The 60,333-nt window shown below is 51.3% G+C and overlaps 3 protein-coding genes across 3 annotated transcripts; all 3 read right to left on the bottom strand.

The window, feature by feature from the left end:
* Window positions 1-11,241: 11,241 nt before the first annotated feature.
* Window positions 11,242-20,861, bottom strand: LOC127683903 (pregnancy-specific glycoprotein 22-like). Its single transcript, XM_052181001.1, has 5 exons — window positions 20,798-20,861; window positions 19,356-19,715; window positions 16,099-16,458; window positions 14,574-14,933; window positions 11,242-11,525 (listed from the first exon to the last, which is right to left on the bottom strand). The coding sequence occupies exons 1-5, from the start codon at window positions 20,859-20,861 to the stop codon at window positions 11,242-11,244; spliced, it is 1,428 nt and encodes a 475-aa protein (XP_052036961.1).
* A 6,346-nt stretch (window positions 20,862-27,207) lies between these two features.
* LOC127683919 (pregnancy-specific glycoprotein 22-like) lies at window positions 27,208-36,689 on the bottom strand. Its single transcript, XM_052181002.1, has 5 exons — window positions 36,626-36,689; window positions 35,193-35,552; window positions 32,107-32,466; window positions 30,593-30,952; window positions 27,208-27,491 (listed from the first exon to the last, which is right to left on the bottom strand). The coding sequence occupies exons 1-5, from the start codon at window positions 36,687-36,689 to the stop codon at window positions 27,208-27,210; spliced, it is 1,428 nt and encodes a 475-aa protein (XP_052036962.1).
* Window positions 36,690-45,643: 8,954 nt separating this feature from the next.
* Window positions 45,644-55,255, bottom strand: LOC127683871 (pregnancy-specific glycoprotein 22-like). The gene is made up of 5 exons (XM_052180999.1): window positions 55,192-55,255; window positions 53,721-54,080; window positions 50,491-50,850; window positions 48,970-49,329; window positions 45,644-45,927 (listed from the first exon to the last, which is right to left on the bottom strand). Exons 1-5 carry the CDS (start codon window positions 55,253-55,255, stop codon window positions 45,644-45,646), a joined length of 1,428 nt encoding a protein of 475 aa, XP_052036959.1.
* Window positions 55,256-60,333: the final 5,078 nt, after the last annotated feature.

The raw sequence follows: 60,333 nt of genomic DNA, 5'->3' as shown, positions 1-60,333 counted from the left end.
AAAACCTTCCCCTTAACCATTCCATGGAGCTGTCATGTTGACAGTTTGTGCATCCGGTGCCAAAAGCTAGGATGGGTTTCAATGTGTCCCTTTCCAAGGGCCCTGACCTCTCCGACCTGAATCCAGACTGCTGACTTAATTCTTGTAAAGTAGGAGTGGCTTGTTTTGGCGTCTGGCATCCACCGTGTTACTTACTATAAGCTCTAGACTGCCTGTTCAGCTGGCACTCCCTCCGCCAGCTCTGCCTCCTGGTACGTGGGTGTCGTTGGGTGTCGCTGCCTGCAATGCTTCTCTCTGCTGGCTGCTCCTCCTTTCTCAGCTCCCTCATGGGGCTCCCTCTGTCTCCGTAAAATCACAGCGGGGGACCAGGCAGCTTCTCCACAGGCCCTGTCAAACGGGGAGGATGCCTCTCCTCTGTGCTTTGGGACAGTCCTGGCTGATAAAGTCCCTCAGTCCACTTGGGGGACATCCTGGATTGAAATCCCTGTCACCAGAACACTCACCCTTCTCCCTCCCACCTGGGACCTCCCTCCCAGCCACTTTCTTGTGGAGCTCATCGGAATCCTCCCTCTGGCTGAGCTCCTGTTTATGACCCTTTTACCGCCTTTTACCTGATGGACTTGGCAGGATGCTAGAATGAAAATATGTATCTTAGTCAGGGTTTCTGTTCCAGCACAAAACATCATGACCAAGAAGGGAGCAGCACTGGGAAGCAGACGGAAAGGGCAGCAATAGAAAGGGAAAAGACAATTAGAAACAACAACACACTCCAGCCAGTGCTGAGGCTGCAGGTGCTTTAATTTCCCAGGCAGTTTTCATGCCATCCTAGGTACGAGCAGAGAATAGGGTCAGTTCTCAGACCAAGGACAAAGTGATCAGACAAGGAGATCACACCAGGTAGTAATCAAACAAAGCAATAAACAAAGTCCCCAAGGCGCTGGGTCTGGGGGCTTATCAGGATTACCAAGACAAAAGGGAAGTCACACACTCCTGGCTGTGTTCACCTTGATCATGCCTTAGCCCAGGTGTTACCTGACCTTATCTGAGCCTACTTCCTTGAGCCCAGTGATGACAAGTACTTGCCAAATTTCTATAAGCAGTACCAAAAGCTCTCTACATTTGTAGGGGGCTGGGCTGGCAGCCAGTAGGGTCTTCTGCAGGGGGCAAGCCAAACCTGCTTCCCAGGCAAACTGGTTGAACTGGTCTGCAGCAGGCTGCAAATGAGGGAGGGGGGAGGGAAAGTCTAAAACTCAAAGCCAGTGCTGTCCAGGCCCAGCCTGAAATTCTCTGCTGCAAGAAATAAACTGTCTCAAGGGGGAAGGCTATCTCACCCAAGGGAAAAGTCCTAAACTGAGGATCAGTGAAAAACTGACTGTCTCCCATCCTCAAGGACAACACAGGGGCAGCTCCAAGCTCAAGAACTCTCCCCTGGGAGCGTGTGGAAGGGAAGGAAGGGCTGGGGGCTTACCAGACCTAGCAAGCTGCGGCAGGATGCACACCCGCAGAGTTTCTAGATCCGAGTCACAAGGTGCCAATGTTGTGATCATAAAAAGAGAAAGAGGCATAAAAATATGTTCTATGGGCGTGTGGTGGTGGTGGGGGTGGGGGGGGTGCCTCAGTGAGCCCATGCCGAGGCACCCCTTCCCCCTGAGGGGCCAGACACACAATGGAATAGCATAGAATAGAGAATATTTAGGGCATGGGAAGGAGAGTTAAGGGGGTAGTAGTGGCAGAGAAAGGCAGAGAGAAAGAGAGAGGCTGGCCATGACCACTTGGAGAGGGGGGAAAGAGAGAGAGGGGGGGCAAACAGCCCCTTTTATAGTGGGCCAGGCCTACCCGGCTATTGCCAGGTAGCTGTGGGGTGGAGTTTAGACGCAATCCTAACAGTGGGAGTGTATGTGTGCCAGTGCAGGTGCAAGTGTGCACCCTAGTGTGTACAGCTGAGTGCAGGACATAGCACCAAGACGGAGATCAGAGGTCAACTTGAGGGAGCCTTTCCTCTCCTTCCTTGGTAGCTCCCCTGCTCCCACACAGTCAGGCCCTGTCCTCCTCCCCAGTGAGCAGGAGACATGACCAGGGCTGCATGCTTTGCGGAGAAGTACACAGTGGACCGCTGTGGCCGCGTGCCTCCCTCTGTGGAGAACTGCATTTGCTCCAGCTCCGCCCCCAAGCTCTGCAGCCTTCCCCCTCTGAGCTCAGGCTCTGCCCAGGCAGGAGCCCTTCCCGGGGTGATGCTGACTGCTGTCCCGGACCCGTGCCAGGGTCTCTGTTCCTTCCTCACTGCGTCCTGCCTGTTGTCGCTCCAGCCTTCTGCGGTTCAGTCCTCCAGACCACACAGTGGACAATGAAGCGATGAGCGTCCACCGAGGAGCGTCCACCGAGGAGCGTCCACGCGTCCTAAGAGAGCATCTCACCCCGAGGATGCCCTCCGCTGTGTTCTAGCCTATCCTCCTCACACGTCCTTCATGACACACAGTCCCAGCTGAATAATACAAACTCTACCCTGTGTTCCTGATGTCCTGGGGCAGGGGCTTTGCCGCATGCAGGTAGGCGATGAACATGTCTGTGAGGTCTGGAAAGGAACCTACTGATGGATGCTTAGAAAAGGGGACAGACTCATTCTCGGCGGAGCCGCCAGGCTGGGAGCACGGTTACAAGTTCCAGGAGCAGTTGTGTGAGGAGCAAAGCTGAAGGAGACCTGGGTCGTGACAGAGAAGGGTGGCTCCACCATCCCGGAGGTTTCAGAGGGATTCTCCAGAATCCTGCGATGGTCGAGCCTTGCCGGGCCGTGTCCTTATCGGGCTGCGGATGTCCTCTATCTAGGAGATTTTCCCATGGGACAATATCAAGGGGAAGGAGGTGGTTACACTGGGTCCCGTGGCAAAGTCGTGTGCTGAGAAATACAGGAAGCACACAGTAGTCCTGAGAAGGCTGCGCCAAAGACCTCCAGCTCGGGGCGCCTGGAAATATTTTTCTGAGAATCGTACATGCTTCTATCGCCATCTACTGATGATTATGGGAACTGCAGGTCATGCCTGGGTGCTGTCCAGTTCAGCCACTGTTATATTATTTCAAGAGACTGAACACCAGAGGACAAGCCCTTCTCAGGAGGACCTGTGTCCTATGACCCTCCCTTAGGGATCCTGACCATCCTGGAAGTCTCATAATCCCATAAGGACAGTTGGCTGATAGCCTGGGAAGCTGTCCAGCTATGTGCTCCCTGCCGAGTCTCTGAGGTGGATGTCCAGGGGACCTAGCCTAACCGTGGTTCTCAGGGCTCACTGGCTGGTTCCACATGCCAGTAAAGCCTTGTCCCATGTCACCTGTCACAGGAAGTCAAAACCAAGCACTGATAAAAATGCTCTGCAGTGTCACCTGAAGTCTAGCCAGGCATGGAGATTAGTAGCCAGAACTCCTTGGTGCTGTCAGTGAGGACCCCATGGCTTCTTCCGCCAGGCCACAAAGTCTATTAAAGGGCTGTGTGCATGGTGAGAAACCCAAGGGTCAGGGCTGTGTCTGCCATCTTTGGCCTGAGTTCACCTAGCACAGGTCTTCCTCTCTGCAGGTAAAGACAGGTGACAGGTTCTGATCTAATGCTGGTGATCCACACCAGGTGTGCCCTGCAGTAAGCGTCCAAACCCCAATGTGAGGACACAGTGTGGTGGGGGATGGAGCAGGCACAGCCCACTCCTCACAGTCCACTCACGAAGTAGGCAAAGTCACACCCATCAGCTGGAAGCCATAGAGAGTCCCTTACTTACTGTGCACACGAGACACTTCAACTTTCAAATCTCTGTACTGGCTGCTTTGAGCATGAACTTGACACAAGGTGGAGTTATCACAGAGAAAGGAGCCTCCTTTAAGAAAATACCTCCATGAGATCCAGCTGTAAGGCATTTTCTCACTTAGTGATCAAGGGTGGGAGGGCCCAGCCCATTGTGGGTGGTGCCAGCCCTGGGCTGGTAGTTCTGGGTTCTATAAGAGAGCAGGCTGAGAAAGCCAGGGGAAGCAAGCCAGTAAGGAACATCCCTCCATGGCCTCTGCATCAGCTCCTGCTTCCTGACCTGCTTGAGTTCCAGTCCTGACTTCCTTTGGTGATGAACTGCAATGTGGAAGTGTAAGCTCAATAAACCCTTTCCTCCCCAACTTGCTTCTTGGTCATGATGTTTGTGCAGGAACAGAAACCCTGAGTAAGACTCTGCCTACAGAGTCTAGTGTGTACAGGCTTGCATCCTTCTCACTGACATCCTTGGTCAGCAGGCACTGGCTGACTGATACCTCCTCTCTTCTCTGTGCCCTATGATGGTGGAAACCATGACTCTGCTATCGACTGCAGTTTCGAAGAACTGGCTTCGATACACTCCTTCGCAGCGGGAAAAGGTTCCGAGATCTGGCATGTAATGAACATAGAACATTTTCCCCTTTGCAGCATGCAGTGGCGCATGCAGGTTCTGTCGTGACTCGGGAGAAGGCAAGAGCTCCACCGCACATAGAAAGGAAGGCTGGGGTGAGAGAGAAACAGCACCACATGAGATCACTGCACTGGTTGGCGACCTCCATCCAGAGTAGACGGAGTCATCACTGCCTGGACATGCAGGTGTGTCTATCACACCTGCTGGTGGCTGTTTGGAAACACTATGATTAAGGCCACAGTCGGCCATGTCTGGACAGGTGCCCCGAGCTCGGTGAAAATGGAGGACTGCCTTTCCCTTCGGGGCTTCCTCTTCTCAGCCTGAACTTTTCTGGGGAGCCTGACCTCAACATCCTCTACTTTAGGAATGCCACATAGTCCTGAGCACCAGTACAGGTTCGACGTGTTTCTCCCTCTAAGGAGCCGTCCAGCCAGCACCTGGAATTCACAGACCACCTCTCCACACAAATGAAGCATCCCTAGCACCTTCAGCTCCAGCCAATGATACATGCGCACTCTGGAAATACCTTCCCCTTCTCAAAAACTACATAGCCCCCGGTCACACCAAATGAAGTGAGCTGCCTCTCTGAAGAGTCTCAGAGGGTGTCCTTGCCTCTCTCAGGAATCCGCTACTCAGGTGTCTCTGTATCATTCTTCACACAAAGAGTGTCTGTGTGAGGGGAAGTGATTCTCAGGCCTCCTCCTCCTCCTCCTCACCCTTCTCCTCCCCCTTCTCCTCCCCCTCCTACACATGATCCTCACTTTCTGAATTGATTTCTGTTTCCTTGTGGGTCCATTGACTTTCTCGTCTACATACTCTAACTAGAAAAGGGATGTGTGAGGACAGGAATTTCTATAGTCTTTTTGGAAGGTTCAGAAACTGAAAAGATCTCAGAAAATGGGGGTGAAAACAGACAGGGGTTGGGGGGAACAGAGGAAACAGGAAGAAAGGAAGGGAGGGAGGCAGGAAGGGAGGGAGGCACGGAGGGAGGGAGGCAGGTACCTGCCTCAGTGTACACACTGCAGGAGAGTGACACGCGCCTGTGTGGAGAGCACAGAGGACCCTGCAGGAGTCCGTATCTCCATCTGCCCTGCGAGCTGAGGAATGAACTCACTGTCATGTCTCCACACACTGGGGTGCCTCACTGGCCCTCCCAGGTTTGATTTCTATCTGGAGAGTCGCCCTGTCATGGGTGGGAACATGGGCTTCCAATGGCAGCCGTGTGACTCATTTTGACTAGGGGCAGCTGGGGCTCCAATCTCCCCTCATCAGCTCCTGTCTGCTCAGAGCTTCCTGTGCTGACGTCTGTGCCTCTCTGCACCTTCTGCACAGTGACTACAAACAGAATCCAAGTGTTCTCTAGACATCTCCTTTTCAGAAGACTTGGGTTTCTGAGTTACCCTTCCCACGCACAGTCAGATATTTGAAACACTAACCTGTGAGCAGGAGCCTCTTCCAGGGGTTACAGCCCTTGTCAAGATGCTCATTTCAATATTGCACTTCCCAAGGCCTGTAAGTGACCCTGTCGAGGCCAATGGTCAAGCTCTGGACAAGGCAAGTGTAGGACGCACAGGTAGGGGTGGTGCTGCTGGGAACAAAGAGCCCGGGCTACCCTGTCATGACCCAAGACTAATGTGCTAGAGCAGGAGAGCCTGCCTGGCCGGAAGGGGGAGGGGTGAGCTGGGTGGAAATGAGTGTCTGAGGGGAATATCAGCCGGACATCTGAGCCACTGGAGCAAACCGAATAAAGCCACACCGGATGTCAGCAGAGGGAAATCCTGGTCTAGAGAAGGATAGAGTATCTGCACCGTAACCCCAGTTAAACAGGTCCCAGGCAGGTGTGGGGTGCAGGGTTGTAGAAGAGTTCTCATGTAGCATGCACGAGCCCTGGTCTATCAACAGCACACACAGAGAAGAAACAGTCTAAACCCATGTGTTCATTAAATCTGGGTCCAAGATGTCCCCTGCACAACCCTAAGCCTCTCTAGGCGAGAGAAGTCCCTCCAACACACTGTGGCTCAATTCCGGGCCTGGCTGCATGTGCTTGGGCCAGGCCAGGATGTCCTGGTCTTCAAAGGGGGAGGAGGATCTGTGTCATAAACCCGGGGTGACCAAGTGTCCTGGCTCTATGCCTCTATATTTTAACACTTGTAGCAAGGATGGGCCGAGACTTATTAATACACTTAATGATTAATATGCTCAGCACTGTTATCCCCACAGTTAGTGTTCAGGTCACTGTAGGTGACACTCACTGGGTTCCAGGTTTCACATCTCTAGGATCCTCTGTCAGTTACGACATGAGTAAGTGAGAGTCCTGCTGTCCTCAGCTTTAGCCTGTCAACTGCTCAGAGGCTGTGACCCCACACCCTCCACAGGTGGGTTCTGAGTCTCAGGTTCATGCTTTCAGGCTCCCATTCTCACCCTCTAGGGGTCAGAACTGTCACTTCTCATGGGGGCCTGGGGTAGCAGTGCTGTGACACACCAGAGAGAACATGGTTCCTGTGGGACCTCAGATCTTTGCAAAGGCCTCCTTCAGCCACTGTTGGTCTCTGTGACCTCCACCCCCAATCCATGTCCTTGGAGAACCAGGCAGAGGTGACTCAGGCAGATGCAGGAGGAGCTGAGTGTCAGACATGGTGGGTCTCCTGTGCCGTGTGGGAGAAACAGGCTTTGTCACACGGGAGCTGAGCTGCAGAGCCTGAGGTACAGACGGAGGACCTGGAGCCATCGCCCCAGTGTCTCTGAGGACCTGGAGCCATCGCCCCGGTGTCTCTGAGGACCTGGAGCCATCGCCCCGGTGTCTCTGAGGACCTGGAGGCATCGCCCCGGTGCCTCTGAGGACCTCTCTGGATCCCTGAGCTCAGACATTCAGATTGTTAATGAATCATTCTGCTCTGTTAGCTCTGATAGGTCAGATTCCAAGACTGCACGCACTACCCCAGCGCACCTAGACTCAGTATTCTAGGACACTCATACAGAGCCAGGACTTCATGGTTGTCCCCCTTCTAGAAAGACCCCACTGCTTCTGCAGCCAGATTCTCAGGACCAAGGATCCTTCTCATGATGCATTTATAGCGAGAGTCTGAAAAATTGGTCTTATCCTGATTCTATGGCAGAGTTGACATATGCACAGAGACATGTATGCACACAGAGACATGTATGCACACAGAGACAGACATGTACGCACACACTCTTTGTCTCTAGGTGTATTGTCTCTTTATCTCTGTCTCTCTCTCTCTCTCACACACACACACACACACACACACATATACAAACATACACACAAACACACACACACCAAACACAGATATACACACATACATATACGCCGTGCCTTCAATAAGGTAAAACATTCTAATATTTCAGTTTGTCTACACTGGCTGATGAATTCTAAAACTCCAAAACAGCACGAATTTCTGACAGGATGTCGCTGCTAATACTAACTGCGCCCGGCCCCCTGCAAAGCTCTTTGCACAAGAGGATCTGCATGTAGCTTCTGGGAACCTGCACTCAGTGAGTTCTCATTGCTAAATAAAGATGATGAGGAGATGCTAAAGCTTTTAAGTTCAGACTCCATTTCAGAAAATCTGACCTAAGTTTGAAATCAGGTAAACTAACAGGTTAGTACCCAGCATTAGGTTCCGTGTGGCCCTGAAACAAAACCTGAGCCTAGATCCAGTCTCTAGCTCCAACTCTAGCTCCAATTAATCCCCAACAAGACTGGTGTCTCCAGGTTATTTCCCCAACAAATATGCATTCCACGTTACAAGCCCACCCCTTGCCTAACAACCAGCAATTCAGAGGGGAGCAGAAGTGAAGTCTATGATATGACTCCCAACACCAGTCAATTATGTTAAAGGCCAAAACAGCTGTCCAATTAGAGGATTACACGCATATTCCCTGCTTGCTGTTTACTATAAAGCCTTTCCCAGGTAGACGGTCGAGGCTCCCCCACCACCAAACTGTCCTGCATTATGCTGCTGTGTTGGGGCGTGGGGGGGGGGTGGGCGTAGCTCACTCGAATAGCATAAAGACCATGCTGTAAGTTGTATCAGATTGACTCCTAGGTGTGTTTTGGGGAACCACAAACATTTCCCTGGCACAACATTTTGGTAAGTTGGCTGGGAAGTTCCCTGTGACACAGAGGACTACTGATCTGGAGGGGCCCTAAAGCTGGCAAAACTAGTCTAGGAATTTGTGTTTTTATGATTGTAACACTGTGTTAAACTCCCTGCTTTTTCCTTGTATCAGCATTAGATTTATCTGACATTTCTGTGTGAGATCTGCAGAGCAGGATGGAGCACGCTGTGTAAAGGCAAATGTGGAACACTTCCAGCTCCTCTGAGATGGTTTATTTGTGTGGAACCTGGTGGCTTATATTCTAGGTTTGGCCTGTGCTAAGGAATCTGAATGTCAGAAATTTTCTATGTGGTCTGAGCAGGTGAGTACTTGCACGGTGGCACAAAAGATTGTGGTTTATGTGGCAGCTAATCTATCTGAGTGTTGGAAACTTTCTGAGAGATCTGCAGAGCATAAGGAAATCTTGTGAAAGACAAATGACACATTTGCACCAGGGAGCCAGGCAGCTCCACCTCCCTCTGTGCACTGCCCACCAGGAGGGAGTGATCTCCCAACCACACTTTCACTTCTGGGCACAGAGGTGACATCGCCAATTTCTCTCCAATAACTGTCTTGAGGGGAACTGCTAGGAGCACACAGGGCATGAAGGGGTCAGGAAAAGCATCTGAGGCTTGTCTCTGTGAGAGGCCATAGAAGGACACTGATGAAGGTACAGCCTCAGTTGCAGTTGTCAGCCCAGGACTGAAGAAATTATGCACAGAATTTGAGGCTTGGCACCATGAAGAGAGCCTATCAGAGGTTATTGATGAAGCCTACTTGCAGTGCAAGAACCCAGTATTTTGGAGATGTCGAATACCATGGGACAATCACCAAGAAGAGCAGCAGAACAGGGGTGGATCACCCTGAGCTTAGAGAGATACAGAGGGCAGAGCAGGGGAAGTGATCTCAGCCGTTATGAGGAGACCAGCAGATCATGTGTGGATCCCAGACATTGGAACAACAAGCTACAACATTGAAGCTGCCTTGGAGACCCGAAGGTGTTCGAGATGACACAGCCATGGGCTATCTGCTCAGGAAAGCTGCTAACAAGGAGTGGAACCAGCCCAGGAGAAAGAAGTTTGTTGCAGTCATCAAAGATGAAAAAGGAGTGCAGATATGAAAACCACTTTGACATCAGACATGGAGACGCAGAGTTTGGAGTCTGTCCAGCTGGTTTCCTGTCTTGCTTTGGGGATTAGAGTTAAGTGATTGGCTAAATCTCAGAAAAAAAACTTTGAAGTTTCAACTTTTAACATGGTTGAGGCTGCTATAGACCATGGGGAAATTGGAAGTTGGACTAAATATACTTTTATTATGCTGTTTAGGTATCACCCCTATAGACACATATGTTTGGACAAGCCTATGGGGCCAAGGAGTGGAATGTGATGGTTTGTATATGCTTGGGCCAGGGAGTGGCACTACTGGAGGTGTGATCTTGTTGGCATAGATGTTTCACCATGGGTTTGGACTTTAATAACATAATCCTAGCTGCCTAGAAGGGAGGGATCTGTAAATAGCCCTCAGATGAAGATGGAGAACTCTCAGGTCTACTACACCATGCCTGCCCGGGCTCTACCATGCTCCCGCCTTAAGAATACCAGACTGAATCTCTGACCTGTAAACCAGTCACAACTGAATGGTGTCTGTGCATCGCAGTAAAACCCTAACTAAGACACCTGTCAACCTCAGTTCCCCCTTTGTTTCTGAAAAGGCATGAAACTCTGTCCATTAAGGACAAGGGAACACTTTCTCCTTGGGCTGCACTGTGCATGAAGAGTGAGCTGAGAAGTGTGGGGAGCGTAGCCTCAGCTTGGAAGAATGGATACAGACAGTGTGGTGCCATACACACCATGGAATGCTAGTCAACTACTAAAAACAAAGACATCATTAATTCTAAGGCAAATGGATGGTACTTGAGAACATCATGCTGAGTGATGTAACTCAGTCCAAAAATGGTATGCATGGTATGTACTCACTCATAAATGGATATTAGACATAAAATACAAGACATACACACTACACTCAACAGACTCGATGCAGCACAAAAAGTTGGAAGGCCCAAAGGAGGATGCTTGAGTCTCACTTAGAAGGGGGGAAAATAGTTGTAGAAGGCACATGACGGAGGGAACTGGGTAGGAGAGCTGATGTGGAAGAGAACAGAGGGGTTCAGGATCAGGTGTTGGGAGCTGTCTTACTCAGGGTCTCTATTCCTGTATAAACATCATGATCAAGAAGCAAGTTGAGGAGGGAAGGGTTTATTCACCTTACAACTCCATACAGCTGTTCATCACCAAAGGAAGTCAAGACTGCAACTCAAGCAGGTCAGGAAGCAGGAGCTGATGCAGAGGCCATGGAGGGATGTTCCTTACTGGCTCACTTCCCTGGCTTTCTCAGCCTGCTCTCTTATAGAACCCAGGACGAACAGCCCAGGGATGGCACCACCAACCATGGGCCCTCCCCACTTTATCACTGATTGAGAAAATTCCCCACAGCAGGGTCTCATGCAGGCATTCCCCCAACTGAAGCTCCTTTCTCCGTGATAAGTACAGTCTGTGTCAAGTTGACACACAAAACCAGTCAGTCTAGGAGGCATGGAAGAAATGTCCAGTGGCGATGAGAACGAATGGAAATCTGTAACAGGCAAGGGTCGGTAAGTGTGGACATCTCAATACATAAAGGTCCCCAGGCAGATGAACCATGAGAGGAGGGGTCACTCCTTCGTCACCACCAGGCTGACAGGGAGACTGGGCTTCGAGCTGACTGGGTTGAAGGCCTCACATTGATACGCTCCAGCATCCTCCTCCCTGACAGCATGGATCCTGAGTTGGCACTTTGACGGGGACAGGGTCATCCTCTCTGTGAGCTGCAGACTGTGATTATTGAAGAGCCAACGGATGGAGACCCCAGTGATGTCTGAGAAGCAAGTGAAGACCACTGAGCTCTGCACTCTGATGCTGCTGGCCGTGGCTCTCATGAAAGGCTGTGTGGCAAGCTCTGCAAAGAAACAGAGGAGGGGAACAGAGGAGGGACCGTCATCCTCCAGACAGCTCACCCAGCCCCACTATAGCTCACACTTCATAAAGCTTCCAGGGAGGAGAACTTGGAGCTGCGACCACAGTCATGTCTTGTGTTTGCATCTGGGACCCATGGGTTGTGTGACACTGATTCAACCACTGTGCATGGTCACAGCAGAGCCTATGAGTTAAGATTAGGGATGAGCAATATTCTGACCTGGGGATGGGGAAGCTGCTCACGGCAGCAGCATCTGCTCCATGACCCTAGCCTGGACTCCTGAGGACAAGGAGGTGCCCGGATAACTGTTACCTCTGCCCTTTCCTTGGGGACGTTCTCTTTCCCTATGTCTCCTAAGTCCATGGGAACAGTTGGCGTCTGTCCTGGCACCTGTCCATTGAGACTCAGGAGTATGAGGAGCACAGGTGACCTATATGACTGCAGCTGTCATGGCAGTGCAGAGCTGTCCTACAGCCAATGGGACTTGGACACCCAGCCAAGACAGGAAGTCCAAAGCGAGTCCTGAGGAGAAGCTCTCTGGGGACAAGAAGAGTTGAGTCTGCATCCTTGGCTTCCTGATTCTCCTCCTGCTGATGCAGCAGGAAGCTGGACCACGGCAGGAGGATGACAGGGACGGAAAGGGAAGGAAGAAAGGAAAGCTCACACCCTCCATATTGACACCTTGCTCTTTGGTGAAAAGATGGGGCCCTGGGAGCAGAGAAGCATAGACCCTTCGCTCTGCGGAGGTGGGTGGGAGTCTGCACAGGTCAGGGGGACTGAGCGAAGGACATCCATGATTCTGATTGTGTGTGGCTTCCACTGTGGGGAACTCTGTCCTCAGGAGTCTCTACGCTCACCGTCGGTACACGCCTGCTCACTCTCAGAAGATGAGGGGTGCAGGCAAAATTCCTCTTACTTCTTCCTCTACAGACCCCAGGTTTTCACTCCCCAACCTCCATTCTGGTCCAGTCAGCACCTTACCTCACCTTGACATGGCCGTCCTGGTCTGTCTTTCAGCCCATTACAGATAGGCCCTTGTTAGTAAAAATGTCTGACTAGATATTTTAAGGTCCAGTGCCTACACAGGCTCGTATGCCTGTGTGTAGATAGGCAGATGTGAAAAGTTCTTGGATGTCCTACTGTTAATGACATTCTGATACTTGGAGCTACTGCCACTGGTTAAACCGCCAGCTCCAGTTACCATATGGAGGTGTGTGGAGGGGTATGGGTGTGGGTGTGTGTGAGGTGCAGGTGTACACCATCCTGTGTGTATGCTTAATGACAGCCACAGCCCCTAGATGGAGGTCAGAGGTCAACTTGAGGGAGCCTTTCCTGTCATTCCTTGGTAGCTCCCCTGCTCCCACACAGTCAGGCCCTGTCCTCCTCCCCAGTGAGCAGGAGACATGACCAGGGCTGCATGCTTTGCGTAGAAGTACACAGTGGACTGCCGTGGCCGCGTGCCGGGTCTGCCCTTCCTCTGTGGAGAACTGCATTTGTTCCAGCTCTGTCACCAAGCTCTGCAGCCTTCCCCCTCTGAGCTCAGCCTCTGCCCAGGCAGGAGCCCTTCCCAAGGTGATGCTGACTGCTGTGGGGGATGGAACCAAGCACAAGGCTGATAATCATCTCTCCCAGTGTGTCCTTTAAGACACAGGATCCTAAGCTGGCCTGTTCTCAATACTGAGGTGGGATCAACTCTACACAAACATGACAGAGATGCTTGTGAGGACTGGGAAGGGACCTGCTGACTGATGACTAGGAAGGGGACAGACCCATGCTCACTGGAGTCACCAGTCAGGGTGTGTTGCCATGAGACCCAGGAGCAGTTGTGTGGGGAGTTACATGTGGTTGAGAATCATGAGGTCACCTGGACCCTAGAGAGAGGACAGTGGTCCCGTAAACCTAGGCAGAGTTTCCGAGGGACTCTCAGCATCCTGTGCTGGCTGAACCTCACCTAGGGTCAGCCATGACCTTCCTGGGAGGCAGCTGTCCTCTGTCTAGGTGATTCCCCCTGGGATATGCCGTGGGAGAGCCTGGAACCTAGTAACACAGGATCCTCTGACAGAGTAATGTGCTAAGTAGTCTGAGAGACTGCCCAGGAGAAGTCCAGGTCTGCAGGGTCAGGGATGGAGCCAGAATACACCCTAAGTGAGAGGTGCCTAGAATTGCTTTTCTGAGTTTTCTGCATTCTGAGGAAGGCAAGACCCTCACGAGATTGCATAGATTCTGAAGTCTTAGGCTGAGTTACTTTGACATCTAGTGAATTGCTTCTCATGTCTGGGAGCTGCCCAGTTTAGCAACTCTGAGATTTTTTTTTTTTTTTTTTGCCTGTGAGAGAGAATTCCAGGATCTGGACACCAGAGGACAAACATTTGCCAAAAGGACCAGTATCCTTTGTCTATCACCTTGGAGACCCTGACCTTCCTGTGAGGGTAGCATAAGGCCATCCAAGCAGCTAGTGAATGGCCTGGGGCACAGATCGTCCTGTCCTGCTATGCATTCCTAGCGGGGTCTCTGTGGAAGATGTCCAGGGTAACTAGCACAACAGTGGCTCTCACGGCAGTGCATGGATGGTGACACATGCCAGGACAGCCGTGTACCACGTCAGCGCTTACAGAATTGCAAAGCAAAGCAATGACGAAAACATTTTCCAGGCTCGCCATGGATGTAACCATCACAGAGATTTGCGGACAGGCCTTCCTGGTGCTGTGTGTGGGGACTCTGTGACTTCCTCAGCTAGGACTTATCAGACCCCATGGAGTCTCTATCAGGGTTGTGGGCATGGTGAGACCCCAAGGGTCAGGGTCGAGTCTGAGGGTCTTAGGCTGAGTCTACCTCTGCAGGAAACGAAAGGGGAAGAGCTCTGATCTAATGCTGGTGGTCCACACCGGGTGTGCCCTGCAGTAACTGCCAAATGCCAAAGTGAGGACACAGTGTGGTGGGGGAGAGAGCAGCACAGCCCACTCCTCACAGTCCACTCCGGAAGTAGGCAAAGCCACACCCAGCAGCTGGAAGCCATAGAGAGTCACTTACTGTGCACGTTGACTTGTACATGTGCTGTTTCAATTTTGAAATTGCTGTCTGTCGTTACGAGTGTGTACAAGCCCGAGTCCTTCTCCGTGACATTCTGGAGCAGCAGGGATCCATTGGTGTACCCTTTCTCTCTTCTGCTGTGCGCACGGCCGCTAGAGATGGACTTCGTCGCTACGCTGTATTCTGCAATTTTAAAGGCCTCAGTGCTATACACTCCTTTGTACCAGGAAAAGGTTTGCAGATCTTCTGGCAGATTACGGACCTGGAGAAGAACACTGCCCCCTTCAGCAGCATGTCCTGGCACTGGCTCGATCGTGAGTTGGGCAGAGGTGAGAGGGTCACAGCACAAGGAAAGGGAGGCTGGAAGGGAAAGGAGAAAAGCCATCACATGGGATCATTGTGCTGGGTATAAAAGTGGTGGCCTGAGTCCTCACAAGATGGATTCTTCACCCAGCCTAGACATGCAGGTGTGTGTGTGTGTCTCTCCCACCTGAGGAAGTCAGTGAAATGGCTTCTGTTCCCTCAGTGCCCTGGAGTCATTTCCTCTGCATGTTGCCCTCTCCTTGGTGTCTCCACAGCCGCCCCCTCACTGTGCTCCCTCAGACACAGCACACACTCATGCACACTGCACTTTGAGATGACAACTCTCCATGACCTTGGTCTCTACACACCCCGAATAGTCACTTTCTGACGTTTCTCATTTCCTCTGTACCTGCAGTCCTCCTCTGATCTCATGTTCTCCATGTTCTTACCACTCCACCTGCAACCCCCAGGACTAGGGCTGGCTGAAGGCTTGGAGCAGGCTGGTCTTCTCAGCAGGCCCAGGAATTATGCTGGCAGGCTTTATGTCAACATAACACAAGCCAGAGTCGGTGGGCACATGTATAGTACATCTTTGAACTGGTGACTGATGTGGGAGGGGCCAGTACACTGTGAGCATTTCTATCCTGGTCACATGTGCTATAAGAGCAGGATGAGCAGACTGTGAGGACACAGGCAGGAACCAGCTCTCTCCATTTTGTCTATGACAATCCTGGGTTGCTTTGCTTTTTTTCTGTTGTTTTTTACTTTTCTTTTCGTTTTTATGAAAACTCCCGTGTTTAATGATATGAAATCTACTGTATTGATGTAGACAGCCAAAGACCATTGTTCACAGTCTGCTCAGACCAGGAGAACTCCTGGAACATGGTACCCAGGACATTGTTAGTCCAACCTGGGTCAGACAACTGGAGCCAGAGCTTCCTCATGCTCACCACTCTGTGAGGAGGCCACGGGTTCCTCACGTGCATCGCAAGAACCTCAACCGACAGAGCAGTGGGCCATCTTAGGTCCTCCTAGATACGAGGGCGAGTCAGAAGACAGAGTCTGACCCGTGGGTATTTCCCTCCTACATGTGTGTCCTGCACACAATGGATAAACCCTGTCATGGGGATAAAGTATGGAAAGGAGGTAGTCACGTGACAGGATGGGCAGCCTGTGTGCCAAAGCCCCACCCAGCACTGAATGATCACAGAGAATCACTTACTGTCCACCTGGAGGTAAAAGTGTGCTAATTCCATTTTCTTATGCATATTCAGAGTTCGTAGGGTGTAGAATCCCGTGTCTTTCCAGGTGACATTCTGCAGCAACAGGGAGCCATTGCTGAACACCGTTTCTCGACCACTGTGGGCAGGGCCCAGCTCACTTGAATTCTTGGCTGTTCTGTAGCGGGCAATCTCAACCTTGTTGAATACAATCAGCCCTTTGTACCAGAAGAAGGACTGAAGATGCTCTGGAAGATTGTGAACAAGGAGAAGAATGCTTCCCCCCTCAGCAACGCTGGGCGGCACTGACTCAACAGTGGGCTGTACAGGTGGAGATGGACGGCCGCAGATGTAGCGAGAGGCTAGAAGGGAACAGAGAGTCATCAATACTAGGACTTTTGTGTTTGGCTAAGATGGCGCCCTGTGTCCTGAGTGCCTGTGTGCATTGCTCAGCTGAGGTGTGGGGGTGAGGGCCTCCCTGACCTACGTGGTGGAGGTCAGCGCATTACCTCCATGTGCTCCGTGTCGTTGCTTGTCATTTCCTCTCTATGGTGCTTTCCTTGGGTGTGAACATGGCCCTGCCTCACTGACCTTAGACCCCTGCTCACACTCAGTGTAATGTGCGTTGGAGAGCTGCCTTCGACCTCTTCCCTACAGACCAGTCTTCACTCTCTGAAGCTTTTGGTGTGTTTCTGTTTCTTTAATGACTGCCCCCAACACCTGATTATCTTCTAGCTTTTGTCATTGATCTCTCTTCCAGTACACAAGGGCAAGAGAATTGTGAGAATTGGTTGTGGTCTTATATATTTTAAAGAGAGGCTGCCTAAAAGCACATCAGATATCTGTGGGGAACTAATGAATGATTGAATGAATGAATGAATGAATGATGACTCAGAACCATTCCTTTCAAGGTCCCACACATGCATGCTCATGGGTTTAACAAATTTATAAGTATGAGGATACAGTGTACAATTCTTCCATTAACTTCATTTATTTTTTACACTGGGTGTATGTGTGTGTGAGTGTATGTGTGAATGTGTGCGTGTGTGTGTGTCTCTGTGTCTGTCTGTGTGTGTGTGTCTATGTGTGTGTGTGTGTGTCTGTGTGTGTGTGTGTGTCTGTGTGTGTGTGAGTGTCTGTGTGTCTCTGTGTCTCTGTGTGTGTGTGTCTGTGTTTGTGTGTTCTCAGGTCGTCAGACATGAAGCAAACACCCAGACCCACTGGGCCACGTCACAGATCAACACCAGCTTGGGTTCTTGTTTGGGATTTCACAGCTGAGAATGTCAGACCTCAGACCACTGTGCGCATGCTGATTCACTGTGTGTGAGAACAGTCTCCTCCTTCCCCTACTTCTTCACCCAGAGCCTCCTGCTTCTGCTGAGCCTCTGTCCCACTGGGTCTTCTCTCCTACAAGCCCTGAGACTCTCTCAGGACATTGAGACTCCAGAGAATAACTGAGTCCTCTCCTCTCACACTCTGTAGAGTGTGGTCTCCTCACCCATGGTCAGGAGGGCCTACCAGGTGCTACAGCCTTTGCAGAGAGTACAGAGGGGGCCTCCCTGGACTCTGCGGCCTGGTGTGTCCTCTGCCTGTATCCCATCTGGTCCAGCCCAGATCCCCAGTTCCCTCATCTAGCCAAGCCTCCTCCCAGACAGAAGCATCTGCCAGAGACCATGGGCTGTGGGTAACTCTGTGTTCTCTGTCCTGCACACTCTCAGGGCTGCACACCTACCCTCTCCTCTTGGCTCTTTCTGTTTCACCTCTCCAGCGAACACGGGGACAACAACCTTCTGAGCATCTCTGTGCCCTGAGACAATGGAGGCTCACCCAGGGGTGGCCCTCTCTTGTGTTCTCATCCTGGGTCAGTCAGCACCAAACAGAGAGCCTCTGCACTGCCTGTGTGACACAGAATCCCAGCTGGGCACCAAGTCTGCCCTGTGTCCTCAGTTCTCTTGAAAGATGGAATTTGCTCTCAGGAAGAAGGTGACAGCTGTCTGTGAGGGATCCAATGGGACCAGGTGCATGATGAGTGGGGAAGGGGACAGACACCATCTCACTGCAGTCACCAGTCAGGGTTCTGAGGGAGAAGAAAGGCCCAGGAGCAGACCTGACAGGAGCTCACATCCTGAGTGTGGGAGAAGCTGACCTGCGTCCTGGAAGGACTGCTCTGGCCTCCATCATCCCTTGGAGGGTTTCAAGATGGTGCTCACACTTTCTCTGCCTGCTGAGCTGGTGGTGGGTCTGCCCATGTGCTCCCTGGCCTTTCTAAGATGCCCTCAACCTCTGTCTAGCTGATTCCCGTAGGACACCCTTTCATTCCCAGAGAAAATACATGTCTGGAATGTGAACATGATCCCCTGGCAGGGTAGCAGATACAGGAAGCAGTTAAGAGGTCTGAGGAGACTGCGCCAGTGACCTCCAGGTCTACAGAGAAGAGATAAACGTCAGGGTCAAGTGACGCCCTGATTCAGGAATATAGGTTTGTTAGTGTTCCTTGACTGTCCCAGGCTATCTCTGCTCTTCACTGTGGGAACTGCAGCTCATGTCTGGGGAACTGTCCACAGCAGCAGAGCCTGTCCTCATTGGCCTGGGGAAAAACATACTTGTTCCAAAAGGCAAGAACCTGTCAGGAAGACTGTGTCCTCTGTCCCTCCCTGATGGGACCCTGGCCTTCCTGGAACTCTCAGACCCTGGGTTAATGTCTCGGGAGTCTGCCCTGGTGTGCTCTCACTCTGGGTCACTAGGGAGAGCCAGGAGACGCAGCCTAATCGTGGTTCTCATGGCAGTGCTCTGTCTGTGCCACAAGGAGGAAGACATTGACGACTCACAAGCACTCTTCTCTGCAGACAGAAAGTCAAGATCCAACCCTAGCAAAAAACTCCTCAGGGCCACCAGGAGTTGAGTCTGGAATACAGGTGTGGAGACACAACTCTGTAAGCTGCCCATGGCTACCACAGGCCCTTCTCACTCCCCTCAAGGTCTTCCTGAAGCTCAGTTTCCTACAAAGGACCCCAAGAGTCTAGACAGAGGCTGATGTCCTTGGCTGGCCTGTCCTTGGCAGGTCTCTCCAAGGTGAAGTCAATTGAAGGATTCTGCACAATTGACATTATTCTCCACCATGTGTGTCCTTCACTAAATGCTCAAGTCCCAACGTGGAGACACAATGCAGGAGGAAGGAGACACAGGCCAGGCCTGACACTTCTGCATGCCTAGTGGAAGGACCCCACCCAGAACCCAGAGTTCACAAACAATTACTTACAGTGCACTTGGATGTACACGGGTACATTTGATACAATTTTTCCAGGTTCCCTTATGGTTTGAAGAATGTAGAATCCTGTGTCCTCCTGGGTGACATTTTCGATCCACAGGGACCCATTTCTGGACAATCTCTCTCTACCACTGTGCACACGCCCCGTCACAAGTAGGTCATAGGCCAGCGAATACAGTATAATTCCTTGCCTCGAGTCTATCTCCTCTTTGTACCAGACAATGGCTAGAAGATTCTCTGGAAGATTGTCAACACGTAGAACAACATTTTCTCCTTCAACCACGTGGGATGGTGAATATTCCACGGTGACTTGTGCAATGGTGGGCAGGAGGCAGCAGGTTAAGAGGGAGGCTAGAAGGGAAGAGACAGAAGCCACCAATCCTGAGCAGGTGTGAGCACGCCTCAGCTCATGCCTGTGGTAGGGGTGCACCCTCAGTGGAGGGGAGCAACGTGACCTCCATGCCCTCAGAACCTCAGAGCATGTCATTTCCTCGCTGTGGAATCCTCGACTCAGGTGTCCCCATATCACCCTTCGTATAAAGAGTGTCTGGTGTGAGGAAAAGGGGATCTCTGACCTTCTCTTCCTCCTCCTCCTCCTCGTCCTCCTCCTCCTCCTCATCCTCCACACAGTCCTCACTTTCTGAAATGTTTTCTGTTCTATCTACAGTTCCATTAAACCAGTAAGTTTCCCCTCTGGGTCCTCTGACTTCCGGTTCACTAGAAAAGGTGTTTGTGAGGACAACAATTGGAATTATCTTTTTGGAAGGTTCAGTTCCTGAAAAGATCTCAGAAAATGGGGATGAAAACAGACAGGGGTTGGAGGGAACAGAGGAAACAGGAAGAAAGGAAGGGAGGGAGGGAGGCAGGGAGGGAGAGAGGGATAAAGGTTATCTCCAGGAATTTATCTACATAGTTCTCAGGTTTGTAGCAAATGGCAATCATTACATTCAAGTGTGATTTATTTCTGTATTGGATGCATGAGTTTGGGAAGGCACCTGCCTCAGTGTACACACTGCAGGGGAGTGGCACGCGCCTGTGTGGAGAGCACAGAGGACCCTGCAGGAGTCCGTATCTCCATCTGCCCTGCGAGCTGACGAATGAACTCACTGTCATGTCTCCACACACTGAGGTGCCTCACTGGCCCTCCCAGGTTTGATTGCTATCTGGAGAGTCGCCCTGTCATGGGTGGGAACATCGGCTTCCAATGGCAGCCGTGTGACTCATTTTGAATAGGGGCATCTGGGGCTCCAATCTCCCCTCATCAGCTCCTGTCTACTCAGAGCTTCCTGTGCTGACCTCCGTGCCTCACTATACCTTCTGCACAGTGACTACAAACAGAAACGAAGTCTCCTCTAGACATCTTCAGCTCTTCAGGAAACCTCTGGCCTCTGAGTTCCCCTTCCCACGCACAGTCAAATATTTGAAACACTAACCTGTGAGCAGGAGCCTCCTCCAGGGATTACAGCCCTTGTCAAGATGCTCAGAGGACACCTCCATAGGTATCCTCACAGTACTGTCCTTCCTCTGAGGAGAAGGCCTTCAGCTCCCACAAGGCACCTGGCCTCTGCTGTCCTTCCTTCTTCTGAGCTGAGTTGTCTCCCAGCAGGAGCACTTCCTAGAATCCCACGGGCTGTGGGTGGTGGGCCTGTGTCCACGGCACTGCTCAGTCCCTTCCACTCTCTGTGCTGTCCCGCATCTTTCTCAACTTTTCTCCCTTTATGTTTCTCCTCAGCCAACACCTTGAGCGACAAGGCTGATAAGCGTCGACATGCGCTCAGAGAACAATGACTCATCCAAGGGCTGACATCTGCTGACTCCTGGATGTGAGTCTGTCAGCATCAAAGAGGGAGCCTCCATCCTGCCTATGTGTCCCTGTGACACAGACACCCAGCTGAGCTCCCAGTCTGCCCTGTGCCCTCAGTGCTCCGGGAAGATTTCCCAGCAGGAAGGTGACAAGGATGTGAGGGTTGAAGGTGTGGAACCACCAAAGGCAGTGTTATGGGTCGGCTGCCCTGTGTTGGCTGAGCACAGCTCTCGCTGGTCTTCCTGGGTCAGCTCTGCCCTTTGTCTGGGTGACGCCCCATCAGCAATCCTGTCTTCTATGGGGGATGACAGAGGGAGGGGACTTTCAGGTTCCCCAGACAGAGGGCTATTCTCAGACACAAGAAACAGAGCAGGGTCTAGGGAGGGAGATCCAGGGTAGTAGGAAGAGGGATGGAAAGCAGTCTCCTAGGCAAGGTAAACAAATCTCCCTAGGCTCAGGGAACAAATTGCTTGAGTGTTGAGTCATCCTGATATCGCCCCCTGGAGTTCCCTGGGAGAACTGCAGTCTCATGTCTAGTTCTACAGCAGGGGTGGTCAACCAGTCAAATGTGACCTGCCTGGATCCCTTCAGCACAGGGGGGATGCAGGGCCTGTCATCCTGCTCACGGTGCTCTGACCAACCCCTGTTTCCATCTAGTGTAGGGTGGGTCAAGACAGCCTTCCAGATTCTCCCCGGGAAGTCCTGGACTAAAGTTGGATGAAGTGTGCTTCCAGAGGACGGGCCCTCAGGAGAAGCCTTGTGCTCACAAAATGTCAGTGCAAAGGCATGGTACATTTCTCTCCACACTCAAACGAGAGGACAGTGATGGAGAGGGGAGCACTGTACTCACTGGCCCATGTCTGCTGTCTCAGTTCCTCCTTCTCTGCCCTCTGGATACTGAGGGGTCGTCTACTGAGGGCAGGGAGCAGAACAGTGATTCAAACAGATACCCCAGTGTTCTTCCCTGTACACTGCTCTAGGTCTCGTTCTCCTGCTGTGATAAAAGCACCCTACACAGAAGCAGTTCAGGAGGGCAGAGCACGCGTTTCCTGTCCAGGTCTGGGGCCTGGTGTAGCCCTGCAGGAGGTCAAGGCAGAAACACGTGGCTTGCTGGCTCATGCTCTGGCCCATGCTTAGCCAACTCTCTAACAGAACCAAGGACAATCTGCCCACGGACAGTGCGGCCCATGGTGGCCTGAGCCTCCTGCATCAGTGAAGACAGTCGTTCACACATGTCCACACAGAGAGAGATGGTAAAGTTGTTTGAAATCAGTGACTCCTGAGACAAGGAAGCCCTGGGTAGATGCAGGATCTGATGGGAGGGAAGCAAAACCCTGTCCACTGTGTTCCAGGAGGAGCGACAGTTGGACAGCAGCGGTCACATGGCTGCCTGTCTAGTCCATGGGCTCAGGAGGCCTGAATGCTTCAGAATCCCTCACAGACACATGGCTTACTTCTGGAGTCATATCTGACTGTCTGTTTGTTCTCAGTTCTTGGGTAAGATGTCCCCTTGAGCAGCTGGTGACCAAGATCAACATGAGCTCCTCTCTGATTCACAGACACCTGAGAAGGCTCCAGGGTGGATCCCTGGACTCGTGGCTGGAGACAGAGACCTGGTGCTTCCCATCTGTCACCTGTGGCCTGTGGGAGGCTCATGTGGCCACTGTGTCCCTGTGTCTCCGTTTCCCAGCGACAGACAGCACACTTGGGGAACAAATGTCGCAGTGTCTACAAGGTAGCCTTAAACACGAGCAAGGCCCTGACACTGGGGCAGGACGGCTGCCCAGATCAGCTTCGTCCCTTACCGTTTGTCTGCAGGAGGCGATTCATTAGACTTCTTCCCTGAGGACATGAATCATCAAGAGGACCTATGTCCTCTGTCCCTCTCATGGGGACCCTGACCTTCCTGTAAAGTCTCATAAGCCATCAGAACAGTTGGCTGATGGCCTGGGCATCTGTGTAGCTGTGTTCTCCAGTCTGAGACTCAGAAGGAGACGCCCAGGAACAGACTGAACCATGGCTCTCGTGCCAGGGCACTGTTCCCTGACTGTTCTCTGGTTCCCTGGGCTCGGACATTCAGATTGTTAATCAATCATTCTGCTCTGTTAGCTCTGATAGGTCAGATTCCAGGACTGCACGCACTACCCCAGCGCACCTAGACTCAGTATTCTAGGACACTCATACAGAGCCAGGACTTCATGGTTGTCCCCCTTCTAGAAAGACCCCACTGCTTCTGCAGCCAGATTCTCAGGACCAAGGATCCTTCTCATGATGCATTTATAGCGAGAGTCTCAAAAATTGGTCTTATCCTGATTCTATGGCAGAGTTGACATATGCACAGAGACATGTATGCACACAGAGACATGTATGCACACAGAGACAGACATGTACGCACACACTCTTTGTCTCTAGGTGAATTGTCTCTTTATCTCTGTCTCTCTCTCTCTCTCTCTCTCTCTCTCTTACACACACACACACATATACAAACATACACACAAACACACACACACCAAACACAGATATACACACATACATATACGCCGTGCCTTCAATAAGGTAAAACATTCTAATATTTCAGTTTGTCTACACTGGCTGATGAATTCTAAAACTCCAAAACAGCACGAATTTCTGACAGGATGTCGCTGCTAATACTAACTGCGCCCGGCCCCCTGCAAAGCTCTTTGCACAAGAGGATCTGCATGTAGCTTCTGGGAACCTGCACTCAGTGAGTTCTCATTGCTAAATAAAGATGATGAGGAGATGCTAAAGCTTTTAAGTTCAGACTCCACTTCAGAAAATCTGACCTAAATTTGAACTCAGGTAAACTAACAGGTTAGTACCCAGCATTAGGTTCCGTGTGGCCCTGAAACAAAACCTGAGCCTAGATCCAGTCTCTAGCTCCAACTCTAGCTCCAATTAATCCCCAACAAGACTGGTGTCTCCAGGTTATTTCCCCAACAAATATGCATTCCACGTTACAAGCCCACCCCTTGCCTAACAAGCACCAATTCAGAGGGGAGCAGAAGTGAAGTCTATGATATGACTCCCAACACCAGTCAATTATGTTAAAGGCCACAACAGCTGTCCAATTAGAGGATTACACGCAAATTCCCTGCATGCTGTTTACTATAAAGCCTTTCCCAGGTAGACAGTCGAGGCTCCCCCACCACCAAACTGTCCTGCATTATGCTGCTGTGTTGGGGCGTGGGTGGGGGTGTGCGTAGCTCACTCAAATAGCATAAAGACCACGCTGTAAGTTGTATTAGATTGGCTCCTATGTGTGTTTTGGGGAACCACAAACATTTCCCTAGCACAACATTTTGGTAAGTTGGCTGGGAAGTTCCCTATGACACAGAGGACTACTGATCTGGAGGGCCCTAGTGCTGGCAAAACTACTCTAGGTATTTGTGTTTTTATGATTGTAACACTGTGTTAAACTCCCTGCTTTTTCCTTGTATCAGCATTAGATTTATCTGACATTTCTGTGTGAGATCTGCAGAGCAGGATGGAGCACGCTGTGTAAAGGCAAATGTGGAACACTTCCAGCTCCTCTGAGATGGTTTATTTGTGTGGAACCTGGTGGCTTATATTCTAGGTTTGGCCTGTGCTAAGGAATCTGAATGTCAGAAATTTTCTATGTGGTCTGAGCAGGTGAGTACTTGCACGGTGGCACAAAAGATTGTGGTTTATGTGGCAGCTAATCTATCTGAGTGTTGGAAACTTTCTGAGAGATCTGCAGAGCATAAGGAAATCTTGTGAAAGACAAATGACACATTTGCACCAGGGAGCCAGGCAGCTCCACCTCCCTCTGTGCACTGCCCACCAGGAGGGAGTGATCTCCCAACCACACTTTCACTTCTGGGCACAGAGGTGACATCGCCAATTTCTCTCCAATAACTGTCTTGAGGGGAACTGCTAGGAGCACACAGGGCATGAAGGGGTCAGGAAAAGCATCTGAGGCTTGTCTCTGTGAGAGGCCATAGAAGGACACTGATGAAGGTACAGCCTCAGTTGCAGTTGTCAGCCCAGGACTGAAGAAATTATGCACAGAATTTGAGGCTTGGCACCATGAAGAGAGCCTATCAGAGGTTATTGATGAAGCCTACTTGCAGTGCAAGAACCCAGTATTTTGGAGATGTCGAATACCATGGGACAATCACCAAGAAGAGCAGCAGAACAGGGGTGGATCACCCTGAGCTTAGAGAGATACAGAGGGCAGAGCAGGGGAAGTGATCTCAGCCGTTATGAGGAGACCAGCAGATCATGTGTGGATCCCAGACATTGGAACAACAAGCTACAACATTGAAGCTGCCTTGGAGACCCGAAGGTGTTCGAGATAACACAGCCATGGGCTATCTGCTCAGGAAAGCTGCTAACAAGGAGTGGAACCAGCCCAGGAGAAAGAAGTTTGTTGCAGTCATCAAAGATGAAAAAGGAGTGCAGATATGAAAACCACTTTGACATCAGACATGGAGACGCAGAGTTTGGAGTCTGTCCAGCTGGTTTCCTGTCTTGCTTTGGGGATTAGAGTTAAGTGATTGGCTAAATCTCAGAAAAAAAACTTTGAAGTTTCAACTTTTAACATGGTTGAGGCTGCTATAGACCATGGGGAAATTGGAAGTTGGACTAAATATACTTTTATTATGCTGTTTAGGTATCACCCCTATAGACACATATGTTTGGACAAGCCTATGGGGCCAAGGAGTGGAATGTGATGGTTTGTATATGCTTGGGCCAGGGAGTGGCACTACTGGAGGTGTGATCTTGTTGGCATAGATGTTTCACCATGGGTTTGGACTTTAATAACATAATCCTAGCTGCCTAGAAGGGAGGGATCTGTAAATAGCCCTCAGATGAAGATGGAGAACTCTCAGGTCTACTACACCATGCCTGCCCGGGCTCTACCATGCTCCCGCCTTAAGAATACCAGACTGAATCTCTGACCTGTAAACCAGTCACAACTGAATGGTGTCTGTGCATCGCAGTAAAACCCTAACTAAGACACCTGTCAACCTCAGTTCCCCCTTTGTTTCTGAAAAGGCATGAAACTCTGTCCATTAAGGACAAGGGAACACTTTCTCCTTGGGCTGCACTGTGCATGAAGAGTGAGCGGAGAAGTGTGGGGAGGGTACCCTCAGCTTGGAAGAATGGATACAGACAATGTGGTGCCGTACACACCGTGGAATGCTAGTCAACTACTAAAAACAAAGACATCATTAATTCTAAGGCAAATGGATGGTACTTGAGAACATCATGCTGAGTGATGTAACTCAGTCCAAAAATGGTATGCATGGTATGTACTCACTCATAAATGGATATTAGACATAAAATAAAAGACATATACACTACACTCAACAGACTCGATGCAGCACAAAACGTTGGAAGGCCCAAATGAGGATGCTTGAGTCTCACTTAGAAGGGGGGAAAATAGTTGTAGAAGGCACATGAGGGAGGCAACAGGGTAGGAGAGGGGATGTGGAAGAGAACGGAGGGGTTCAGGATCAGGTGTGGTGAGCTGTCTTACTCAGGGTCTCTATTCCTATATAAACATCATGATCAAGAAGCAAGTTGAGGAGGGAAGGGTTTATTTACCTTACAACTCCATACAGCTGTTCATCACCAAAGGAAGTCAGGACTGCAACTCAAGCAGGTCAGGAAGCAGGAGCTGATGCAGAGGCCATGGAGGGATGTTTCTTACTGGCTCACTTCCCTGGCTTTCTCAGCCTGCTCTCTTATAGAACCCAGGACTAACAGCCCAGGGATGGCACCACCAACCATGGGCCCTCCCCACTTTATCACTGATTGAGAAAATGCCCCACAGCAGGGTCTCATGCAGGCATTCCCCCAACTGAAGTTCCCTTCTCTGTAATAAGTACAGTCTGTGTCAAGTTGACACACAAAACCAGTCAGTCTAGGAGGGATGGAAGAAATGTCCAGTGGCGATGAGAACGAATGGAAATCTGTAACAGGCAAGGGTCAGTAAGTGTGGACATCTCAATACATAAAGGTCCCCGGGCAGATGTACCATGAGAGGAGGGGTCACTCCTTCGTCACCACCAGGCTGACAGGGAGACTGGGCTTCGAGCTGACTGGGTTGAAGGCCTCACATTGATATGCTCCAGCATCCTCCTCCCTGACAGCATGGATCCTGAGTTGGCACTTTGACGGGGACAGGGTCATCCTCTCTGTGAGCTGCAGACTGTGATTATTGAAGAGCCAACGGATGGAGACCCCAGTGATGTCTGAGAAGCAAGTGAAGACCACTGAGCTCTGCACTCTGATGCTGCTGGCCGTGGCTCTCATGAAAGGCTGTGTGGCAAGCTCTGCAAAGAAACAGAGGAGGGGAACAGAGGAGGGACCGTCATCCTCCAGACAGCTCACCCAGCCCCACTATAGCTCACACTTCATAAAGCTTCCAGGGAGGAGAACTTGGAGCTGCGACCACAGTCATGTGTTGTGTTTGCATCTGGGACCCATGGGTTGTGTGACACTGATTCAACCACTGTGCATGGTCACAGCAGAGCCTATGAGTTAAGATTAGGGATGAGCTATATTCTGACCTGGGGATGGGGAAGCTGCTCACGGCAGCAGCATCTGCTCCATGACCCTAGCCTGGACTCCTGAGGACAAGGAGGTGCCCGGATAACTGTTACCTCTGCCCTTTCCTTGGGGACGTTCTCTTTCCCTATGTCTCCTAAGTCCATGGGAACAGTTGGCGTCTGTCCTGGCACCTGTCCATTGAGACGCAGGAGTAGGAGGAGCACAGGTGACCTATATGACTGCAGCTGTCATGGCAGTGCAGAGCTGTCCTACAGCCAATGGGACTTGGACACCCAGCCAAGCCTTGTTCCCTGTCAGCTCTGACAGGAAGTCCAAAGCGAGTCCTGAGGAGAAGCTCTCTGGGGACAAGTAGAGTTGAGTCTGCATCCTTGGCTTCCTGATTCTCCTCCTGCTGATGCAGCAGGAAGCTGGACCACGGCAGGAGGATGACACAGACGGAAAGGGAAGGAAGAAAGGAAAGCTCACACCCTCCATATTGACACCTTGCTCTTTGGTGAAAAGATGGGGCCCTGGGAGCAGAGAAGCATGGATCCTTCGCTCTGCGGAGGTGGGTGGGAGTCTGCACAGGTCAGAGGGACTGAGCGAAGGACACCCATGATTCCAACTGTGTGTGGCTTCTGCTGTGGGGAACTCTGTCCTCAGGAGTCTCCATGCTCACCGTCCGCACACGCCTGCTCACTCTCAGAAGATGAGGGGTTCAGGCAAAATTCCTCTCACTGTTTCCTTTATAGACCCCAGGTTTTCACTGCCCATCCTCCATTCTGGTCCAGTCAGCACCTTACCTCACCTTGACATGGCCGTCCTGGTCTGTCTTTCAGCCCATTACAGATAGGCCCTTGTTAGTAAAAACGTCTGACTTGATATTTTAAGAAAATCCAGTGCCTACACAGGCTCATATGCCTGTGGGTAGATAGGCAGATGTGAAAAGTTCTTGGATGTCCTACTGTTAATGACATTCTGATACTTGGAGCTACTGCCACTGGTTAAACTGCGAGCTCCAGCTCCATATGAAGGTGTGTGGAGGGGTATGGGTGTGGGTGTGTGTGAGGTGCAGGTGTACACCATCCTGTGTGTATGCTTAATAACAGGCCATGGACCCTAGATGGAGGTCAGAGGTCAACATGAGGGAGCCTTTCCTCTCCTTCCTTGGTAGCTCCCCTGCTCCCACACAGTCAGGCCCTGTCCTCCTCCCCAGTGAGCAGGAGACATGACCAGGGCTGCATGCTTTGTGGAGAAGTACACAGTGGACCGCCGTGGCCGCGTGCATGCTCTGCCCTCCCTCTGTGGAGAACTGCATTTGCTCCAGCTCTGTCCCCAAGCTCTGCAGCCTTCCCCCTCTGAGCTCTGCCCAGGCAGGAGCCCTTCCCAAGGTGATGCTGACTGCTGTGGGAGATGGAACCAAGCACAAGGCTGATAATCATCTCAACCCTGAGGCAGCACAGCTCACCACAGGGCTGCCCTTGCTGTGCTCTCCCAGTGTGTCCTTTATGACCCAGGATCCTAAGCTGCCCCTGTTCTCAATACTGAGGTTGGATCAACTCTACACGAACAAGACAGAGATGCTTGTGAGGACTGAGAAGGGACCTGCTGACTGAACTAGGAAGGGGACAGACCCATGCTCACTGGAGTCACCAGTCAGGGTGTGTTGCCATGAGACCCAGGAGTGGTTGTGTGGGGAGTTACATGTGGTTGAGAAACATAAGGTCACCTGGACCCTAGAGAGAGGACAGTGGGGCCATAAACCTAGGCAGAGTTTCCGAGGGACTCTCAGCATCCTGTGCTGGCTGAACCTCACCTAGGGTCAGCCATGTCCTTCCTGGGAGGCAGCTGTCCTCTGTCTAGGTGATTCCCCCTGGGATATGCCGTGAAGAGCCTGGAACCTAGTAACACAGGATCCTCTGACAGAGTAATGTGCTAAATAGTCTGAGAGACTGCCCAGGAGAAGTCCAGGTCTGCAGCGTCAGGGATGGAGCCAGAATACACCCTAAGTGAGAGGTGCCTAGAATTGCTTTTCTGAGTTTTCTGCATTCTGAGGAAGGCAAGACCCTCACGAGATTGCATAGATTCTGAAGTCTTAGGCTGAGTTACTTTGACATCTAGTGAATTGCTTCTCATGTCTGGGAGCTGCCCAGTTTAGCAACTCTGAGATTTTTTTTTGCCTGTGAGAGAGAATTCCAGGAGCTGGACACCAGAGGACAAACATTTGCCAAAAGGACCAGTATCCTTTGTCCATCACTTGGAGACCCTGACCTTCCTGTGAGGGTAGCATAAGGCCATCCAAGCAGCTAGTGAATGGCCTGGGGCACAGATCGTCCTGTCCAGCTATGCATTCCTGGCGGGGTCTCTGTGGAAGATGTCCAGGGTAACTAGCACAACAGTGGCTCTCATGGCAGTGCATGGATGGTGACACATGCCAGGACAGCCGTGTACCACGTCAGCGCTTACAGAATTGCAAAGCAAAGCAATGACGAAAACATTTTCCAGGCTCGCCATGGATGTAACCATCACAGAGATTTGCGGACAGGCCTTCCTGGTGCTGTGTGTGGGGACTCTGTGACTTCCTCAGCTAGGACTTATCAGACCCCTTGGAGTCTCTATCAGGGCTGTGGGCATGGTGAGACCCCAAGGGTCAGGTCCGAGTCTGACGTTCTTAGGCTGAGTCTACCTCTGCAGGAAACAAAAGGGGAAGAGCGCTGATCTAATGCTGGTGGTCCACACCGGGTGTGCCCTGCAGTAACTGCCAAATGCCAATGTGAGGACACAGTGAGGTGGGGGAGAGAGCAAGACAGCCCACTCCTCACAGTCCACTCTGGAAGTAGTCAAAGCCACACCCAGCAGCTGGAAGAGATAGAGAGTCACTTACTGTGTACGTTGACTTGCACGTGTGCTGTTTCAATTTTGAAATTGCTGTCTGTCGTTATGAGTGTGTACAAGCCCGAGTCCTTCTCGGTTACATCCTGGAGCAGCACGGATCCATTGGTGTACCCTGTCTCTCTTCTGCTGTGTGCACGGCCACTCGAGATGGACTTCGTCGCTACGCTGTATTCTGCAATTTTAAAGGCCTCAGTGCTATACACTCCTTTGTACCAGGAAAAGGTTTGCAGATCTTCTGGCAGATTACGGACCTGGAGAAGAACACTTTCCCCTTCAGCAGCATGTCCTGGCACTGGCTCGATTGTGAGTTGGGCAGAGGTGAGAGGGTCACGGCACAAGGAAAGGGAGGCTGGAAGGGAAAGGAGAAAAGCCATCACACGGGATCATTGTGCTGGGTATAAAAGTGGTATTGGCCTGAGTCCTCACAAGATGGATTCTTTACCCAGCCTAGACATGCAGGTGTGTGTGTCTCTCCCACCTGATGAATTCAGTCAATTGGCCTCTGTTCCCTCAGTGCCGTGGAGTCATTTCCTCGGCATGTTGCCCTCTCCTTGGTGTCTCCACAGCCGCCCCCTCACTGTGCTCCCTCAGACACAGCACACACTCATGCACACTGCACTTTGAGATGACACCTCTCCATGACCTTGGTCTCTACACACCCCAAATAGTCATTTTCTGACGTTTCTCATTTCCTTTGTACCTGCAGTCAACCTCTGATCTCACGTTCTCCATGTTCTTACCACTCTGCCTGCAACCCCCAGGACTAGGGCTGGCTGAGGGCTTGGAGCAGGCTGGTCTTCTTAGCAGGCCCAGGAATTATGCTGGCAGGCTTTATGTCAACATAACACAAGCCAGAGTCGGTGGGCACATGTATAGTACATCTTTCAACTGGCGACTGATGTGGGAGGGGCCAGTATACTGTGAGCATATCTACCCTGGTCACATGTGCTATAAGAGCAGGATGTGCAGACTGTGAGGACACAGGCAGAAACCAGCTCTCTCCATTTTGTCTATGACAATCCTGGGTTGCTTTGCTTTTTTGCTGTTGTTTTTTACTTTTCTTTTCATTTTTATAAAAACTCCCCTGTTTAATGATACGAAATCTACTGTATTGATGTAGACAGCCAAAGACCATTGTTCACAGTCTGCTCAGACCAGGAGAACTCCTGGAACATGGTACCAAGGACATTGTTAGTCCAACCTGGGTCAGACAACTGGAGCCAGAGCTTCCTCATGCTCACCACTCTGTGAGGAGGCCACAGAGCATTGCAAGAACCTCAACCGACAGAGCAGTGGGCCACCTTATGTCCTCCTAGACACGAGGGCCAGTCAGAAGACAGAGTCTGACCCGTGGGTATTTCCCTCCTACATGTGTGTCCTGCACACAGTGGATAAACCCCGTCATGGGAAGAAAGTTCGGAAAGGAGTTAGTCACATGGCAGGATGGGCAGCCTGTGTGCCAAAGCCCCACCCAGCACTGAATGATCACAGAGAATCACTTACTGTCCACCTGGAGGTAAAAGTGTGCTAATTCTGTTTTCTTATGCGTATTCAGAGTTCGTAGGGTGTAGAATCCCGTGTCTTTCCAGGTGACATTCTGCAGCAACAGGGAGCCATTGCTGAACACCGTTTCTCGACCACTGTGGGCAGGGCCCAGCTCACTTGAATTCTTGGCTGTTCTGTAGCGGGCAATCTCAACCTTGTTGAATACAATCAGCCCTTTGTACCAGAAGAAGGATTGAAGATGCTCTGGAAGATTGTGAACAAGGAGAAGAATGCTTCCCCCTTCAGCAACGCTGGGCGGCACTGACTCAACAGTGGGCTGTACAGGTGGAGATGGACGGCCGCAGATGTAGCGAGAGGCTAGAAGGTAACAGAGAGTCATCAATACTAGGACTTCTGTGTTTGGATAATATGGCGCCCTGTGTCCTGAGTGCCTGTGTGCATTGCTCAGCTGAGGTGTGGGGGTGAGGGCCTCCCTGACCTACGTGGTGGAGGTCAGCGCATTACCTCCATGTGCTCCGTGTCGTCGCTTGTCATTTCCTCTCTATGGTGCTCTCCTTGGGTGCGAACATGGCCCTGCCTCACTGACCTTAGACCCCTGCTCACACTCAGTGTAATGTGCGTTGGAGAGCTGCCTTCGACCTCTTCCCAATAGACCAGTCTTCACTCTCTGAAGCTTTTGGTGTGTTTCTGTTTCTTTAATGACTGCCCCCAACACCTGATTATGTTCTAGATTTTGTCATTGATCTCTCTTCCAGTACACAAGGGCAAGAGAATTGTGAGAATTGGTTGTGGTCTTATATTTTTTAAAGAGAGGCTGCCTAAAAGCACATCAGATATCTGTGGGGAACTATTGAATGATTGAATGAATGAATGATGTCTCAGAACCATTCTTTTCAAGGTCCCACACATGCATGCTCATGGGTTTAACAAATTTATAAGTATGAGGATACAGTGTACAATTCTTCCATTAACTTCGTTTATTTTTTTACACTGGGTATATGTGTGTGTGTGTGTGTGTGTGTGTGTGTGTGTGTGTGTGTTTGTGTGTGTGTGTGTGTGTGTGTGAGTGGGTATGAGTGTATGTGTGTGTCTCTGTGTGTGTGTCTGTGTTTGTGTGTGTGTGTGTGTGTGTACAGTATACCATCTCTAGGTGGACGTCAGGGGACATCTTCCATTCACTGGTTCTCAGGTCGTTAGACATGAAGCAAACACCCAGACCTACTGGGCCATGACACAGATCAACACCAGCTTGGGTTCTTTTTTGGGATTTCACAGCTGAGATTGTCAGACCTCAGACCACTGTGCACATGCTGATTAACTGTGTGTGAGAACAGTCTCCTCCTTCCCCTACTTCTTCACCCAGAGCCTCCTGCTTCTGCTGAGCCTCTTTCCCACTGGGTCTTCTCTCCTACAAGCCCTGAGACTCTCTCAGGACATTGAGCTCCTGAGGAGACTCCAGAGAATAACTGAAAATAACTCTCCTCTCACACTCTGTAGAGTGTGGTCTCCTCACCCATGGTCAGGAGGGCCCGCCAGGCGCTACAGGCTTTGCAGAGAGTACAGAGGGGGCCTCCCTGGACTCTGCAGCCTGGTGTGTCCTCTGCCTGTATCCCATCTGGTCCCCCAGACAATGGAGGCTCACCCAGGGGTGGCCCTCTCTTGTGTTCTCATCCTGGGTCAGTCAGCACAAAACAGGGAGCCTCTGCACTCCCTGTGTGACACAGAATCCCAGCTGGGCACCAAGTCTGCCCTGTGTCCTCAGTTCTCTTGAAAGATGGAATTTGCTCTCAGGAAGAAGGTGACAGCTGTCTGTGAGGGATCCAATGGGACCAGGTGCATGATGAGTGGGGAAGGGGACAGACACCATCTCACTGCAGTCACCAGTCAGGGTTCTGAGGGAGAAGAAAGGCCCAGGAGCAGACCTGACAGGAGCTCACATCCTGAGTGTGGGAGAAGCTGACCTGCGTCCTGGAAGGACTGCTCTGGCCTCCATCATCCCTTGGAGGGTTTCAAGATGGTGCTCACACTTTCTCTGCCTGCTGAACTGGTGGTGGGTCTGCCCATGTGCTCCCTGGCCTTTCTAAGATGCCCTCAACCTCTGTCTAGCTGATTCCCATAGGACACCCTTTCATTCCCAGAGAAAATACATGTCTGGAATGTGAACATGATCCCCTAGCAGGGTAGCAGATACAGGAAGCAGTTAAGAGGTCTGAGGAGACTGTGCCAGTGACCTCCAGGTCTACAGTGAAGAGATAAACGTCAGGGTCAAGTGAGGTCCTGATTCAGGAATATAGGTTTGTTAATGTTCCTTGACTGTCCCAGGCTATCTCTGCTCTTCACTGTGGGAACTGCAGCTCATGTCTGGGGAACTGTCCACAGCAGCAGAGCCTGTCCTCATTGGCCTGGGGAAAAAAATACTTGTCCCAAAAGACAAGAATGTGTTAGGAAGATAGGTTCCTCTCTCCCTTCCTGATGGGACCCTGGCCTTCCTGGAACTCTCAGAAGCCCATCAGGACCCTGCGTTAATGTCTTGGGAGTCTGCCCTGGTGTGCTCTCACTCTGGGTCACTAGGGAGAGCCAGGACACGCAGCCTAATCGTGGTTCTCATGGCAGTGCTCTGTCTGTGCCACAGGGAGAAGACATTGACGACTCACAAGCACTCTTCTCTGCAGACAGAAAGTCAAGATCCAACCCTAGCAAAAATCTCCTCAGGGCCACCAGGAGTTGAGTCTGGAATACAGGTGTGGAGACACAACTCTGTAAGCTGCCCATGGCTACCACAGGCCCTTCTCACTCCCCTCAAGGTCTTCCTGAAGCTCAGTTTCCTACAAAGGACCCCAAGAGTCTAGACAGAGGCTGATGTCCTTGGCTGGCCTGTCCTTGGCAGGTCTCTCCAAGGTGAAGTCAATTGAAGGATTCTGCACAATTGACATTATTCTCCACCATGTGTGTCCTTCACTAATGCTCAAGTCCCAACGGGGAGACACAATACAGGAGGAAGGAGACAAGGCCAGGCCTGACACTTCTGCATGCCTAGTGGAAGGACCCCACCCAGAACCCAGAGTTCACAAACAATTACTTACAGTGCACTTGGATGTACACGGGTACATTTGATACAATTTCTCCAGGTTCCCTTATGGTTTGAAGAATGTAGAATCCTGTGTCCTCCTGGGTGACATTTTCGATCCACAGGGACCCGTTTCTGTACACTGTCTCTCTACCACTGTGCACATGCCCCGTCACAAGTAGGTCATAGGCCATCGAATACAGCGCAATTCCGTGCCTCGTGTCTGTCACCCCTTTGAACCAGACAATGGCTAGAAGATTCTCTGGCAGATTTTCAACACGTAGAAGAACATTTTCTCCTTCAACCACATGGGATGGTGAATATTCCACGGTGACTTGTGCAATGGTGGGCAGGAGGCAGCAGGTTAAGAGGGAGGCTAGAAGGGAAGAGACAGAAGCCACCAATCCTGAGCAGGTGTGAGCACGCCTCAGCTCATGCCTGTGGGTAGGGGTGCACCCTCAGTGGAGGGGAGCAATGTGACCTCCATGCCCTCAGAACCTCAGAGCATGTCATTTCCTCGTTGTGGAATCCTCGACTCAGGTGTCCCCATATCACCCTTCATATAAAGAGTGTCTGGTGTGAGGAAAAGGGGATCTCTAACCTTCTCTTCCTCCTCCTCCTCGTCCTCCTCCTCCTCCTGCACACAGTCCTCACTTTCTGAAATGTTTTCTGTTCTATTTACAGTTCCATTAAACCAGTAAGTTTCCCCTCTGGGTACTCTGACTTTCGGTTCACTAGAAAAGGTGTTTGTGAGGACAACAATTGGAATTATCTTTTTGGAAGGTTCAGTTCCTGAAAAGATCTTAGAAAATGGGGGTGAAAACAGACAGGGGTTGGGGGGAACAGAGGAAACAGGAAGAAAGGAAGGGAGGGAGGGAGGCAGGGAGGGAGAGAGGGAAAAGGTTATCTCCAGGAATTTATCTACATAGTTCTCAGGTTTGTAGCAAATGCCAATCATTACATTCAAGTGTGATTTATTTCTGTATTGGATGCATGAGTTTGGGAAGGCACCTGCCTCAGTGTACACACTGCAGGGGAGTGGCACGCGCCTGTGTGGAGAGCACAGAGGACCCTGCAGGAGTCCGTATCTCCATCTGCCCTGCGAGCTGACGAATGAACTCACTGTCATGTCTCCACACACCGAGGTGCCTCTCTGGCCCTCCCAGGTTTGATTTCTATCTGGAGAGTCGCCCTGTCATGGGTGGGAACATGGGCTTCCAATGGCAGCCGTGTGACTGATTTTGAATAGGGGCAGCTGGGGCTCCAATCTCCCCTCATCAGCTCCTGTCTGCTCAGAGCTTCCTGTGCTGACCTCCGTGCCTCACTGTACCTTCTGCACAGTGACTACAAACAGAAACCAAGTCTCCTCTAGACATCTTCAGCTCTTCAGGACACCTCTGGCCTCTGAGTTCCCCTTCCCACGCACAGTCAGATCTTTGAAACACTAACCTGTGAGCAGGAGCCTCTTCCAGGGGTTACAGCCCTTGTCAAGATGCTCAGAGGACACCTCCATAGGTATCCTCACAGTACTGTCCTTCCTCTGAGGAGAAGGCCTTCAGCTCCCACAAGGCACCTGGCCTCTGCTGTCCTTCCCCCTTCTGAGCTGAGTTGTCTCCCAGCAGGAGCACTTCCCAGAATCCCACGGGCTGTGGGTGGTGGGCCTGTGTCCACAGCACTGCTCAGTCCCTTCCACTCTCTGTGCTGTCCCGCATCTTTCTCAACTTTTCTCCCTTTATGTTTCTCCTCAGCCAACACCTTGAGTGACAAGACTGATAAGGTCGACATGCGCTCAGAGAACAATGACTCATCCAAGGGCTGACATCTGCTGACCTCTGGATGTGAGTCTGTCAGCATCAAAGAGGGAGCCTCCATCCTGCCTATGTGTCCCTGTGACACAGAGACCCAGCTGAGCTCCCAGTCTGCCCTTGTCCTCAGTGCTCTGGGAAGATTTCCCAGCAGGAAGGTGACAAGGATATGAGGGTTGAAGGTGTGGAACCACCAAAGGCAGTGTTATGGGTCAGCTGCCCTGTGTTGGCTGAGCACAGCTCTCGCTGGTCTTCCTGGGTCAGCTCTGCCCTTTGTCTGGGTGACGCCCCATCAGCAATCCTGTCTTCTATGGGGGATGACAGAGGGAGGGGACTTTCAGGTTCCCCAGACAGAGGGCTATTCTCAGACACAAGAAACAGAGCAGGGTCTAGGGAGGGAGATCCAGGGTAGTAGGAAGAGGGATGGAAAGCAGTCTCCTAGGCAAGGTAAACAAATCTCCCTAGGCTCAGGGAACAAATTGCTTGAGTGTTGAGTCATCCTGATATCGCCCCCTGGGGTTCTCTGGGAGAACTGCAGTCTCATGTCTAGTTCTACAGCAGGGGTGGTCAACCAGTCAAATGTGACCTGCCTGGATCCCTTCAGCACAGGGGGGATGCAGGGCCTGTCATCCTGCTCATGGTGCTCTGACCAACCCCTGTTTCCATCTAGTGTAGGGTGGGTCTAGACAGCCTTCCAGATTCTCCCCGGGAAGTCCTGGACTAAAGTTGGATGAAGTGTGCTTCCAGAGGACGGGCCCTCAGGAGAAGCCTTGTGCTCACAAAATGTCAGTGCAAAGGCATGGTACATTTCTCTCCAGACTCAAACTAGAGGACAGTGATGGAGAGGGGAGCACTGTACTCACTGGCCCATATCTGCTGTCTCAGTTCCTCGTTCTCTGCCCGCTGGATACTGAGGGGTCGTCTACTGAGGGCAGGGAACAGAACAGTGATTCAAACAGATACGCCAGTGTTCTTCCCTGTACACCGCTCTAGGTCTTGTTCTCTTGCTGTGATAAAAGCACCCTGCACAGAAGCAGTTCAGGAGGGCAGAGCACGAATTTCCTGTCCAGGTCTGGGTCCTGGTGTAGCCCTGCAGGAGGTCAAGGCAGAAACAGGTGGTTTGCTGGCTCATGCTCTGGCCCATGCTTAGCCAACTCTCTAACAGAACCAAGGACAATCTGCCCACAGACAGTGCTGCCCATGGTGGCCTGAGCCTCCTGCATCAGTGAAGACAGTCGCTCACACATGTCCACAGCCAGAGTTCATGAGGAAGTTATTCAGTGTAGGATTTTCCCCCCAGGTGACTGGGCTGTGTCATGGTAACAGTTAATTCTAACTAGGACACTGTATCCAACTGTTGAGTCCACCTCCTCCAAAGGGAGACACCACAGGAAGTTCCCCATTCTCCAAGTGAGTGTCCCCCTCTCTCTCTCCCTGCAGACATCACATGTACTGCTGTCCCCAGCCCCGCACAGCCGGATGCTCAGAGCCAGGACACAGCTCAGGGACATCTACCTTGGGTTTCAGGTTTCCCACATCACAGATCCTGAGCCAGGCATGTCTAACTTGAAGAGTTAGTGGAACAGCAAGTTCAACAAATTAGTTCAATCCTGACTCAGGACAGGCCTCCAGGCACATCCATCCCCTGCCTCTTCTGGTTCCACTGGACTCGGAGCAGAAGCCAATCACCAGCTGAGACAAGACAGGACCGGGGGGCACTTGGGAGAAAGGAACACGGGCATGGTTCCAAGTCGTGAGTGATCCTTCAGGGTCATGGCGATCCCGAAGGAAAATGGGGGGACAGGAAGGCATGTGAGGGGTGACAGAAACATAGTCCACAGGACCTTAGGTACACCTTCCCCCGGAACATTCCTTCCACCTGAGAGAAAATTTCTCTCTCTCTCTCTCTCTCGCTCTCTCTCTCTCTCTCTCTCTCTCTCTCTCTCCAACACCAACCCAGGTCACTCAGGAGAAACCAGCCATGCAAGAAGAAGAGCTGGATCTCATGAGAGGACTGGGAACTGTTTGTGCGCTGCTGGGAATTAATGTCCACAACTATTCATGAAGCCAAGGCTTCATCCCAAAGCTCAGTGCTCACATATTTTTTTGTTTTTTGGTTCTTTGGGCTTGTTTTTTTTTTCTGAGACAAGGTTTCTCTGTGTAGCGCTGGCCATCCTGGAACTCACTCTGTAGACCAGGCTGGCCTCAAACTCAAAAATCTGCCTACCTCTGCCTCTCACATGCTGTGATTACAGGTGTGTGCCACCACCGCCTGGCTGGTGCTGACATTTCAATAATGCACTTCCCAAGGCCTGTAATTGACCCTATCGAGGCCAATGGTCAAGCTCTGGACAAGGCGAGTGTAGGATGCACAGGTAGGGGTGGAACTGCTGGGAACAAAGAGCACTGGGGAGGCACCCGGGCTTCCCTGTCATGACCCAAGACTAATGTGCTAGAGCAGGAGAGCCTGCCTGGCCGGGAGGGGCAGGGGTGAGCTGGGTGGAAATGAGTGTCTGAGGGGAATATCAGCCGGACATCTGAGCCACTGGAGCAAACCCAATAAAGCCACACCGGATGTCAGCAGAGGGAAATCCTGGTCTAGAGAAGGATAGAGTATCTGCACTGTAACCCCAGTTAAACAGGTCCCAGGCAGATGTGGGGTGCAGGGTTGTAGAAGAGTTCTCATGTAGCATGCACGAGCCCTGGTCTATCAACAGCACACACAGAGAAGAAACAGTCTAAACCCATGTGTTCATTAAATCTGGGTCCAAGATGTCCGCTGCACAACCCTAAGCCTCTCTAGGCGAGAGAAGTCCCTCCAACCCACTGTGGCTCAATTCTGGGCCTGGCTGCATGTGCTTGGGCCAGGCCAGGATGTCCTGGTCCTCACAGGGGGAGGAGGATCTGCGTCATAAACCCAGGGTGACCAAGTGTCCTGGCTCTATGCCTCTATATTTAAACACTTGTAGCAAGGATGGGACGGGACTTATTAATACACTTAATGATTAATATGCTCAGCACTGTTATCCCCACAGTTAGTGTTCAGGTCACTGTAGGTGACACTCACTGGGTTCCAGGTTTCACATCTCTAGGATCCTCTGTCAGTTACGACATGAGTAAGTGAGAGTCCTGCTGTCCTCAGCTTTAGCCTGTCACCTGCTCAGAGGCTGTGACCATTTACCCTCCACAGGTGGGACCTGGAGCCATCGCCCCAGTGTCTCTGAGGACCTGGACACACCACCCCAGTGCCTCCGAGGACCTGGACCCAACGCCCCAGTGTCTCTGAGGACCTGGAGCCATCGCCCCAGTGTCTCCTCTGGTCCTCAGGGACCAACTGTCTGCCTTGCACCTTGGAGCTGTGTCCCTCCAGCTGCACTGACCTCTGCTGCTGAGCCCAGGCCAGCACCCTCCAAAGCATTGCTGCCTAAAGTTGTCCTCCACATCAGACACAGGAAGACTGCACACTGAACTTCCCGTAGAAACATCCACAGCCTGTCCTCGGTGCTTGATTTCTGTTGGGAAATGTCACAGGAGACAATGAACAGGACTGGGTCACCACCCAGGCTAGACCATCATAGCATGTGCTCACCTTACCAGGGGTTCCATGTTGACTGACAGGAGGCACGGACCACACATGACAGAGGACAAGCCTCAGAAGAATGGAGGATATGAGAGGCAGGCAAGGAGGATTGAGAGAAAACCACCTTCTTCCTTCACCTGGAACACCCTGTCCTCCACAGGTGAGGACCAAGCAGATATAATTCCTGATACAGCGGTTTCTATTTGCATTATTTCAATATTTTATGTGATTGTCATCTTGGCAGCATCCATGCCTGGTACCCACACAGAGGGGAGATGGTAACGTTGTTTGAAATCAGTGACTCCTGAGCCAAGGAAGCCCTGGATAGATGCAGGATCTGATGGGAGGGAAGCAGAACCCTGTCCACGGTGTTCCAGGAGGAGCGACTTTTGGACAGCAGCGGTCACATGACTGCCTGTCTAGTCCATGGCCTCAGGAGGCCTGAATGCTTCAGAAATCCTTCACAGACATGAGGGTTACTTCTGGAGACACATCTGACTGTCCGTTTGTTCTCAGTATTTGGACAAGATGTCCCCTTAAGCAGCTGATGTCCAAGGTCAACATGAGCTCCTCTGTGATTTACAGACACCTGAGAAGGCTCCAGGGTGGATCCCTGGACACGGGGCTGGAGACAGAGACCTGGTGCTTCCCATCTGTCACCTGTGGTCTGTGGGAGGCTCATGTGGCCACTGTGTCCCTGTGTCTCTGTTTCCTAGCAACAGACAGCACACTTGGGGAACAAATGTCGCAGTGTCTACAAGGTAGCCTTAAAAACGAGCAAGGCCCTGACACTGGGGCAGGACGGCTGCCCAGATCAGCTGCGTCCCTTACCGTTTGTCTGCAGGAGACGATTCATTAGACTTCTTCCCTGAGGACATGAATCATCAAGAGGACCTATGCCCTCTGTCCCTCTCATGGGGACCCTGACCTTCCTGTAAAGTCTCATAAGCCATCAGAACAGTTGGCTGATGGCCTGGGCATCTGTGTAGCTGTGTTCTCCAGTCTGAGACACAGAAGGAGACGCCCAGGGACAGACTGAACCATGGCTCTCGTGCCAGGGCACTGTTCCCTGACTGTTCTCTGGATCCCTGAGCTCAGACATTCAGATTGTTAATCAATCATTCTGCTCTGTTAGCTCTGATAGGTCAGATTCCAGGACTGCACGCACTAGCCCAGCGCACCTAGACTCAGTATTCTAGGACACTCATACAGAGCCAGGACTTCATGGTTGTCCCCCTTCTAGAAAGACCCCACTGCTTCTGCAGCCAGATTCTCAGGCCCAAGGATCCTTCTCATGATGCATTTATAGCGAGAGTCTCAAAAACTGGTCTTATCCTGATTCTATGGCAGAGTTGACATATGCACAGAGACATGTATGCACACAGAGACAGACATGTACGCACACATTCTTTGTCTCTCGGTGTCTTGTCTCTTTAGCTCTGTGTGTCTCTCTCTCCCTGTCTCTCTCTCTCTCTCTCTCTCTCTCTCTCTCTCTCTCTCACACACACACACACACACACACACACACACAAACACTCACACACAAATACACATACACCGTGCCCTCAATAAGGTAAAACATTCTGATATTTCAGTTTGTCTACACTGGCTGATGAATTCTAAAATTCCAAAACAGCACAAATTATTAAAAGGATGTCACTGCTAATACTAACTGCCCACCCCAAAGCTTGCACAAGAGGGTCTGCAAGTAGATTCTGGGAACCTGCACTCAGTTAGTTCTCATTGCTAAATAAAGATGATGAGGAGATGCTAAAGCTCTTAAATTCAGACTCCATTTCAGAAAATCTGACCTAAGTTTGAACTCAGGTAAACTAACAGGTTAGTACCCAGCATTAGGTTCCAAGTGGCCCTGCAACAAAACCTGAGCCTACTCCAGGCTCCAACTCTAGCTCCAATTAATCCCCAACAAGACTGGTGTCTCCAGGTTATTTCCCCAACAAATATACATTCCATGTTACAAGCCCGCCCCTTGCCTAACAACCACCAATTCAGAGGGGAGCAGAAGTGAAGTCTATGATATGACTCCCAACACCAGTCAATTATGTTAAAGGCCACAACAGCTGTCCAATTAGAGGATTACACGCAAATTCCCTGCTTGCTGTTTACTATAAAGCCTTTCCCCGGTAGACAGTCGAGGCTCCCCCACCACCAAACTGTCCTGCATTATGCTGCTGTGTTGGGGCGTGGGTGGGGGTGGGCGTAGCTCACATAAATAGCATAAAGACCATGCTGTGAGTCGCATCAGATTGGCTTCTGTGTGTGTTTTGGGGAACCACAAACATTTCCCTGACACAACATTTTGGTAAGTTGGCTGGGAAGTTCCCTGTGACACAGAGGACTACTGATCTGGAGGGCCCTGAAGCTGGCAAAACTAGTCTAGGTATTTGTGTTTTTATGATTGTAACACTGTGTTAAACTCCCTGCTTTTTCCTTGTCCCAGCACTAGATTTATCTGACATTTCTGTGTGAGATCTGCAGAGCAGGATGGAGCACGCTGTGTAAAGGCAAATGTGGAACACTTCCAGCTCCTCTGAGATGGTTTATTTGTGTGGAACCTGGTGGCTTATATTACCATGGTGATTCTTCTAGGTTTGGTCTGTGCTAAGGAATCTGAATGTCAGAAATTTTCTATGTGGTCTGAGCAGGTGAGTACTTGCACGGTGGCACAAAAGATTGTGGTTTATGTGGCGGCTAATCTATCTGAATGTTGGAAACTTTCTGAGAGATCTGCAGAGCATAAGGAAATCTTGTGAAAGACAAATGACACATTTGCACCAGGGAGCCAGGCAGCTCCACCTCCCTCTGTGCACTGCCCACCAGGAGGGAGTGATCTCCCAACCACACTTTCACTTCTGGGCACAGAGGTGACATCTCCAATATCTCTCCAATAACTGTCTTGAGGGGAACTGCTAGGAGCACACAGGGCATGAAGGGGTCAGGAAAAGCATCTGAGGCTTGTCACTGTGAGAGTCCATAGAAGGACACTGATGAAGGTACAGCCTCAGTTGCAGTTGTCAGCCCAGGACTGAAGAAATTATGCACAGAATTTGAGGCTCGGCACCATGCAGAGAGCCTATGAGAGGTTATTGATGAAGCCTACTTGCAGTGCAAGAACCCAGTATTTTGGAGATGTCGAATACCATGGAACAATCATCAAGAACAGCAGCAGAACAGGGTGGATCAGCCTGAGCTTAGAGAGATACAGAGGGCAGAGCTGGGGAAGTGATCTCAGCCGTTACAAGGAGACCAGCAGATCATGTGTGGATCCCAGACATTGGAACAACAAGCTACAACATTGAAGCTGCCTTGGAGACCGGAACGTGTTCGAGATGACACAGCCATGGGCTATCTGCTCAGGAAAGCTGCTAACAAGGAGTGGAACCAGCCCAGGAGAAAGAAGTTTGTTGCAGTCATCAAAGATGAAAAAGGAGTTCAGATATGAAAACCACTTTGATATCAGACGTGGAGAGGCAGAGTTTGGAGTCTGCCCAGCTGGTTTCCCGTCATGCTTTGGGGATTAGAGTTAAGTGATTGGCTAAATCTCAGAAGAAACTTTGAAGTTTCAACTTTTAACATGGTTGAGGCTGCTATAGACCATGGGGAAATTGGAAGTTGGACTAAATATACTTTTATTATGCTGTTTAGGTATCACCCCTATAGACACATATGCTTGGACAAGCCTATGGGGGCCAAGGAGTGGAATGTGATGGTTTGTATATGCTTGGGCCGGGGAGTGGCACTACTGGAGGTGTGGTCTTGATGGCATAGATGTTTCACCATGGGTTTGGACTTTAATACCATAGCCCTAGCTGCCTGAGAGGGAGGAATCTGCAAACAGCCCTCAGATGAAGATGGAGAACTCTCAGGTCTACTACACCATATCTGCCCAGGCTCTACCATGTTCCTGCCTTGAGAATACAAGCCTGAATCTCTGACCTGTAAACCAATCACAACTGAATGTTGTCTTGTGTAAGACTTGCACTGGTCCTGGTGTCTGTGCATCGCAGTAAAACCCTAACTAAGACACCTGTCAACCTCAGTTCCCCCTTTGTTTCTGAAAAGGCATGAAACTCTGTCCATTAAGGACAAGGGAACACTTTCTCCTTGGGCTGCACTGTGCATGAAGAGTGAGCTGAGAAGTGTGGGGAGCGTAGCCTCAGCTTGGAAGAATGGATACAGACAGTGTGGTGCCATACACACCATGGAATGCTAGTCAACTACTAAAAACAAAGACATCATTAATTCTAAGGCAAATGGATGGTACTTGAGAACATCATGCTGAGTGATGTAACTCAGTCCAAAAATGGTATGCATGGTATGTACTCACTCATAAATGGATATTAGACATAAAATACAAGACATACACACTACACTCAACAGACTCGATGCAGCACAAAAAGTTGGAAGGCCCAAAGGAGGATGCTTGAGTCTCACTTAGAAGGGGGGAAAATAGTTGTAGAAGGCACATGACGGAGGGAACTGGGTAGGAGAGCTGATGTGGAAGAGAACAGAGGGGTTCAGGATCAGGTGTTGGGAGCTGTCTTACTCAGGGTCTCTATTCCTGTATAAACATCATGATCAAGAAGCAAGTTGAGGAGGGAAGGGTTTATTCACCTTACAACTCCATACAGCTGTTCATCACCAAAGGAAGTCAAGACTGCAATTCAAGCAGGTCAGGAAGCAGGAGCTGATGCAGAGGCCATGGAGGGATGTTCCTTACTGGCTCACTTCCCTGGCTTTCTCAGCCTGCTCTCTTATAGAACCCAGGACGAACAGCCCAGGGATGGCACCACCAACCATGGGCCCTCCCCACTTTATCACTGATTGAGAAAATGCCCCACAGCAGGGTCTCATGCAGGCATTCCCCCAACTGAAGCTCCTTTCTCCGTGATAAGTACAGTCTGTGTCAAGTTGACACACAAAACCAGTCAGTCTAGGAGGCATGGAAGAAATGTCCAGTGGCGATGAGAACGAATGGAAATCTGTAACAGGCAAGGGTCGGTAAGTGTGGACATCTCAATACATAAAGGTCCCCAGGCAGATGTACCATGAGAGGAGGGGTCACTCCTTCGTCACCACCAGGCTGACAGGGAGACTGGGCTTCGAGCTGACTGGGTTGAAGGCCTCACATTGATACGCTCCAGCATCCTCCTCCCTGACAGCATGGATCCTGAGTTGGCACTTTGACGGGGACAGGGTCATCCTCTCTGTGAGCTGCAGACTGTGATTATTGAAGAGCCAACGGATGGAGACCCCAGTGATGTCTGAGAAGCAAGTGAAGACCACTGAGCTCTGCACTCTGATGCTGCTGGCCGTGGCTCTCATGAAAGGCTGTGTGGCAAGCTCTGCAAAGAAACAGAGGAGGGGAACAGAGGAGGGACCGTCATCCTCCAGACAGCTCACCCAGCCCCACTATAGCTCACACTTCATAAAGCTTCCAGGAGGACAACTTGGAGCTGCGACCACAGTCATGTGTTGTGTTTGCATCTGGGACCCATGGGTTGTGTGACACTGATTCAACCACTGTGCATGGTCACAGCAGAGCCTATGAGTTAAGATTAGGGATGAGCTATATTCTGACCTGGGGATGGGGAAGCTGCTCACGGCAGCAGCATCTGCTCCATGACCCTAGCCTGGACTCCTGAGGACAAGGAGGTGCCCGGATAACTGTTACCTCTGCCCTTTCCTTGGGGACGTTCTCTTTCCCTATGTCTCCTAAGTCCATGGGAACAGTTGGCGTCTGTCCTGGCACCTGTCCATTGAGACGCAGGAGTAGGAGGAGCACAGGTGACCTATATGACTGCAGCTGTCATGGCAGTGCAGAGCTGTCCTACAGCCAATGGGACTTGGACACCCAGCCAAGACAGGAAGTCCAAAGCGAGTCCTGAGGAGAAGCTCTCTGGAGACAAGAAGAGTTGAGTCTGCATCCTTGGCTTCCTGATTCTCCTCCTGCTGATGCAGCGGGAAGCTGGACCATGGCGGGAGGATGACACAGATGGAGAGGGAAGGAAGAAAGGAAAGCTCACACCCTCCATATTGACACCTTGCTCTTTGGTGAAAAGATGGGGCCCTGGGAGCAGAGAAGCATAGACCCTTCGCTCTGCGGAGGTGGGTGGGAGTCTGCACAGGTCAGAGGGACTGAGCGAAGGACACCCATGATTCTGATTGTGTGTGGCTTCTGCTGTGGGGAACTCTGTCCTCAGGAGTCTCCACGCTCACCGTCCGCACACGCCTGCTCACTCTCAGAAGATGAGGGGTGCAGGCAAAATTCCTCTCACTTCTTCCTCTACAGACCCCAGGTTTTCACTCCCCAACCTCCATTCTGGTCCAGTCAGCACCTTACCTCACCTTGACATGGCCGTCCTGGTCTGTCTTTCAGCCCATTACAGATAGGCCCTTGTTAGTAAAAATGTCTGACTAGATATTTTAAGGTCCAGTGCCTACACAGGCTCGTATGCCTGTGTGTAGATAGGCAGATGTGAAAAGTTCTTGGATGTCCTACTGTTAATGACATTCTGATACTTGGAGCTACTGCCACTGGTTAAACCGCCAGCTCCAGTTAGAATATGGAGGTGTGTGGAGGGGTATGGGTGTGGGTGAGGTGCAGGTGTGCACCATCCTGTGTGTATGCTTAATGACAGCCACAGCCCCTAGATGGAGGTCAGAGGTCACCTTGAGGGAGCCTTTCCTGTCATTCCTTGGTAGCTCCCCTGCTCCCACACAGTCAGGCCCTGTCCTCCTCCCCAGTGAGCAGGAGACATGACCAGGGCTGCATGCTTTGCGGAGAAGTACACAGTGGACCGCCGTGGCCGCATGCCTGCTCTGCCCTCCCTCTGTGGAGAACTGCATTTGCTCCAGCTCTGTCCCCATGCTCTGCAGCCTTCCCCCTCTGAGCTCAGCCTCTGCCCAGGCAGGAGCCCTTCCCAGGGTGATGCTGACTGCTGTGGGGGATGGAACCAAGCACAAGGCTGATAATCATCTCTCCCAGTGTGTCCTTTAAGACACAGGATCCTAAGCTGCCCCTGTTCTCAATACTGAGGTGGGATCAACTCTACACGAACATGACAGAGATGCTTGTGAGGACTGGGAAGGGATCTGCTGACTGATGACTAGGAAGGGGACAGACCCGTGCTCACTGGAGTCACCAGTCAGGGTGTGTTGCCATGAGACCCAGGAGCGGTTGTGTGGGGAGTTACATGTGGTTGAGAATCATGAGGTCACCTGGACCCTAGAGAGAGGACACTGGTCCCGTAAACCTAGGCAGAGTTTCCGAGGGACTCTCAGCATCCTGTGCTGGCTGAACCTCACCTAGGGTCAGCCATGACCTTCCTGGGAGGCAGCTGTCCTCTGTCTAGGTGATTCCCCCTGGGATATGCCGTGGGAGAGCCTGGAACCTAGTAACACAGGATCCTCTGACAGAGTAATGTGTTAAATAGTCTGAGAGACTGCCCAGGAGAAGTCCAGGTCTGCAGGGTCAGGGATGGAGCCAGAATACACCCTAAGTGAGAGGTGCCTAGAATTGCTTTTCTGAGTTTTCTGCATTCTGAGGAAGGCAAGACCCTCACGAGATTGCATAGATTCTGAAGTCTTAGGCTGAGTTACTTTGACATCTAGTGAATTGCTTCTCATGTCTGGGAGCTGCCCAGTTTAGCAACTCTGAGATTTTTTTTTTTTTTTTTTGCCTGTGAGACAGAATTCCAGGATCTGGACACCAGAGGACAAACATTTGCCAAAAGGACCAGTATCCTTTGTCTATCACCTTGGAGACCCTGACCTTCCTGTGAGGGTAGCATAAGGCCATCCAAGCAGCTAGTGAATGGCCTGGGGCACAGATCTTCCTGTCCTGCTATGCATTCCTAGCGGGGTCTCTGTGGAAGATGTCCAGGGTAACTAGCACAACAGTGGCTCTCACGGCAGTGCATGGATGGTGACACATGCCAGGACAGCCGTGTACCACGTCAGCGCTTACAGATATCCAAAGCCAAGCAATGACGAAAACATTTTCCAGGCTCGCCATGTATGTAATCATCACAGAGATTTGCGGACAGGCCTTCCTGGTGCTGTGTGTGGGGACTCCGTGACTTCCTCAGCTAGGACTTATCAGACCCCATGGAGTCTCTATCAGGGCTGTGGGCATGGTGAGACTCCAAGGGTCAGGGCCAAGTCTGACGGTCTTAGGCTGAGTCTACCTCTGCAGGAAACGAAAGGGGAAGAGCTCTGATCTAATGCTGGTGGTCCACACCGGGTGTGCCCTGCAGTAACTGCCAAATGCCAAAGTGAGGACACAGTGTGGTGGAGGAGAGAGGAGCACAGCCCACTCCTCACAGTCCACTCCGGAAGTAGGCAAAGCCACACCCAGCAGCTGGAAGCCATAGAGAGTCACTTACTGTGTACGTTGACTTGTACATGTGCTGTTTCAATTTTGAAATTGCTGTCTGTCGTTACGAGTGTGTACAAGCCCGAGTCCTTCTCGGTGACATCCTGGAGCAGCAAGGATCCATTGGTGTACCCTTTCTCTCTTCTGCTGTGTGCACGTCCGCTAGAGATGGACTTCGTCGCTACGCTGTATTCTGTAATTTTAAAGGCCTCAGTGCTATACACTCCTTTGTACCAGGAAAAGGTTTGCAGCTCTTCTGGCAGATTACGGACCTGGAGAAGAACACTGCCCCCTTCAGCAGCATGTCCTGGCACTGGCTCGATCGTGAGTTGGGCAGAGGTGAGAGGGTCACAGCACAAGGAAAGGGAGGCTGGAAGGGAAAGGAGAAAAGCCATCACATGGGATCATTGTGCTGGGTATAAAAGTGGTGGCCTGAGTCCTCACAAGATGGATTCTTCACCCAGCCTAGACATGCAGGTGTGTGTGTCTCTCCCACCTGAGGAAGTCAGTGAAATGGCCTCTGTTCCCTCAGTGCCCTGGAGTCACTTCCTCTGCATGTTGCCCTCTCCTTGGTGTCTCCACAGCCGCCCCCTCACTGTGCTCCCTCAGACACAGCACACACTCATGCACACTGCACTTTGAGATGACACCTCCCCATGACCTTGGTCTCTACACACCATGAATAGTCACTTTCTGACTCTTCTCATTTCCTTTGTACCTGCAGTCAACCTCTGATCTCACGTTATCCATGTTCTTACCACTCTGCCTGCAACCCCCAGGACTAGGGCTGGCTGAGGGCTTGGAGCAGGCTGGTCTTCTTAGCAGCCCCAGGAATTATGCTGGCAGGATTTATGTCAACATAACACAAGCCAGAGTCGGTGGGCACATGTATAGTACATCTTTCAACTGGTGACTGATGTGGGAGGGGCCAGTACACTGTGAGCATTTCTACCCTGGTCACATGTGCTATAAGAGCAGGATGAGCAGACTGTGAGGACAAAGGCAGGAACCAGCTCTCTCCATTTTGTCTATTACAATCCTGGGTTGCTTTGGTTTTTTGCTGTTGTTTTTTACTTTTCTTTTCATTTTTATAAAAACTCCCGTGTTTAATGATACGAAATCTACTGTATTGATGTAGACAGCCAAAGACCACTGTTCACAGTCTGCTCAGACCAGGAGAACTCCTGGAACATGGTACCCAGGACATTGTTAGTCCAACCTGGGTCAGACAACTGGAGCCAGAGCTTCCTCATGCTCACCACTCTGTGAGGAGGCCACGGGTTCCTCACGTGCATCGCAAGAACCTCAACCGACAGAGCAGTGGGCCATCTTAGGTCCTCCTAGATACGAGGGTGAGTCAGAAGACAGAGTCTGACCCGTGGGTATTTCCCTCCTACATGTGTGTCCTGCACACAGTGGATAAACTCCATCATGGGGATAAAGTATGGAAAAGAGGTAGTCACGTGGCAGGATGGGCAGCCTGGGTGCCAAAGCCCCACCCAGCACTGAATGATCACAGAGAATCACTTACTGTCCACCTGGAGGTAAAAGTGTGCTAATTCCGTTTTCTTATGCATATTCAGAGTTCGTAGGGTGTAGAATCCCGTGTCTTTCCAGGTGACATTCTGTAGCAACAGGGAGCCATTGCTGAACACCGTTTCTCGACCACTGTGGGCAGGGCCCAGCTCACTTGAATTCTTGGCTGTTCTGTAACGGGCAATCTCAACCTTGTTGAATACAATCAGCCCTTTGTACCAGAAGAAGGACTGAAGATGCTCTGGAAGATTGTGAACAAGGAGAAGAATGCTTCCCCCCTCAGCAACGCTGGGCGGCACTGACTCAACAGTGGGCTGTACAGGTGGAGATGGACGGCCGCAGATGTAGCGAGAGGCTAGAAGGGAACAGAGAGTCATCAATACTAGGACTTTTGTGTTTGGCTAAGATGGCGCCCTGTGTCCTGAGTGCCTGTGTGCATTGCTCAGCTGAGGTGTGGGGGTGAGGGCCTCCCTGACCTACGTGGTGGAGGTCAGCGCATTACCTCCATGTGCTCCGTGTCGTCGCTTGTCATTTCCTCTCTATGGTGCTCTCCTTGGGTGTGAACATGGCCCTGCCTCACTGACCTTAGACCCCTGCTCACACTCAGTGTAATGTGCATTGGAGAGCTGCCTTCGACCTCTTCCCTACAGACCAGTCTTCACTCTCTGAAGCTTTTGGTGTGTTTCTGTTTCTTTAATGACTGCCCCCAACACCTGATTATCTTCTAGCTTTTGTCATTGATCTCTCTTCCAGTACACAAGGGCAAGAGAATTGTGAGAATTGGTTGTGGTCTTATATGTTTTAAAGAGAGGCTGCCTGAAAGCACATCAGATATCTGTGGGGAATTAATGAATGATTGAATGAATGAATGAATGAATGATGTCTCAGAACCATTCCTTTCAAGGTCCCACACATGCATGCTCATGGGTTTAACAAATTTATAAGTATGAGGATACAGTGTACAATTCTTCCATTAACTTCATTTATTTCTTACACTGGGTGTATGTGTGTGTGAGTCTGTGTGAGTGGTCTCTCTCTGTGTGTGTGTGTGTGTGTGTGTGTGTGTGTGTGTACAGGATACCATCTCTAGGTGGACGTCAGGGGACATCTTCCATTCACTGGTTCTCAGGTCGTCAGACATGAAGCAAACACCCAGACCCACTGGGCCACGTCACAGATCAACACCAGCTTGAGTTCTTGTTTGGGACTTCACAGCTGAGAATGTCAGACCTCAGACCACTGTGCACATGCTGATTAACTGTGGGTGAGAACAGTCTCCTCCTTCCCCTACTTCTTCACCCAGAGCCTCCTGCTTTTGCTGAGCCTCTTTCCCACTGGGTCTTCTCTCCTACAAGCCCTGAGACTCTCTCAGGACATTGAGTTCCTGAGGAGACTCCAGAGAATAACTGAAAATAACTCTCCTCTCACACTCTGTAGAGTGTGGTCTCCTCACCCATGGTCAGGAGGGCCTACCAGGTGCTACAGCCTTTGCAGAGAGTACAGAGGGGGCCTCCCTGGACTCGGCGGCCTGGTGTGTCCTCTGCCTGTATCCCATCTGGTCCAGCCCAGATCCCCAGTTCCCTCATCTAGCCAAGCCTCCTCCCAGACAGAAGCATCTGCCAGAGACCATGGGCTGTGGGTAACTCTGTGTTCTCTGTCCTGCACACTCTCAGGGCTGCACACCTACCCTCTCCTCTTGGCTCTTTCTGTTTCACCTCTCCAGCGAACACGGGGACAACAACCTTCTGAGCATCTCTGTGCCCTGAGACAATGGAGGCTCACCCAGGGGTGGCCCTCTCTTGTGTTCTCATCCTGGGTCAGTCAGCACCAAAGAGGGAGCCTCTGCACTCCCTGTGTGGCACAGAATCCCAGCTGGGCACCAAGTCTGCCCGGGGTCCTCAGTTCTCTGGAAAGATGGAATTCACTCTCAGGAAGAAGGTGACAGCTGTCTGTGAGGGATCCAATGGGACCAGGTGCATGATGAGTGGGGAAGGGGACAGACACCATCTCACTGCAGTCACCAGTCAGGGTTCTGAGGGAGAAGAAAGTCCCAGGAGCAGACCTGACAGGAGCTCACATCCTGAGTGTGGGAGGAGCTGACCTGCGTCCTGGAAGGACTGCTCTGGCCTCCATCATCCCATGGAGGGTTCCAAGATGGTGCTCACACTTTCTCTGCCTGCTGATCTGGTGGTGGGTCTGCCCATGTGCTCCATGGCCTTTCTAAGATGCCCTCAACCTCTGTCTAGCTGATTCCCATAGGACACCCTTTCATTCCCAGAGAAAATACATGTCTGGAATGTGAACATGATCCCCTACAAGGGTAGCAGATACAGGAAGCAGTTAAGAGGTCTGAGGAGACTGCGCCAGTGACCTCCAGGTCTACAGAGAAGAGATAAACGTCAGGGTCAAGTGAGGTCCTGATTCAGGAATATAGGTTTGTTAATGTTCCTTGACTGTCCCAGGCTATCTCTGCTCTTCACTGTGGGAACTGCAGCTCATGTCTGGGGAACTGTCCACAGCAGCAGAGCCTGTCCTCATTGGCCTGGGGAAAAACATACTTGTCCCAAAAGACAAGAACGTGTTAGGAAGACAGGTTCCTCTGTCCCTTACTGATGGGACCCTGGCCTTCCTGGAACTCTCAGAAGCCCATCAGGACCCTGCGTTAATGTCTCGGGAGTCTGCCCTGGTGTGCTCTCACTCTGGGTCACTAGGGAAAGCCAGGAGACGCAGCCTAATCGTGGTTCTCATGGCAGTGCTCTGTCTGTTCCACAGGGAGGAAGACATTGACGACTCACAAGCACTCTTCTCTGCAGACAGAAAGTCAAGATCCAACCCTAGCAAAAAACTCCTCAGGGCCACCAGGAGTTGAGTCTGGAATACAGGTGTGGAGACACAACTCTGTAAGACGCCCATGGCTACCACAGGCCCTTCTCACTCCCTTCAAGGTCTTCCTGAAGCTCAGTTTCCTACAAAGGACCCCAAGAGTCTAGACAGAGGCTGATGTCCTTGGCTGGCCTGTCCTTGGCAGGTCTCTCCAAGGTGAAGTCAATTGAAGGATTCTGCACAATTGACATTATTCTCCACCATGTGTGTCCTTCACTAAATGCTCAAGTCCCAACGTGGAGACACAATGCAGGAGGAAGGAGACAAGGCCAGGCCTGACACTTCTGCATGCCTAGTGGAAGGACCCCACCCAGAACCCAGAGTTCACAAACAATTACTTACAGTGCACTTGGATGTACACGGGTACATTTGATACAATTTCTCCAGGTTCCCTTATGGTTTGAAGAATGTAGAATCCTGTGTCCTTCTGGGTGACATTTTCGATCCACAGGGACCCGTTTCTGTACAATGTCTCTCTACCACTGTGCACATGCCCCGTCACAAGTCGGCCATAGGCCAGCGAATACAGCGCAATTCCTTGCCTCGAGTCTATCTCCCCTTTGTACCAGAGAATGGTGAGAAGATTCTCTGGCAGATTGTCGACACGTAGAAGAACATTTTCTCCTTCAACCACGTGGGATGGTGAATATTCTACGGTGACTTGTGCAGTGGTGGGCAGGAGGCAGCAGGTTAAGAGGGAGGCTAGAAGGGAAGAGACAGAAGCCACCAATCCTGAGCAGGTGTGAGCATACCTCAGCTCATGCCTGTGGGTAGGGGTGCACCCTCAGTGGAGGGGAGCAACGTGACCTCCATGCCCTCAGAACCTCAGAGCGCGTCATTTCCTCACTGTGGAATCCTCGATGCAGGTGTCCCCATATCACCCTTCGTATAAAGAGTGTCTGGTGTGAGGAGAAGGGGCTCTCTGACCTTCTCTTCCTCCTCCTCCTCCTCCTCCTCCTCCTCCTCCTCCTCCTCGTCCTCCTCCTCCTCCTCCTCCTCCACACAGTCCTCACTTTCTGAAATGTTTTCTGTTCTATTTACAGTTCCATTAAACCAGTAAGTTTCCCCTCTGTGTACTCTGACTTCCGGTTCACTAGAAAAGGTGTTTGTGAGGACAACAATTGGAATTATCTTTTTGGTAGGTTTATTTCCTGAAAAGATCTCAGAAAATGGGGGTGAAAACGTATGGGGTTTGGGGGGAACAGAGGAAACAGGAAGAAAGGAAGGGAGGGAGGGAGGCAGGGAGGGAGAGAGGGATAAAGGCTATCTCCAGGAATTTATCTACATAGTTCTCAGGTTTGTAGCTAATGGCAATCATTACATTCAAGTGTGATTTATTTCTGTATTGGATGCATGAGTTTGGGAAGGCACCTGCCTCAGTGTACACACTGCAGGGGAGTGGCACGCGCCTGTGTGGAGAGCACAGAGGACCCTGCAGGAGTCCATATCGTATCTCCATCTGCCCTGCGAGCTGAGGAATGAACTCACTGTCATGTCTCCACACACCGAGGTGCCTCTCTGGCCCTCCCAGGTTTGATTTCTAATGGAGAGTCACCCTGTCATGGGTGGGAACATGGGCTTCCAATGGCAGCCGTGTGACTCATTTTGAATAGGGGCAGCTGGGGCTCCAATCTCCCCTCATCAGCTCCTGTCTGCTCAGAGCTTCCTGTGCTGACCTCCGTGCCTCACTGTACCTTCTGCACAGTGACTACAAACAGAAACAAAGTCTCCTCTAGACATCTTCAGCTCTTCAGGACACCTCTGGCCTCTGAGTTCCCCTTCCCACACACAGTCAGATCTTTGAAACACTAACCTGTGAGCAGGAGTCTCCTCCAGGGGTTACAGCCCTTGTTGAGATGCTCAGAGGACACCTCCATAGGTATCCTCACTGTACTGTCCTTCCTCTGAGGAGAAGGCCTTTAGCTCCCACAAGGCACCTGGCCTCTGCTGTCCTTCCTCCTTCTGAGCTGAGTTGTCTCCCAGCAGGAGCACTTCCCAGAATCCCACGGGCTGTGGGTGGTGGGCCTGTGTCCACGGCACTGCTCAGTCCCTTCCACTCTCTGTGCTGTCCTGCATCTTTTTCAACTTTTCTCCCTTTTTGTTTCTTCTCAGCCAACACCATGAGTGACAAGACTGATAAGGTCGACATGCCCTCAGAGAACAATGACTCATCCAAGGGCTGACATCTGCTGACCTCTGGATGTGAGTCTGTCAGCATCAAAGAGGGAGCCTCCATCCTGCCTATGTGTCCCTGTGACACAGACACCCAGCTGAGCTCCCAGTCTGCCCTGTGCCCTCAGTGCTCTGGGAAGATTTCCCAGCAGGAAGGTGACAAGGATGTGAGGGTTGAAGGTGTGGAACCACCAAAGGCAGTGTTATGGGTCGGCTGCCCTGTGTTGGCTGAGCACAGCTCTCGCTGGTCTTCCTGGGTCAGCTCTGCCCTTTGTCTGGGTGACGCCCCATCAGCAATCCTGTCTTCTATGGGGGATGACAGAGGGAGGGGACTTTCAGGTTCCCCAGACAGAGGGCTATTCTCAGACACAAGAAACAGAGCAGGGTCTAGGGAGGGAGATCCAGGGTAGTAGGAAGAGGGATGGAAAGCAGTCTCCTAGGCAAGGTAAACAAATCTCCCTAGGCTCAGGGAACAAATTGCTTGAGTGTTGAGTCATCCTGATATCGCCCCCTGGCGTTCTCTGGGAGAACTGCAGTCTCATGTCTAGTTCTACAGCAGGGGTGGTCAACCAGTCAAATGTGACCTGCCTGGATCCCTTCAGCACAGGGGGGATGCAGGGCCTGTCATCCTGCTCACGGTGCTCTGACCAACCCCTGTTTCCATCTAGTGTAGGGTGGATCAAGACAGCCTTCCAGATTCTCCCCGGGAAGTCCTGGACTAAAGTTGGATGAAGTGTGCTTCCAGAGGACGGGCCCTCAGGAGAAGCCTTGTGCTCACAAAATGTCAGTGCAAAGGCATGGTACATTTCTCTCCAGACTCAAACTAGAGGACAGTGATGGAGAGGGGAGCACTGTACTCACTGGCCCATGTCTGCTGTCTCAGTCCCTCCTTCTCTGCCCTCTGGATACTGAGGGGTCGTCTACTGAGGGCAGGGAGCAGAACAGTGATTCAAACAGATACCCCAGTGTTCTTCCCTGTACACCGCTCTAGGTCTCGTTCCCCTGCTGTGATAAAAGCACCCTGCACAGAAGCAGTTCAGGAGGGCAGAGCACACGTTTCCTGTCCAGGTCTGGGGCCTGGTGTAGCCCTGCAGGAGGTCAAGGCAGAAACACGTGGCTTGCTGGCTCATGCTCTGACCCATGCTTAGCCAACTCTCTAACAGAACCAAGGACAATCTGCCCACAGACAGTGCTGCCCATGGTGGCCTGAGCCTCCTGCATCAGTGAAGACAGTCGCTCACACATGTCCACAGCCAGAGGTCATAAGGAAGTTATTCAGTGTAGAATTTTCCCCCCAAGTTACTAGGCTGTGTCAAAGTGACAGTTAATTCTAACTAGGACACTGTATCCAACTGTCAAGTCCTCCTCCAAAGGGAGACACCACAGGAAGTTCCCCATTCTCCAAGTGAGTGTCCCTCTCTCTCTCTCCCTGCAGACATCACGTGTGCTGCTGTCCCCAGCCCCGCACAGCCGGACACTCAGAGCCAGACACGGCTCAAGGGAATCTATGTTTGGTTTCATTCTTTGAAGATCACCTAACTGGAGCTCAGGGATGCTCTGGTGAACACCACTGACATTCTGATCGTCACAAAAGCACAATATTGAGGCTGAAGAGGTGGCTCAGCGATTAAGAGCAATGACTGCTCTTCCCAAAGTCCTGAGTTCAAATCCCAGCAACCACATGGTGGCTCACAACCATCTGTATTGAGATCTGACGCCCTCTTCTGGTGTGTCTAATGACAGCTACAGTGTACTTAGATATAATAAAAACAAATCTTTAGGCCGGAGCGAGCAGAGCCAACCAGAGTGAGTAATTTTCATTCCCAGGAACCACACGATGAGTAACAAACATCAATTCAGAGACACTATACTCATATACATAAAATAAATCTTTTAAAAAAAAAATCAATGTCATCCTGACTCGGGACAGGCCTCCAGGCACCTTCATCCCCTGCCTCTTCTGGTTCCACTGGACTCCAAGCAGAAGCCAATCACCCCTGAGACAAGACGGGAGCGGGGAGCACTTGGGAGAAAGGGACACGGGCATGGTTCCAAGTCCTGAGTGATCCTTCAGGGTCATGGCGATCCCGAAGGAAAATGGGGGGACAGGAAGGCATGTGCGGGTGACAGAAACAAAGATTTACAAGTCATTCGGTATAACCCTCACCTAGGAAATCCCTCCATCTGAGAGAAAATCTCTCCCTCCCTCCCTCCCTCCACTTGCCCCCCCCCTCCCCGCCTCTTGCTCACCAACACCAATTCAGGGTGACTCAGGAGAAAGCAGAGATGCAAGAAGAAGTGGAAGAGACACAACTGGATCTCATGAGAGGATTGGGAACTGTTTGTGCCCATGGGCTCAGGCTGGGAATTAATGTCCATAACTATCCATAAAGCCAAGGCTTCTTCCTTAGTCAGGGTTTCTATTCCTGCACAAACATCATGACCAAGAAGCAAGTTGGGGAGGAAAGGGTTTATTGAGCTTACACTTCCACATTGCTGTTCATCACTAAAGGAAGCCAGGACTGGAACTCAAGCAGGTCAGGAAGCAGGAGCTGATGCAGAGGCCATGGAGGGATGTTTCTTACTGGCTTGCTTCACCTGGCTTGCTCAGCCTGCTCTCTTACAGAACCCAAGACCACCAGCCCAGGGATGGCACCACCCACAAGGGGCCCTCCCCCTTGATCACTAATTGAGAAAATGCCCCACAGCTGGATCTCATGGAGGCACTTCCCCAACTGAAGCTCCTTTCTCTGTGATAACTCCAGCCTGTGTCAAGTTGACACACAACACCAGCCAGAGCAGCTTCGTCCCAAAGCTCAGTGCTGACATTTCAATAACACACTTCCCAAGGCCTGTAAGTTTCCTTCCCTGTGACCCTGTCCGGGCCAAAGGTCAAGCTCTGGACAAGGCGAGTGTAGGACACACAGGTAGGGGTGGAGCTGCTGGGAACAAAGAGCTCTGGGGAGGCGCCCGGGCTTCCCTGTCAGGACCCAAGACTAATGTTCGAGAGCAGGAGAGCCTGCCTGGCCGGGAGGGGCAGGGGTGAGCTGGGTGGAAATGAGTGTCTGAGGGGAATATCAGCCGGACATCTGAGCCACTGGAGCAAACCCAATAAAGCCACACCGGATGTCAGCAGAGGGAAATCCTGGTCTAGAGAAGGATAGAGTATCTGCACTGTAACCCCAGTTAAACAGGTCCCAGGCAGATGTGGGGTGCAGGGTTGTAGAAGAGTTCTCATGTAGCATGCACGAGCCCTGGTCTATCAACAGCACACACAGAGAAGAAACAGTCTAAACCCATGTGTTCATTAAATCTGGGTCCAAGATGTCCCCTGCACAACCCTAAGCCTCTCTAGGCGAGAGAAGTCCCTCCAACACACTGTGGCTCAATTCCGGGCCTGGCTGCATGTGCTTGGGCCAGGCCAGGATGTCCTGGTCCTCACACGGGGAGGAGGATCTGCGTCATAAACCCAGGGTGACCAAGTGTCCTGGCTCTATGCCTCTATTTAAACACTTGTAGCAAGGATGGGACGGGACTTATTAATACACTTAATGATTAATATGCTCAGCACTGCTATCCCCACATTAATGTTCAGGTCACTGTAGGTGACACTCACTGGGTTCCAGGTTTCACATCTCTAGGATCCTCTGTCAGTTACGACATGAGTAAGTGAGAGTCCTGCTGTCCTCAGCTTTAGCCTGTCACCTGCTCAGAGGCTGTGACCATTTACCTTCCACAGGTGGGACCTGGAGCCATCGCCCCAGTGTCTCCTCTGGTCCTCAGGGACCCACTGTCCACCTTGCACCTTGGAGCTGTGTCCCTCCGGCTGCACTGACCTCCGCTGCTGAGCCCAGGCCAGCACCCTCCAAAGCATTGCTGCCTAAAGCTGTCCTCCACATCAGACACAGGAAGACTGCACACTGAACTTCCCATAGAAACATCCACAGCCTGTCCTCAGTGCTTGATTTCTGTTGGGAAATGTCACAGGAGACAATGAACAGGACTGGGTCACCACCCAGGCTAGACCATCATAGCATGTGCTCACCTTACCAGGGGTTCCATGTTGACTGACAGGAGGCACGGGGCCACACATGACAGAGGACAAGCCTCAGAAGAATGGAGGATATGAGAGGCAGGCAGGAAAGATTGAGAGAAAACCACTTTCTTCCTTCACCTGGAACGCCCTGTCCTCCACAGGTGAGGACCAAGCAGATATAATTCCTGATACAGCGGTATCTATTTGCATTATTTCAATATTTTATGGGATTGTCATCTTGGCAGCATCCATGCCTGGTACCCACACAGAGAGAGAGATGGTAAAGTTGTTTGAAATCAGTGACTCCTGAGCCAAGGAAGCCCTGGGTAGATGCAGGATCTGATGGAATGGAAGCAGAACCCTGTCCACTGTGTTCCAGGAGGAGCGACTGTTGGACAGCAGCGGTCACATGACTGCCTGTCTAGTCCATGGGCTCAGGAGGCCTGAATGCTTCAGAATCCCTCACAGACACGTGGCTTATTTCTGGAGTCATATCTGACTGTCCGTTTGTTCTCAGTTCTTGGACAAGATGTACCCTTGAGCAGCTGGTGACCAAGATCAACATGAGCTCCTCTCTGATTCACAGACACCTGAGAAGGCTCCAGATCCCTGGACACGGGGCTGGAGACAGAGACCTGGTGCTTCCCATCTGTCACCTGTGGCCTGTGGGAGGCTCATGTGGCCACTGTGTCCCTGTGTCTCTGTTTCCCAGCGACAGACAGCACACTTGGGGAACAAATGTCGCAG

Source organism: Apodemus sylvaticus, chromosome 1, assembly GCF_947179515.1.
Source record: "Apodemus sylvaticus chromosome 1, mApoSyl1.1, whole genome shotgun sequence".
Taxonomy (NCBI): domain Eukaryota; kingdom Metazoa; phylum Chordata; class Mammalia; order Rodentia; family Muridae; genus Apodemus; species Apodemus sylvaticus.
This window is presented reverse-complemented; position numbering and strand designations above follow the sequence as displayed.

Bases quoted from the DNA above. Each gene is read 5' to 3' on its own strand.
- LOC127683903 (XM_052181001.1), bottom strand. From the start codon at position 20,861: ATGGAGGTGTCCTCTGAGCATCTTGACAAGGGCTGTAATCCCTGGAGG. The intron at 14,934-16,098 runs GTAAGTGATTCT...TTTCCCTTCCAG, and splicing joins CTTTTACCTCCAGGTGGACA to CCTCCCTTTCCTTGTGCTGT. The intron at 11,526-14,573 runs GTAAGTGACTCT...GTTTCTTTGCAG, and splicing joins TGTACAAGTCAACGTGCACA to AGCTTGCCACACAGCCTTTC.
- LOC127683919 (XM_052181002.1), bottom strand. From the start codon at position 36,689: ATGGAGGTGTCCTCTGAGCATCTTGACAAGGGCTGTAACCCCTGGAAG. The intron at 35,553-36,625 runs GTTAGTGTTTCA...CTTCCCTTCTAG, and splicing joins GAAGAGGCTCCTGCTCACAG to CCTCCCTCTTAACCTGCTGC. The intron at 27,492-30,592 runs GTAAGTGACTCT...GTTTCTTTGCAG, and splicing joins CGTGCAAGTCAACGTACACA to AGCTTGCCACACAGCCTTTC.
- LOC127683871 (XM_052180999.1), bottom strand. From the start codon at position 55,255: ATGGAGGTGTCCTCTGAGCATCTCAACAAGGGCTGTAACCCCTGGAGG. The intron at 50,851-53,720 runs GTAAGTAATTGT...GTTCCCTTCTAG, and splicing joins CGTGTACATCCAAGTGCACT to CCTCTCGCTACATCTGCGGC. The intron at 49,330-50,490 runs GTAAGTGATTCT...TTTCCCTTCCAG, and splicing joins CTTTTACCTCCAGGTGGACA to CCTCCCTTTCCTTGTGCTGT.